A 72,089-nucleotide genomic window follows, 5' to 3' on the forward strand; every position below is an offset into this window, starting at 1 on the left:
AGCAGCATTTCAAAATAATGAAACATTTTAAAATTAAATTTTTTTCTGTTTGCCTAAAATAACCAGATTATTTAACCCGTTCAATGGAAAATAACATAAATAAATAATAAAAAAAGGAAACCCCCAAACCAACAGCGAAGTAACATGTAATAGTTACTATACTACTACCAGTCAAAATGTGCAACATCTATATCCTTACTAATTTGGAAAATCAGTACAGACACCAGGTTCCCTTTATGTAATTCAAAGGAAGATTGGAAGATAACAAGGACTGCACGTTTCAATCACAGAAGAATCTGAAGAGGACCATTAAAGGGAAAGGAGGAATCTCTTATTGCGCTTTAAGGAAAGACTCCTTACCTACAGATTCATTTAATCCATGAGACAACTAAAAATGGAAACCCAGTGAGCAACTGGTAACATTAATAGGCTCAAAAGGTCTAATTCCTTTCAAGAGCCTGCAGTAGCTACTTACTAAAGATAAATACATAAATATCCAGAGAATAATCCCTTGTTCTTCACCCTAAGTACAACACACAAGGCTCATGTAGATAAAAGCAACAGATTAATTCCTACGTATGGGAAGAAAACAGAAGAAATTAAGAGGAAGTAGTATGCTGACCAAAAGATATATTGTATTCTCCTAAATACAGGTGAGCAGTGCTACACAATAAGCTACCCATTACAGCTACCCACAGGCGAGAAGGGAGATGAAGTTCTCTGTTTAAAGAGTTGTGTTTATGATTAAGGCACAGCACATCGGGGAAAGCAAAGGACCTCCTTTTAACCTGATTCTCTCCAGAAAGAGAATGAAAAAGATATGCAAAGTCAGCAGACCTGAAAAGAGGGAGCAGGAGATCAGAGTTAAGTCTAGGTGAGGGAGACAACCTCTTTTCTCAGGTTGCCTTCCAGATAACAAAGACAGAAGACAAGATAACAAAGACAAAAGACAAGAATCCACCTCTTTAGTGCCTGATTTCAAGCGCTGCCTAGGGGTTCAGTGTATGTCTGTTCAAATTACTTTAAAGTGTTTGGAAGTTTTAAGTGCTTGCCATACCGAATAGATTTTGGAGACAATAAATTTTTTCTATTTGCAGATTTTACATGAAAAGTAGTTCATAAAAGGTATGTAAATATGCCTTTTTTAGCAGTCCTTTACAGACTCTTCCGTAGCCAGTGTAATCTCCTGGGAGAGGAAGAATAGTTTTTTCATGGATGTACTGCAGAAACATTTTAAGGGGAGAGACCACATCACTGTTACAAATGTGCAGCAGTTCAGTGTTCTCATATTGAACGAGGATGTTTGGCATTTAAGACCTTGGGTTTTGTTTTTTATCATACCATTGTGGCACCAGCTTTGTTCTGTGGAAGGGTAATGAAATGTAAATGTATTTTAAAGATGCTCTTCTTCACTGAAAATACTAAAGAACCATAAATTTTACTCATTTTTTACTAATGTGTATTACTAAAAAGAATCAAGAATTCACTGTACAGAAATTGCTGCCAAAGTTAAGAAAGAAATATATGTGAGTAGCTATGGCATGATACAAAATCTTCAGAGTACTATTGCTGTGGTACCTAGTCATCCAGTATACATAGATATCTAAGTTACTGACCAGGCTGCATGTGTCAGACAGGGTTATGTGACCCTGTTATGTAAACCAGAAAAGCTTCTGCACTGTACTGCCATAAAAGTAAGGTTCTCTGAAGAAAGATATTTTTTTTTCTCACCTTGAGCCAGAGTTATTCTTTTTGTTTGTTTTGTGGGTTTTTTGTTTGTTTGTTTTTGTTGTTGTTTTGGGTTTTTTTTGGTCTGATATAAGAAATTAAGGAATTTTGTTCTGTTCAGTGTATTACTTTAGTGTGTTTTTGTTCAAATTACTTTTAATTATTTGGAAGTTTATGTGCTTGTTGTATCAGTGTCCACATCCGCTAAGGTCTGGGAGAAGAGTCAGATATTCTGAACAGAACAGAAACTGTGAAGGTTATGTGAAGCTTAGCCCTTTTTTATTGAAAAATAATTTCCAAGAATGTTTAAATTTGTTGCTCTTGCTGTGATAAGGCAGAAAGCTGTACAAGGTTTCTAACAAGGAGTTAACTAACCCTCTGCTCAAATTCATTATTTGTGGCCAAAACAATAAGCTAGGCATTTGCTTGAGCTACTGGAGAAGGTTACCTGTTTTTTGTAAATATACTGATAACTGAAGGAGATGTAAGTTAAACAGGAGAACTCATTCTTAGTTATTGTGAATTTGGCTTTTCCCCAACCTGCCAGTTCTTACAGTTTCGGTTTTCTCAAGTAATGTTGCTGAACTGTACAATACATAGTGTTGTCAGCATCTGCTTCAGCATCAGTTGTGCTGTGGAGTGCCATACATATAAGCTTAAGCAACACTATGAGGACTGTAGTAATTATCAACCCAGCTTTATTAGATTGGGTGCCTTAAAATGTAAATCAAGGGCATGTCATTTTATCTTGCTCTACATTTGCATAACGAAAGTGTGTATATAGAGAACATACTGCACAATATTTTGTATTTTTCATATTTTATGTACTGCATCATACGATACAGTCCTATGTCATGCATTGTAGAATGTAAACTTTTCTATTTTACAATTTAGTGATAGTAGTATGATTGTGTAAATATATGCAGATGTAATGTGAAATGTGGTATATATCAACATTGATCTTAAATTATTTGAAACCTGAAGGCCTGAACTCTTACCTGGGGTTGTTCCAAAACTAACGGGACCAAATATGTGTCCTGATGGCAAGAAGTGATTGCTCCATTGCTGTGGACAGAGAGATATCATGTTTCACCTCCCTTGGTAAAGTAGATGAGAGAAGCTGTAAAGTGGAGTACAGCCTTGAATAAGTTAATTTGTGCTGTATATTCTGTGGAAGAGTGTGTGGCTGGTGTTTTTGGGCTGAACCTTTTATAATAGCTAAGCAATACAAAAATTCTAGACAGAAGTGGTTTTGATTCTGATTTCAAGTCAATTTTAATTGCTTTTAGATTAAATCTCAATGTCTCAAACTAGAAAAGCAGAGCTACTGTATACTTAGGATCTTAACCTGTTTCTGTCGCTCCATCTGTTAAAGTGAAAAGACCTTATTGGTGTGTTGTGAGAGGGAGGAAGGTATTAGTATTTCTGAGACATGTTCACTGTAGCTGTGATCACTGCAGAAAAGCCTTCAAAAAAACTAATGTTACTTCGGAGCATAATTTAAGGGATATACAATAGAACCTAAGGAGAAAAAAAAGGGTAGTGAATAGTCTTTCATTAACAACTGCTGTACATTTTGTACCCTCATGGAAGTATCAGCCTTTTTGGAGAAATGTATGCCCAAGGTTGTTTTCTATGAATACATGTGATCCAAAATATGGCTGCATTAGGAATCTACATACTGGCATTTCTGAGGTTTTGGAATGTTGGACTTTGCAACTGCAGTCCTTTAAATGTTACATGAAATGTTTTGTCTTTTAAGAGGACTGTTTTGAATGACAATTCTTCCAAAACGATGGCAGAAAGCAACATCCCTTTTCCTTGGTTTATGGTAGATTTCAAGTATCTGTTTTGTACTTACAACTTTGCCAGAAGAGTTCTTGAAAAATTTGATATGTTCAGTGTTTTGTTTAGTTGGCATGATCTTTCCCTTGTCTGACATTTTGAGCACCTCTCCCAGTTGCCATGATTGTTTAAAGACTATCGACAGCACCTTCACAGAGCAACATCTTTCAGCACCTGTGGTTGCATCCCCTCTGGGCCCATGAATTTACATATGTCTGGTTTGCTCAAGTAGTCTCTGAGCCAATCCTCTTCCACCAAGGGTGCATCTTCCATTCTCTGGACTTTTCCCCTTGTCTCTGGGAGGTGGAATTTCTTATGGCCAGTCTTGCTCATAAAGCCTAAGAAAAAGAAGATATTCAGTATCACAGCCTTTTCCACGTGCTGTGCCATCAGGTCTCCTGGTTTTTACTCAGCAGAGGGCTCACAAATCTCCCTAGTCTTCCCTTTGCTACTGAATTTAGGAAATCCCTTCTTCTTGTCTTTGGCTTCCCTTGCTGGATTCAGTTCCAGGTGGCCTTGCATGCCACTCTGGCAAGACTCCTCCTGCAGCCCAGCATAACACTGGCTACCTTTGCCACAATGGCACAATGCTGACTGGTCTACCAGGGGTGGTTGGGAGTGCAGTGGCCTTGCAGGGCCCTTGCAAGGTTGCTGCCTCGAGTGCTGGAGGACCCCTGTCAGCCTACAGGGCTAAAGTTTTTTAGCTGTGCCCAAACTTTCCAGTGTGAAGTTGCTCAGGGGCTTGTGGAAACATGTCACTGGGAAGGTCCAGAGTTGGAGGAGGGGTCCAGCAGGAGGCATGTAACAAGAGATGGAAAATGGTCTCCTAGGAAACTTCAAGTTGGAAAGGACGTCAGTTCCTTAAAAAGAGGCATTTCAACAATATCCTTCATGTTACGTTTTAAACTTTGGTCAGCCCTGAAATGGTCAGGCACTAGGGTGGACTAGATGATCACCTCTCTCAGCCTGTAGGGAAAACTTTTCTAATTCAATCCAGCATACCAGGAGCAACCTTTGCCACATTGATATGATTCTAACTCATGTTCAAGTTGGAGTCCACCAGGATCCTTATGTCCTTTAGTGCAGAGCTATTTTTCAGCCTGTCAGCCCTCAGCATATATTGGTGCATGAGGTTCCTTCACGAGTTTCCCATCAGCCCATTTCTCCAGCCTGTTGAGGTCACTCTGGATGGCACAACCACTTCATTCTACTACCAGTCCTATCAATATTGTATTCTTGGTAAAGTTGCGATGAGCACACCTCACTTGTCATCAAGTTCATTAATGGAGATATTGAACAGAACTGGACTCAGTACTGTGTTCCCTGGGGCATACTCCTAGTTACTGGCGTTCAACTCAATGTTGTGTTACTAATTGCTATCCTCTGAGCTCAGATATTCAGCTGGTTTTCAGACTCCCTGATGGTCTGCTCATTCAGGCCACCCTTCTTCAGCTTGTCTAGGGAGAAAGAGTCTCAATAGTCTTTCTGAAGTCCAGGTTGACAATACCCACTACTCTCCCCTTGTCTCCAGTCATTTTATTTTAGGAATTTGATCAAACATGACTTCCCCTTAGTGAATCCACGCTGACTATTCCTGATCACCTCTTTATCCTGAATGTGCCTGGAAATGGTTCACAGGATTAGCTGCTCCATCAGAATCTCAAGTTCCCTTGGTCCTAATTCTTGTCCATCTTGAAGGTCAGAGTAACATTTGCTTTCCTTGAGTTCTGAAGTACCTCTCTGAATTATTGATATCCCCCATGATTATTTGAAGATCATGAGTGAGCTCACAATGACATTAGCATCTGCTGGGCTGTTTTATATCCTTATATATCCATATATATCCTTAAAGGTATGCTACTATTATTTAAGTTAAAGAGATTAAGTTTGTTTTGCCTTAATACATGCTGGAAAACCACATTATTTTCTAATTTGAACTAGAGTTAGGTTGAAGCCATTAAAAAATGGTCTTGTGCTTTATACCATTACAGACTTAAGTGTATGTTTGCACATTTGCACAGCTTGCGTTGAATGCTCAACCCTGTGTCACCATAAGAGGATAGCAGTCCCACCCCTTCCTGGTCCAGTTTACGTTCTCCTGAGTCAGAAGCTGTGTCTGTTCACTGAAGCAGAAGTGTAATGACCCCAGAAACAGTAATATTTTGAAATGGCTTAATGGAGTTCAGTTGGCTTACCTTGTGCTTGGAAGGACACCAGAATTAGGCCAAAGTAAGTAGTAGGTACACACAGTCAAGAGGTGAGAGTGAGTAATTGAAGGGGAAAGGAGAGAAAGAGCATTTATGTTTGATGGCAGAAAAGCATTACTTCACTTCAGGAGTCCAGAGAAGCTGTTGTCTAATAAATGAGACTGAACAGTGACAGGACCAAAGCAGTTAAATTTAGGAAGGAAGAAGTATATGTAATGATGCAGAGAAGAAACACAAGTTTTAAAATCAGTAAGCTAATTACAATGGCAGTTCACTGTATTTCTTTTAAGTTACTCGCGCCAATAAATATAAGGCATTTATATGAATATTTGAGCATAGTACTATAGTGGTTTCAGGCACATTGCAGTTAATTTTGCTGTTAAGTCTGTACTAAATTTTATTTTGACAATGTTAAAATATTGCTGATATACATTACAATGGTATAGTTTACTATTTAATAAATATTAAATAGGTAAGTTTTTTTGTTTAATATTAATCCAATTTTAAGGACTGCTGCTTTCAAAGCACCTTGTTCATCATAAGCACATTGCAACATATATTATTGACACATTCTGGATACACAGATCTTCATGGCTGTGCTTGGATTTGCATCAGAATTTAAAGTAGCAGCTCTTTTGCAAGCATTCTGTTTTTTTAATGAGGTACTGGTTTACTTTGTTGTAGTTCAGTTTTACAGAGCATTGCTTTGTTCATTCAGCAGCTTAAGTCTCTTGCCTGCCAAGAAGATCCTCATGAGCTCCAGTTTTCCTTTTGAAGAGCAGAAGCACTTGAATACTGCAAAACAAAAGTGCTTTCAAAATGATTGCTACTAACTGCTGTCAGGGTGTTTGTCTTCCTTTGTCCATTTCACTGCAAAATAGAGTGTTTATACAATAAACACTTCTTAGGGTAACTTTGTTAATACCAAAGATGCAGGTAATATTTAATAAATGGCTTCTCCATTTTGCCACACCTGTGAACCTCTCTTTTGAAGAGAAGACTGGTTATTTCTATCAGAGTACTGTCACCTCCAACAGTATTTCAAGCAAATTCAGCATCTACAGAGCACATACATGGTTCTGAGGATTCTTAGTTCTAACAATCCAAAAACATTGTATGGCTTGGCAGTCACAAAGATTTTATACTTTTTGTGTTGTAGTTTTGCTGGGGAGGACTTTTGTAAAACACTAGATTACATAACAAGATAAATCTACCGTGAAACATGAGACTTTGGCAATTGTAAGACAACGCAGCGTTTGTATTACTGATTTAGTACATGTTGAGGTTTTATATAAAGCAGTAAACACATAACTCGGAGTTCTTAAAGATGATTCAGGCAGTGCAAGCATTGGTCAGATAGAGGTAAGGGTCGGTGAAATTGTAGTTTAAATGAACCTTACTTTTCAGTCATTTACGTTACTTGAGCAAGCACACTTACTTCCTTAATTATGTGTTATGTGATAGCATTTGACTTACAAAAGATTTTAATGTTTTGATTATATTATGCACACTGGGATTCTCTGGTGTGTAAACTGTCAAAAGGGGCTGGCAATAGATTAAAAAAAGAACAAACTAAAATTATATAAAAGATGTTGGTTTGAGGTTTTTTTAATTTCTTCAGTCTAAAACTGTAGGGAGTATTGAACGTCAAGTTGCCATGGCTTTCTTGACCAGTGCTTCCAACTGTTATTTTAAAAAGGAGTCTGTGAACCCCTTCAGTCTCATGGTACATTAATCACTAGCACAGGGATCTCTTTCTCCACAATATCACAAACAGAAATATAGCTCTATTCCCAGAGGCAACACTGTATTTTGAAAACAACAGGATATTTGTGCATTCCCTTGGAGAAAAATGGAGTTGTGTATGAAATAATTATGGCAATTACGATGCAGTTCGATTTCAATGTGAGTTTCTTAGTAGTGCTGCTTTCCATATAATCTGCAGAAGTTTGTATTACACCTTTAATTTCATTACCATGGTATATCACATGCCATGGGGGGGGGGGGAAGCAAACTTTTTAGTTTATCTAAGAAATTTCTATTTGGTTCTGTTCTTACAAATGGTATTTAAAAATTGACATATTCTTAGACACAGAATTATGATGGTTTTGCATTTTTTTATGATTTTGAGATTATAGGTGCCTGCTATTTATTTGAAATGGTAGGTGATATGATTCAAATTATGCTTTCTTTTCTGCAGCTATGCTCACATTCTTTTCTGTACATTATATTTATTTCAGTCTGGCGGTTTATTAACATTTCTGCCCAAGAGAAAAGCCATCACTTGTGTTTCTATAGCATATGTGCCCCCTTCATCCATTCTGTCATGTAAGCTGAGTGTGTTTCTCTTGCCTAGTAGCAATTTCTGTTTCCTTCTTGTCTGTGTTCCCTTGCAGTATAATTACTGTGTCCATGCTGACTTCCTATACTGTTACTCTCTCTTTTAACATAGGTGGTCTTTTTAGGTCCTCCATGTATCCTCCTTTACATTCTAATTCTGTGGTTTGCTTTGGGGCTTTTTACTGCTCCCTGTTTAAGCTCTCAGTGTTGCTCATCAAGTCATGCTCCATATCTGTCTCTAAATTATTGTTTACACCATTGTTTTACAATAATGGATTGGTTTTATCCATTATTGCTTTCTCCTATGTAAAAACATAAACTTGTTTTTCATGAAGAGAAAAGAATCCTTTTCCTAGACCTTTTTTTTGAAGGTGATTCTTTACTGCAATCTCAAGTGTATTTGTCAGGCTGTAATGTTTTTGTCAGAGACTGACATCTGGAAAGAGGTGTTCGAAGTAATATTTCAGGTGTTCTTTCTCGTCACTTTCATATTGTATTAGTCTTGTATTACTTTTCTTATTACTCTGTGTTCATTCTTTCTTTTCACTATTATTTTTTCTATAATTTTTTCTTGTTATTTCATATTTCTCTCATTCTTTGCTAAAACCTTGTCAGTATTCATTGGTTTCTGATTTCTTCTCTTATGTTAGGTTGGGGGTTTTATTGAGTTAAAAAAAAAGTATCATTTTATATTATGGTACTGGTTTTGGTGGTTTGCATCAGTACACATTCTGTTCAGTTCATGTTCAAGAAGGTATCAGTCTTCTCTGATGGTGTCCATATATAGACACTCAATTCTGAGATGGGGAGCAAAATTAAAATAAGGATCTGTTCAATCTGTACTTTTTTTCTTTTCTTTGCCCTCTGTTTCATAAAAGGGGAAGAAAATTTTCTATAGCTATTTAACGTGTTTCTTATTCTGTGTACTGACTGAGACTACCTATATTCTTAGGCTATTTTTTCTTCCATGTTTTCCTAAAATCCTGTGTTACTTTCAATAGTCTTCTTTTGAGTTAGTTTTACATTATTTGCTAACATCTATGCTAATTCTGTTTTCATACTTCTATCAAGGGCCTTATTGCTAACTATGATTCCTCTCCTTGATGAAGTCATCAAAGTACTTTCTGGAATCAGAGGCTATTTTCTATCTGTTACATCCTGAAAAATATGTGTTTCTTTTAAGCAGCTGCTTTTAATATATGCATTTAAGTGCTTTTTAAGTTACTACCTCTAGGAAGACATCTCTCATTTTCTTTTTTTATTTTTTCCTTTTTTTTCTGTGAGAATAACATTTCAACTAAGCCTGCTTCTGTGTTTTGTCCACTCTAGTAATGTTCCTTCCATAAAGTTAATGGGATCACAAAGTAATTGTAGATTTTTCATACCTCTCTTGTGAATCTCTAATACTTTATGTATTGTGTAACAGGCTGAGATTTGATAACAAGTTTAAAACTAAATTCTAATTACTGGTTGGTTGTTCATGTGCTTGTTCCAACAGGAAGTGGAATTTCAGTGAAGGCTCTGTAGTAGGTTGTTGCAGGGCTGCTTCTTTTGTACTTTTGTTTTTGTTTTGTTTCTGTTTCTCTTTTTCAGCTGTGCTTCATACATAATAGTAATTCCAAGTCTTCAATACTTTTATTTTTGCTGCCTCCCTTGGGATTATCAGTGTTGGTCGCAAACGGTATTTTACCATCTGTAAAAAGTTTGTTTGCACAAACGCATAAATCACAATGAAATTAGATTTTTGCCCAAAATGTATTTTGATTAAAAAAAAAAAAAACAAACCCTACAATTCAAGCTGTAGCTATTTAGGTGTTTTGGGTTGGTGTGTTTTGGGGTTTTTTAATCATAGCTGACTCATCAGAAAAATACCATCTGGCTGGCTGTTCTTTGAAAATGTAGCAATGAGACTATTCATAGTGCTGTGGATATGTGAGAGACAGAGAAAATGATTTGCTTTTTGGCTGGCCTCATTAAGCATTCCATTCCATCGTTCTTCTTAGCTGTCCCTTTAACCAACTTCAGAAAACTGCTACTTATGGGAACTGAATCACAAAATTGTTGGCAGTATTTCTTCCAGTGGCTTAATCAGGGTCATGTTCTTCCCAACTGGCTGACGTCAGAGCAACCAGATGAGAAATTTAAGGAAGCTCAGGCTCAAAGCTGGTTGCCCAGATGATTCTCAAGCAGGACCATTCCTGTGGATTTTAAAGAAGCTCTGAAGATTTGCATCAGTCTGAGCAACACACAACAAGAAAGTCATGTTTTCTTAAGAGCACTTTATAAATACTCAAACAAGCTGTTGACAATGATTCTACAACTTCTTAGCAGACTTCTGTCATACATGATCTGGTTTATTACCCTGTGCAAGATAATGCAATTTTTAAAAATAATTCTGTGTCTAGTCATAGGGAAAGAATTAAATATTTAAGTATAAAAGTTAAATACATTACTAAGAATATGTGGTTAACTGAGAACTTTAAAAATCAGAATTGCTTAAAGCTTTGTGGATGAGAGCAAAAAGCAAAAGTTTTCCACTGTATCCTCTCCCTCTTCTCTCCAGCAAGTTTTGATTGTTGAAGTATTTTGTCAGTACAGTGCACAATATAGTATTATACTGCTCAGGTATATTGCTTAAGTAAAAAAAAAGAAAAAAACGTGAAATTTATAAAGATATATTTGAAATACCTAATTAAAATATATTAAAAACTTGCACATTCCACTGAAATGTTCTGAATTTGATTTAATAGTCTAGCAAAAGCTGAATTATAAAAAGTTTCTTAAACAGTTTTTTAAAGGGTTTTTTTGAACAGCCTTTTTTTTTTTTTTTTAAACTGTTTTTTCTAAATGCCAGTAGCCTCAGGTTTTATCAGCAAACTGCTTTATATTGAGACTTCAATGGAAGTTGAATAGAAAAAAATCTTATAGATTGTATTTCAGGGAAGAATCTTTTTAAAGCTTGTTTTAATGTGTTTTCCACAAATGTAAATGTGAATGTTGTGCTGAGTGGAGGTCCAATTTTTACTTCATTTTCATTGCTGGGTATAAAAGAGCAGCTACATTTACTTTTTTCTTCTCACTGTATTTGGTCGTTTGGTTATTTTGTATAATCATTATAGAGTGGCTTAGTTGGCAGCTGTGAGGTGTAAGATGGCAGGAATGAGGGTCAGTACTAAAACAAGCATCGCATTGTTCAGGTAGGTAAACACCGTAAAGGGAGATGCCTACTCTGAATTTTACGAGGTTAGGTCTGGGATGTATTCCATACCTTCTTTTGACTGTTCTGTTGCTTTAGTCAGATCATCCAATTTCTTCTAATTAAGGTACTTCCTCTCTGGATAATTATATTCCATTGTAAAGGGTTTCAGAGTTTCACTGTACATAAAGCATTTCACATAAGGATATTTTTAGCATTTACTCTTTCTGCCCTCTGCTTGATTTATCTGTATTTTTCCAGAGAGAAGATTTATCTATCCTTTTTCTCCTCACTACCATGTTTGCTACAAGATATGACAACTAGTTTTGCAGCTATCTCTTTTACATTCTTCAAGTGTTTTTATTTTTAAACCTGGAACTAAATGCAATGGGATTCATTCATTATTTATTTATTCTGAAAGGCAGTCTGTAAGTTATTTCTTAAATACACGTTAACCCCTATGTAATTTAAAGGAAAGCTTCCTGTGGCTTGGTTTGGCATTTGGTGAATATATTAAAAAATATTAATAAAAACTCTTCATATTTTTACATTTAAGAGGGTATTAACAGACGGCACACCTGAGATTTTATGGCAGCTACAGGCAAAATTACTCTCTTGGTAGAAAGAATAAGCAAGCCGCAGAGTTAAATGAGCTGGCTGGAGAAAGTACTATGTTAAGAAAGTGATGTTTTCATTTTGAGGCTTTTTCAATCTAACTTCAGTTTTTCTAAATATATGTCCTTAGTGTACCGAAAGTACGGAAAGAGAAGGCTCTTGGAAGACCTGATAGCAGCCTTTCCTGTAGGAGGCCCTACAGGAAATGTGGAGATTGACTTTCTACAAGGGAATAAGTGACAGGACAAGGGGAATGGCTTTAAGCTGACAGAGGGGAGAATTAGATTAGGCATTAGGGAAAAGTTCCTCACTGTGAGGGTAGTGAGACACTGGAACGGGTTGCCAAGTGAAGCTGTGGCTACCCTATCCCAAGGCCAGGTGGAATGGGGCTTTAAGCAACCTGGTCTAATGGGAGGTGTCCCTGTCCATGTTGGGGGGTTAGAACTAGAGGGAGGGTGGAACTAGATTATATTTAAGTTCATTTCCAACCCAAACCATTTTATGGTTCTAAGCCAGAGAGTATGTTGTTGCCAGCATAAAAAGGTGTATATAAAAACCTGTTGATCATATATGTTATAACACAAAGCTCCTATTCAGTGTTACTTGTAGCTTAATTTTGGTTTGGGTTATGGTAGCTTAGTAATTTATTTTAACTGTGTAGAAGGTACAGTAAAGTAAAAAAATTGCATTTTCATTTTCTCAGAAGAAAATGGATAAATTTCATAGTACAGAGCTGGAACTCTGGACACTCTTTGGGTGGAAGGGGGAAGGGACAGCTGCTAGCTACTAACTACTTGAGCAGGATGTGCAGCCTCAGGCTTTAAGAGCCACTTTATCCTGATCGTCTCCAAATAATGCATCAGGAAACGTATACCAGAAGTTTATATAGATGTTATAGTTTCTTTACTTTCCTGGATTTTTTTTTTTCCCCTGAGAATTGTAGTTGACCTCCTAAGTTCTTCCTCTGGAGATCAGTCCATATCAGTTTGGCGGACTCTTTGTACCAACAGAGTTGCATAAGCTGCATAGTTGCAGTTACTGAATTACACCTTCCAAACGTTTCAGTGGGTTTTCTGGGAGGCCTGGAGGTTGTTAAGTTTGAGTTTGGTTTGGTTTGTTGTTTGTGTTTTTTTAGTGTTGAGGGAATTTCAGAACATTACCTCTGAGATAGTTTCCTTTATTAAGTTTCATTAGGAGTTGGACTGCAGATTTGGCATTTGAATTGTGCTTAAAGTCTTTATTTTGCAGAATATTGAGCATGTGTTTAAACAATTCATATGCATCGTACTCTTTGGTGATTTTTCCAGTTTAATTTGGAAATAAAAGACTCCTAATTGACAGCCTGTATAAAAACCTTAATGATGATGGACGATAGTTTATCTGCTAATGAAATCTTAGAAAAGCAAGAAACGAGCACAATCAGATATTAAGGACAATGGTAGTACTAGAGTAAGTATACAGAAATATACTGTATATTAACCCACCTTGAACCTCACTAGCTATTCATACTCCATCCTGCTTCCAGTTCTGGAAAAATATATTATCTCATTAAAAAATTAGCTCTGGTTGTTTTAGAATTGGGCATGGCCAGGCCAATGACAATATCTTCTACTGAGCTTTCCATGACCACTCCAATGGCAGTATTTTCTTCTGAACTTTCAGTAAATAAAAAACTAAGTCTGAACAATTAAGTTCAGTTTACTTTTTTATTTTTTTTTCCTGATAAAGTACTAGATTAGAAAATTAGCTGATGTGTGTTTAATAATACCTCAGTCCAATGGTTGCTAAATTTTAGAAATCATAATTCTGACTTGGATTTAACAGAGCTCCTGATAAATGCAAATCAACAATTTCACTTTTATCACAGGAAAAGAAGCTCCTTTTCTCTGACTCATATTTCTAAAACTAAATACCAGTTTTCTTATATATTTCTGACCTTTTTCAAAATTTCAGAGCTGGTCTTCATCCTGCTTATCAAGAATATGTGTGGAAGTATGGTGAGTGAGGTGATGCTGATTTTATCAGGCTGACTTTGGGAAAACAACGTGGATATAGATTATTTGTGCGTATGGTAAGTGAACTTAGGAGAGGAGGACCCAGGGATGGGGGCAACTAAATTAGGTTTCTGAAGGTATGGTTGCCATCTCTTGTCCTGACAAGTGCTATATACCACCCTTCTTTTTTTTTTTTTAACTTTGTTCTTGTTGTGCATGGAGTTCTTGACTACTGAGACTTGAAGCAACACATTATCTCTGAAACTGTTAAAACTGTTTAAACCTCCTATACACAACACACCCTCTTGCTGTCACAAGGGCAAGCCCCAGCACAGTGAGCAGGATAGATGAACCATCAGATGTCCTGACTGAGCTGAACCCTGGTTTCCTCCTTCTTCTGCCTTGCAGAAAAGCCCAGGATACCAGCAGTACACCACAGTTCTGGTGGGTGCTTTTGAGATCTTAAGAGAATACAATACAATTTGAAAGCCCAATTAATTAATGTTAACACTTATTACCCAGAAAAGGAAAAAAAAATAGTCCTTGCAATAAGAAAGTGGAAAGAAATGGGTGAGCCAGAAAATACTATATAACTTCGTTTGTGGCTCGTAGCCCTTTTGAAGTACACAGATTCACTTATATGGTAAACCCTTCCCCTCCCCCACATAACATTAAAAAGTTATAGTATTTCTTCATAGGCCAAATGAGAAAAGAAAAAAGTTCTCTGTGTTAAATATTGCCTAAGTGCCTTTGTAGATGCATTAGGGGCATGGAGGTATATTGGTTCATAGTTCTAGCGGTGTCTACATTGTGTCCTGTTTAAGGCATAAGGCGTTTTTTTTTAATCATCTATTTTCAGCAATGAAAGTGTCTTCGTGTTCCAAACAGGAAAAAAAAAAAATTTACATTCCTATTTCTAGTTTAATTGATTGTTTTTTTAAATATTAATGTCAGTGGTTTTCATTCAAACCGTGTTTTATTTATAAGAGTGGGTTGTACTTTTTCAATAATTTGGTCTGGTCACACTTTCTCACAGTTGAATATGGAGACTGAATAGAATTGTCTTAAATATTCATACCTCTGTAGGAACGAGTTGAAAAATCAAAAAGGAAAGTGAAAATAAAAAAAATAAAAATTCAGTATTCGACTGAGGAGAATAAAGGAAAAATAAAGGAATTCACATTATTTTGTTCTAAATTACATGTTATTCATTTGGATCTTTCTAACAATTGTCCTATTCAAATGTACAGGAAATATTTTTGATAATAAAGCATCAGGTAAAGAAATTAGCATCACAGGGTTTGTTCATAATAGCTTTGATAGTAACTAATATGTGTATTTTTCTTTGTGTGTAGGAGAAAAATATTGTTTAAAAAAATACTTTTCAGTTTGATTGACTGGAATAACTTATCTACCTCAGGATAACTGAAAATCTGAAAGAAAGTTTATGCTGTGAAGGAGGCTTTAGGAATCAGCAAGAAGCTGAAGCACGGCTTTGGTTTTCTCAAACAATCTGGAGGATGTTGCTGTGGACTACTTTGGTGAAGGAGTTGGGATCCAGTGTTTGGCAGGGAAAAATAAAAATCTTGACAATAAAAGCCCTTTAAATGTTACTCCTACAGAGAAAGAAATTTTTCATTTTGTATCTTGAGCTTACATCTTTTGCAGGAAGTGTGTTTTGCAGTTTCTGGCTAAAGTTACTGGCCAACATGCGTAGACTCAAATGATACAGCAGATACTTTCTGCTTCTTTCTGTCACTGTAGCTGTCACTGACAAAGAAGTTCTCACTTCTACAGGACTATAACAGCTTTAATATATTTGTGTAGGAGTATGTCATAAATAGGGTGTTTAGATAGCTTTTACAAATGTAACAGAGTAAGGGATTTTTAAAAAAGTTTTCTGAGTCTTAACATTATCTTATTTTAGAACAGCTCAACTATAAGAGAATGTGTGAAAAAAAAAAAAAAAGAGAATCAAAACCTCCATTTTCAGTCGTATAAATAACATTTAGAAATGTTTTTCTTGTTTTATCTTTCTAACAGCTGATGGTCATTACCAGTCACTGTGTTGAGACCTATTAGAAAAAATGGAATTTTACTTCCAAATTTACACTTTAGTAATAATGTTTTGTTCTGTGGTTTCTAATTGGAGGAGCCTTAAGAAACTCAATTATAATAGTCAGACAGAGGGGGTTTTGTTATAATGTTTGTAACCATGGATTTTTAAAGACATTTAGCAGATATTTCTGGTTTAATGCTTGCTAGAATAAAAAATCATATTCTGTGTTTCCTATTGCTAACAACACTCCTACATGAAAGGTCTTGTAATATGGAACAGAATCACAAGAAAGTATAGCAGCATAGTAGAAGTGTATGCACACTATTCTGATCAGTGATATCTTTAAATTTTAACCTACCTCTCTTAAAAGGTTAGATTTGGCAATCAGCTAGCTTTTGCAGCTTTGACAGATCTCCTTTTATTTTCCATTGCAAAACCACTGAAATTTTATTTCGAACTCTATAAAAAACTGTCCTTGAAAGGCTCCTATAATGCCAGCTTCTAGGATTTATTCACTTCCTAGATTGCCTCATTCTGTAATACTATAAATAATCTGGAAGCATGCTTTTGAAAATTTTCAAGATATGCTTACTTTTCATCTGATGACCTGGTTATAGTAATTCAGAGGTATGAAATTCATTACTGTCTTCGTTTTGCATCTACATGATTTTTACTTTTTTTCTTGCTTTTAAAGAATGCTGCATAATTTCCAATAAAAGTGCATTTTTTTCTAAGAGACTAAACAGTAACTTTGAAAAAAAAATCATGATTTCCAGTGTGTTTGGACACTGCCCAGTTCAGTGGGTTTCCAATCCTGAAGTTCTAGAGGTGTTACCAAAAAATGATACAGTCACAGGTTCACAGTATATGGGGATGCTTTGCAGAACTGCTGGATCCAGATGAATTTCAGTTAGTGTGTGTGGTAATAAAAAGCGAGGAGGGCTGCATCTTTTAGCTTGCATACTTTAGAAAGTATAGTGCCTCAGTAGAAGTAAGAAAACCCAGACAGTAGGTATTTTTAAACTTTATTCTGGTAATTCTGTTTACCTGCAAAATTAACAAAATTCCTTTGTCCTATCAACAGCTAGGCTACGAAATGGATCTTTCAGTTGTACTCTTTGTTGAGGGATTGCTGAAAGTAAGACTGTAACGATGTTGGTAGAAGGAGAATTGTAAGAGTTGTATGTGAAAGAAACCAAGGCACTTCTAAAAGTCCAAGAAGAAAGGTTTGTCAGGCAAGGGCAGAATCCACATTTAGATGTGCCAGTAAGTCAGAATAATAAAGTTACAGAAACCAACAATCAAACCTGGAGGTTTTTATCATGCCATATTGTATTATCAATGTTCATTATGTAAACTATGAATTTCAGTTTTGCAGGATACAGAATCATAAAATATTTCCCATCCTAACTTATTTGCTTGACTGTTCAAATATATCCATTATATTGACCTCAGCCATTCATATAATCAGTATGAAATACTTAATCTGCCTTCTGTTATGCTTTAATCTCACAAAGTTGTCCCTAGAAGTTAATATTTTGTGTTTCTTATTTTCAGGAATGCTATTTTTAATTAATATTTTAAAATCTTAATTTTCTGATTTGTGATAAAACTTTTAGGTTTTGGCTCCAGACTGCTTCAGTGAAAAAATCTTAAGCAATGCATTCATATACATATTATGCATAAATATATATGCGTATAAGTGTCTACCAGCTTCTAGAATGAGGTTGATTGTTAGTGTACCAATATTTAGGACAGGAAATAGAAAACAGCTTTACAGTTAAAAGGGAAAGGCTGACTGATGCTGCAGCATGTGTTGATTCAGCTTGAAGTTGGGATTGGAGTAACAAATCTGGCAGATTTAAAAGGGGAAGGGCATGAAAGAGAATCTGCCTTTTAATTAAATCTGTTGTGTAGTTGGGTTAGACACACTGTAGATATACAGACATACACAATGTAGAAATTTAATGTCGTGGTCAATGGTGGCTACTGCTGATACAGTGCTTGCATACTTGGTCATTAATTCCTAATTTAGACATTTGTTTATAGAAGATACACGATTTCAATCCCTTTTCGGTTGTAGCCAATTTTTGCCACACGAGTATTAACTGAAGGAGGCTTGAAGGTGAGAAGGAATTCTTACATTGTAGATACAAGCATGTCCTTATCCTTTTACTAAAAGTAAGGAGCTTACTAAAATTACTTCCTTCAGAGAAAGTAAGATTTTCAAGATACAGATTCAGGTTCACAGTAATGCAATGAAAGAAACAGCAAAGTAGGATTCTAAAGAACAGTTAATAATATTGTGTGTACATCTGTGTGTGTATACCTGTATACATCTTAAATTAGAACATGCAACAATTTTTTATAACATGTCCAAGCCAACTCATGGATCTTAAAAAAATATTCTTGGATTCCTTGTTGCATACTTGCTTACTGTTTTAAAAGACATAATAAACCAAGTATTCATTTTTTTTTTCCCTTTAAATACCATTTGTAGGCGAATATATGATGCTTAGGTACAAAATGTGTAGCACTGAAATGGCATACATTTGCTGGTGTGGAAGGAGCATAGCAGGCATTTATTACCAAAGCAAGAAGCTATGTTTAATGAAGCTAAATCTCAGGCTTCAGCATTTTGAAGAGGAACCCCCAAAGTAATTCTTTCTCTTTCAAACATGTACCCAGTGTATGTCAGTGAGAAAGGATCATTAACACAGAAAATTCAACAACTAGAATTTTGTTTGTAAAGGTAGATTTAAGATTCTTGCAGGCATACCTGTACAGAGCTCCAAAGAGCTGACTGTGAAACTGACCTTGCAACTCAGGCAAACAGGATACCAGGCAATTTCTGTGAAGCTCAAATTCCTCAGGGAACACAACAGTAGCATTCTTTTCCACAGCTTCCGTTGAGCCACTCTGTAGAAATTAATGCAAAGTGTAGATGTTTTTAGTGAATAAGATGAATGTTTGCAGAACTGTGTGGAAACATTGCAGTTTCCTATTAAATTGAATACGAATATTCTATAAGGAAAAGCAGTTTGCATAAATTGTAGGCTGGAGTTAAATGTGCATCTTAGAGAATAATCTGTCAGATCTTTCCTCTGAGGGACGGTACACAGGGCTGTGAGTGTGAAAAATCAGCACTGGCTATATATTGGCTTGTGGCAAAAATAGCCGGCAGTGTGCTGTACAATACAAAAGCTTTTGCAGCTTTTCTGGTCTTCTGAAGAACTGTGTTTGGCCTCTGCTGCTTTTCCAGAAAAGGAAGTGCCTGCCAGTGCCCCCCAGTGTAGTTAATGCCTTGTGAGTTGCTCCCTATGAGCTGCAGACCTATGTCCCTCCACAGTGCAAGGGGGTTAATGGAAACCCTCTGCTACACCAAGTGAGGTTTGCGGCCCTGATAGCAGCCTTCTCTGCCTCTAGTTTCAAGAAGTGGAACCAAAGTAACCATGAAACTACCTCCTTCAGGTAAGTGGTAGCATTTCTTCTACGTATCAGCTGTATCCTTCTATCCTTTTTTTTTTTTTTTTTTTAATTAGATAGGACCTGTTTCAGCAACCCCACTGCCCCTCAGAGATGACAGAAGAGTTTGTCTGCTATCCCATGCACAGAAGAGTCTGTCTGCTATCCCATGCACCATAGAGAAATAGCTGCTACAGGAGTATTTTTTCCAAGTCATCCTTGAAATGCTAAAATGCTTGTGTCTGTGTTCCTAATACATTGGCTGAAAATTTTCAAAGGGAAGTGATAGAAAATTCCTGGCTATTTTCTGTGTAAAGGAGTGTATAATGATAGTATGTGTCTGTGTTTTAAATCTGAGGAAACCATTATTAGTCAAGTCTTGGTCGAGAATCAGTTCCAGAGTTTGTGTTAATCCCATAATTGGTGATTAAGTTGAACTGAATTGCTCATTTCAGTTGTTCATTGTTTTTTCTGAATCACTTCTTACAAATGTACTTCATGAAATTTTATGTCTGCAATTTATGAATTACATTTTTTTTTTTTTGGAGTAGCCTGCATGTTCTCAATAGAAATGAGTGTATTTGGTGGAATGTCAGGAAGATCAGAATTCATTTCATGATGCTGTCAACCCTTTGAAGTTCAGTTTTGTTCTGCAAATAGAGGCAACTATCTAAGGACGTCTCAGTAAGATAGAATTATTTGGTGGTTTGACTGTGTCTGTGTTACATCAAGTAAGTAGGGACTATTTTGCTGCCTGGTAATCTGTAATCTTTTTCCACTACTGTCTATAAATCTCTTTGGAGGTAGGACTGATGAAACATTTGTGTGGGGCCATCCCCACTCATGGGCAAGCACACAACAGAGTGGAAGAGAGGGAATATAAAGACCCTGTTAGTTGTGGGCACTGATTTAAACTGAGCATCAATATCAGTTTGTGGTGATAGTTCTGTCTTTAGATTCTTTTTTTTTTTTTTAATCAATTTGCATTTATGTAATGATGACCCATTATTTTGGACAGCGAATTGCCAAGTGAATTCTGAAAATGCCTCCTGTGTGTGTACTTGGTATCCTCCTGCAGAATCTTGCTTAAGGCATGAAGACAGTCTGGGCAGTGAGATTATTAGTGAGTGGGTAGTGGAGGAGTACATCTTCATACTTGATTTGTAGCTAAGTTAACCTGAGCACGGGGATGTCTTTCCTCCTTATTATTTCCCACTTGCCATTACATTAAGACACAGAGGATAGCTTTTGTCTGCTTTTGGAAAGCATCATCTCCATATTTTTCAGTTTCCAGTTATGATGGAAGTAGATGTAGACTATTAAAGGCATAATGAGAAAAAAAATTCTTTAAATATGGTGGACAGTAGCCTTGCAGACTGAGGCATCTTCATTTTGAGGAAATAGTTTGCTAACATCATATGTACCTCTTGATTATTGCTTAAGATAACTGTCCCAAAACAGTGCAAAAGAGGTATATGCTATATGCTGTCCAGAGTCTGGGCCACATGCCAGGAATGTTTATTATAGCATTAAGAAACTTATTTGGTTTTTTACAAAGTTGCATTGTTTCATTAAAGAGAATTGAAATATCACTTGTTTTGTATATGCAGGGAAACTGAACACTATGTGTTCAGCTGGACACTATGCGTTCAGTTCACTATGTGAACCTCTTTCAGGGAGAAAACGAATCATATATACTTATTTAGCAACTTGACTGGTATCAAAGATATTAAAAATTAAAAATTGTCTCCCATGTAATTTACTTTATTTAATTTGTAACTTCAAAACCAAAGGAGTGCTGCAACTAGCTTTTAATGTAGGCATGGGAATTGAATGTTCACTGTGGTTCAAGAGTAAATTTATATCACCTTCTGCTCAGAGTAGGGGAAGCCTCTGAACGGTTTGGGGCTGCCAGAGGAGGAGTAACTTGCGTGCTGCTGGTGGAAGGGGGAAATGGACACGTGGGCAGGCTAAAATAGACTCAAGTCAGACTAAAATGCAGCGGTACTGCAGCATGCAATGTGTTTCAGCCCATGCGGAATCCATTTACACAGGCTCCTTGACAGTTTCACCAGTTTCATCAGTCTGCACTAGGCACTTCTCAGTTTTCTGAAGTATCATATGGATTTACACTGTAGCAGATTACCTATGAACAGGTGGTTAGGAGGAGTTTTTTGTTTTGGTTTTGATACAGATGATACAGATTTTATTGTTAAATTAGGCCTAAATAAGGAAATAATTTATTCAGGTCAGTCCTGTCGATTAAGCCAAACTCTGACTCCATGGGTGTTGCATGCTTAGGCCTTTGAAATTCAAATTTAAATTCACACCTGAAACATTTTTCCTAATGTGCATAAGCTGTGCTGGTTAATTGAATTAGTAGCTTCCTTTAACAGATCTTCCTGGACTCTCGGATTTTTCAGTACTTTAAATGCACTTCCTTTTTTATGATACAAGGATACTTTCATTCTTTTCACTGTTGTCAGTTGTAAGGGATGGAACCTTAGTATGAACCTGTGGGTCACTTATGAACTGTGATGCCAATTCACATACTGAATTCTGAAAGCGTCGCAGAATTTCGTCTCCCTCAAACTGCTGCACAGACCTGTTACTGAAAATAAAAAGCTGGACTTTTAGGTGGATTTAATCAAGAATCTTGTAGAATACCTTAAAGACAATAAATCAACTAAAGTTCCAAGTAAAATCAATTTAAAATAAAAGAATGAAAGTATCCAGGGTTTTGCTAAGTTTCATGTGTCTCTAGTTGTGTAGAGAAAATGTTCTTAACATAAAAGTAAAATTGAAATACTACCTTGCATGAGGTCATGCCCAGTAACTGTAAAATTATAAGTGGTCTGGTTCTTACTCTGTTCGTTTATTCAGGTTTCTACAATTCTGAAAGGCACAAGCTGAACTGAGAATAAATATAAATGATACATTTCTTCCCATTTCATTTCTGCTTTTTCAATCTGCATCTGAGTTACATGAGTGATTTCTGTTCCACTCAGTTAAAATGCTGCTCTCCAGAAAGAATTTTGGTGATGGATGAGTAACAGGGGTTTTTGTTAGCTGAGAAAGAGTTTCTCTTGAAACATGGCTGAAATCCATACAGAGGGTCTACTATGTTGCATCATAATTTCATACTCTATTAAAATGATTTGTGAGCTTCATATTCATGCGCTTGCTACATTAAAATTGTATTTTAAAATCTGTAATTGCAAAACGGTGCAAAACTCATTAAATGCTCCATGAATAGGTGTCTTAATTCAGCACATTTCTGTATGCTGTTATAGAACATCTTTAAAAATTATGAATGTGTGTATTCTCAAGACAAATGAAGTTTGTTTTGAGTTTCTTACAAAGACTTGCAATAAATGTAATAGATTTCAGATTGGTTGCTTTCACAGTTTTCCTTAAATTGCATAAGCTTTTGCTTTCTAAATTTATAAATGCCAAAAACCAGTCTCACAGATTGTATTGAATTTTATTTTTAAGAATCAGATACGGGAAGATGCTTTATTGCAAGAGTTCTAATTTTCAAAGTCACATTTTCACAATCTAAGAAAAACAGTACACAGATTGTATACAGTGTCCATTTTAGTCTGTCATTACCAAACCGATTTATGTGGCATTTAATTACCATTTCTTTTTCTTAGGCCTGCAAGCCAATTCTTTATGTTTTTTTTTCAGAAGTATTGCTTTTGCATCTGTAGAATGATAAACATTCAGAAGAAATTAGGGTAAGATAAAGGTCATTTTGATTGAAGCACATTAGTTGAAATTCAGAAATGTCTTTTGAGTCATCCATTTACAAAGCCACTAACTGCACTTGTTCAGTACATTGCTTAATATATGCTTTTCTCAGTCTGTCTTTAATGAAATTTAAGATTTAAATGGTGCTCCCTCTGATGGAGCTTACAAGGAGCAGTTCTACAAGTACAGAAACTGCTAATGAGATACTTGCTACACTACATATAATGTACTTAATATATTTAATGAAACGTGTAGTATTTCAGCTATTACATGATCCTTCTTTCTTTTGAGGGAATGCCAGTCTTTTTCAGTAGTTGCCTTTACTAGCATTCAGTGATAGATCAAAACTAATCAGCTGGTGTTTCTGTAAGTTTCTTCCTACAGTGTCCAAATCATTGCAGAGATACGTCTGGTGATCTCTTGTTTGGCTGGTTTTTATTTATTATGTATGGTCCATAAGAAAGTTGTGCATGAAAAAAAAAGTGCCTATAAAAGAAGAAAACACGCAACATTGCAATGAGTTTTTAAGCATTTATAACACCCTTTTGTTCTTGTAGAATTTGTCTTACCATCTTTATATACGTGTTACCTAAATAATATTTATCACAACTCTGTGTCCTACATGATAAAAAAAAAAGAAAGGGAAGATGAGTTTGGAAACTTTGTGGAAGAAATATGTGTACATTCAGTATTCATATGGTAATATTTGCTGTTTAAAGCTTTTCTATTGCAGTTAACTAATAGAGCTCAGTATCCTGTATTTTTGCAAATGTACATCATAGAATCATAGAGTCAGTTAGGTTGGAAAAGACCTTTAAGATCATCACCTCCAACCATCACCCCAGGACTGCCAACACTGCCACTAAAGCGTGTCACTGAGGGTCTCCTAGGTCCCTTCTGGGTGGCAAGAAGGTAGGCGATCCTGAAGTTCTTTTGTTTTGGGTTGGCTTGCTTCTCTTAAGGGTGGTAGAGAGTGGGTCCACCAGTCAGTCTCCTCCTCAGATTCCTTAATGCTCCATAACCATTCCACCTGCTCCTGTAGCTCTGTCACCAAGCAGAGTAAATCATCAACCTGCTGACATCTTACATAACCACCATCTAACATCACCAACAGACTCGGGCACTCGCTACAGCCAGATTCCAGGACGTTTTATGAGGGACTTCAGTCTGTGTAGCCGTGTCCTTCCTGGCCAGCAAAGAGGATTCAGTTTCCTTTGCTTTCTTCTGAGAGGATGCCATTCTAGAGTACTGTGTCTATGAACGCTGGCTGAGCTCACTGCTGCAGCCTACCCAAGGGCAGTGTTTACACTCTCAGGGTGGTGCTGTCCCTCCGGGCCTCATGACAGTCTGAGGCTCCCTTGGTGGCTCTGGCCAGTCAGGAACCAGGCTTCTGGATGCTGCAATTTCCCCATGCTCCAGTGCAAAATTGCCACTAATAGTTTGAATTATCAGCTTCCTGTCATGTTTAAAAACCTACATTGTTTTAATGTAGAGTGTAGGGTTGTTTTTTTTTTTTTTTTTTTTTTAATGTAATCAGAGCACATGCCTAAAATCCTTATCTGGGATTGTAAGAGTGGAATTCTGGTCCTGCTGTGGAACTGAGAGCAAAACTTCAGCTCACTCCAAGGCTATGCTATTTAGGTAACTTCCTTAGGGGAACAGTTCTCTTATTTATGAGCCATCAAAAAGGAGGTGAACTGCATATGTCAGCACCACACCTACACAAAGTCTAGAAGAGCCAAGCAATAATTTAGTTCATGGTTATCTCTCATTAGGTCGAAAGTTGCCCTTTGAAAACTTTATTTCAGGCTTTTCAAGACCTTACTGGACTGTTACCTTTGTGCTGAGATGTCTTGCTCTCTTGAAGACCCTGTGCTATTGTTTTGTTTCTTTGCACGTCCTAGCATCACCTCAGTGAATACAGTTCATTTATCCAGAAAGCAACTACGGGGCACTTGAAGCAAACTGTCTGGCTCCACTGGTTAAAGCTGTGCCTCACCAAAGGTGAAAGAGAAAAGCCTGATAGTACATAGTGTTCATGCAAAGATAAAGGATAAAAGATAGCAATGTGTTGCTTTCAGTATTAAAGACTTCTTTCTTGCCTCTTTTTTTTCCACAGCTGTTTTTACGAATGTATTTGGCTTAGGCTGTTAATGTAAGAAAAAATTTTAAAAAGTGCTTTTGAACATAAGAAACTACTTGATATATGTGAATGTTTGGGTGACAGCAAACATTGGTGCTTTTAAAGTCACACAGACTGATAATGTATCTGTATATCTGTGCTTAATAACTTACTAGATTATTTAAATTACTAGCTACATAGCAACAAAATAATAGTATTAATCATCACAGAAAAGCACCTCTGATGTCTTTTTGCTTGTGGAAATTAATCTTACCATATCAGTGTTGGAAGCTCTGAGCTCTCCTTTCTTGGAAACACCATCTCTCAGACAACTGGAGTTATATTTTGTATATTAATTATGAATTCATAAGTGCTTGATTACACCACTGTATAGTGCTCTGTAGAAAACAGTATGCTCACCAATAATTTCAACTGAACTAAACACAAGTTTGTGGAGTGCACTTCTACTTTGCTCTTAGATTTCAGTTTCTCCGTTTACCAGTTTCTTCAGTTTACCTTATTTACACTACTTGTTTTGTTAATCATGAATTGAATACCCACAGTTGTTAAACAATAGAAGTGATGATATAGCAGAAACCTTACACTGCTATACCAAGGCTTCAGCCCTTGATTGCGTGGTCATAAAGCTTATGGGGTTCTTATGTTTTCTCTGTGCAGCTTCTTTGAGACTGGAATAAACTTGTTTTAAAAGAAAAGTTGAGATTTCTATAAATATGCAGGCTGAAGGCCATCACTTCCTATTACCACTGTCATTCCAGAGGTCACTTCTCTCTCTGGCTGTTGTCCCTGGAATTGCACCCTGTTCTGTTTTAATGAAAACTAACTTGATTCATGTAAAAATAAATTTAACTTACATAGCCTGACTCATATATTAAGGGGCCAGGAGTCTCTGGCAGGGATGGACATACTGAAATGGTATTGCTGTCAGACGGAATAGCTACCCCATCTGTGGTCCAGCCCTAAGCTGGCCTTTAGCTTTATCAGTCACCAAATACTTGACATAAAAAGCACAAGAAATGAATACATTTAATTGCACTGTTTTACAGACTGAAACTGCTTAGCAGATATTTATTTTCCTTTTGCTAGATAGTGTATAAATATTAAAAGTTTGTGCTTCCTAGAATCTGCTGATATTGTAGCTGCCAATTTCTTCAGGTTAATGCAGATGAGCAGAAGAAGATGTTGAGACTCTTTGGAAGCTCATTTAGTCTATAAATGATTTTGTGGACTGTAGCATTGAATAATTGTTGTGGAGAGACTATATGTAACTCGAGGCCTCTCACTTAGGAACAGGTCTCTAGGAAAGCTGCCCTTTTGTGGCTAGCAACATAAACTTCTTAAATATAAAAGGAACCATAGTCTTCTCCCTTAGCTGGGAGTTGTAAGGAGACTCAAAAAATAAACATGGAAAATTAGAAATAATGAGCAGAACGCTTGGAACTTGATGATCTTAAGGTCCTTTCCAACCCTAACTATTCTATGATTCTGTGATTTGGAATGAAGCCAGTTTTCTGTGAATAGCAAATATGCACATGGTTCCTTTTGTCACAGGTATAGATTAGTATTTATTTGTTAATACTACAAAGCACTTAACCATCTCCTTGTTTAGTTCTGAAATAACTTATTTAAAATCTCCATGTAATTTAATTATTAACAACTGCCAGCTTGGCTGTAGACCAATATGTTACTTGCCATAAAAAATTTGTTGGGAATTACACAGTCTCTGTATTTGACAGTTTGAATGGTAATTCTGATCATGACTGCCTGTGGATTCTGATATATGAACATAAAATATGCTTTAAAAGTTTGTTTGTAGGGGGAATAACAACTCCTGATGGTTTTGTCTGTTTGTATTTATTTTGCAGTAGTTGGAGTGAGAGTATTTGTGTACCTCTACACTTAAGTGTAATTACAAAAGTTAGGACAGCTCTTAGTTTTAAAATTCTATTTGATTCATTAGACTTGTGTAGGTTTGTCAGTACTGTCCTAAAATAGGAATTACTTCTTCATTGAAGACAGCCTGGTCAGTATCAGCAAAATACCATTTTAATAATTATTTGGCTTTATAATATAGCACTTATAGGAAGTGCAAAAAGAGTTTGCCTTTTGTGTGATTCCCCTTCTGCTTTATTTGGCATAGCTTATATTGCTTTTATCTCTGAACAGCAAAGATCCTAGAGCAAGTTTTGAATGTGTTTCATAAAATTACAGGTACGGAAAGGGTAGATCTCAAAAGTAGTATATTTTCTGTTATTGCCTTCCTCTGTTCTGCTGCAAATAATATGCAGATCCTTCTCAAGTACCTTTCATTTCTACATTTTAGGTTTTAACAGCAGCCTAATTCAGTAAAAATCCATGGATGTTTCAGTACAGGGCTATAGTTATTCTGGCAAACAGTACTCTGAATGGGTGCTTCACTTTTAGGAAATCACTTCACAAATTAAATTCTTTTCATAAATATTCTCATTGTTGCCATCAATTCTAAGAAAAATTAGAGATGCAAGTTAATTTTAAAAAAGCAATTAAAAAAAAGGCTGTTTATGTTTAACACTGGCATTATAAAGACTATAGATAGTCAGTACAGAAGTTATTTATTGAAACAACTTTTAAATTTAAAAGTAGTAAAGCGTTTAATGAAATAACAAAAATAAATTTCCACCAATGTCCTTGGAAACCACTTCTTTTACTACTGCCTTCATATGTATGATTATCATTGCTATTTTTTTGAAACTTGGAGTATAACATAATTAATAAAAATGCTGACAGAAATCAGTGTTTGTTATCATCTCTACTGTGACAGCTGGTTTATCTGCTTGATGTGTAAGCTGCACATTTGGAACATAAAGTGCAAAAGCTCAATAGCTTAACTTCTCTGGATGAATAAAGAGGAAGATTAGTCTTACAATATTCTTAGAACTTCCTAACATAATTAATTTCTATTTTTGAATAAATAGATAGTTATAGTGCCCCCAAGTATTCTTGTAGCAGTACATTAAGGTTTCATTTTTATATACTTTTGAGAAGAGTTGCTGGAATCAAATGCCTATCCTGTAAGAATAGATACGAAAATTTGGGATATTTTTTCCTACCTAGGACTTCTTTCTCAAAGACTTATAAAATATTTAACTGCAAACAAAATAAAAATCTTATTTGAATGGTAAAATACGTAGGGGTTTTTTCTTTTTCTTTTTTTTTTTTTTTTAATTAGGAATTATTAGAAGGTAGCACCTTCGCTCCTTTAAGACCTGTCAGTTTTTTTCTCTGCCTTTATGAAAATATTCATGATAATGATAAACAACTGTAAAGATAATACACCATATTTTTCCATTATTGCGGATAGTTCTGACTTGCTTTACAAGAGAGACATTATCAGAGTCAAATACACCATAGCTTTATTTTGCCTTCTGTAATGTTAGTGTGAAAGAGACAAGAAAGAGCAGAAGTGCTGCAGTCATTTGCCTCTTAGTTTTAAGGTTCTTATGAGCCAGAATAAGAAATACCAATTAAACTCTTAGGAAAAATGTTGATTTTCATGCAGAAGGTTTAGATTTTTAATTTCATGGTGATTTTCGAATAATGGAAATATACTGAAAATGTGTTCTTGTGATGACATGAAAATAAATGCCTATGCTCTTACCATGCAAATCGGCAAATAGTTTTGCAATAATAATGGCTCTCTGAAGTTTTGCTTATTTACATACTGACAGTCTAACCAGTTGTAGGCAGCAGAAGATACTTCATTAGTAAAATGGTGTAAACAGGGATGTCTATACATTCCATTTTTTATAAACCAGGTAACTTTGGTAGTATATGCTGTGCAAGTTTTTTCTTGTTTGATTTTCTTAATCTGTGTTTAAATATAACTTGATTTGCGTGACATTTTTTGGTTAGCGCAGCCACACCAGCATGTGGCTGAAAGACATATATGGGCATTATTCAGAACAAATGTGCTCTCTTTTTTTTCTTGTGTTAAGGTTATTAAAATTAGTATTATTTCTGAACCACAAGCCATTCTGTTATTGACTAAACAACCTAAGAATCATAGAATCATAAAATAGTTAGGGTTGGAAAGGACCTTAAGATCATCAAGTTCCAACCCCCCTGCCATGGGCAGGGACACCTCGCTCTAAACGATATTACCCAAGGCCTCGTCCACCCTGGCCTTGAACACTGCCAAGGATGAAGCATTCACAGCCTACAGGGGCAAGCCATTCCAGTGCCTCACCACCCTGACAGGAAAGAATTTCCCTCTTATATCCAATCTAAACTTTCCCTGTTTAAGTTTGAACCTCTTACCCCTTGTCCTATCACTACAGTCCCTAATGAAGAGTCCATCCCCAGCATCCCTATAGGCCCCCTTCAGATACTGGAAGGCTGCTATGAGGTCTCCGTGCAGCCTTCTCTTCTCCAGGCTCAACAGCCCCAATTTTCTCAGCCTGTCTGCATACAGGAGGTGCTCCACTCCCCTGATTATCCTAATGGCCTTTCTCTGGATTTGTTCCAACAGTTCCATGTCCTTTTTATGTTAAGGACACCAGAAATGCACACACAATACTCCAAGTGAGGTCTCACGAGAGCAGAATAAAGGTGCAGGATCACCTCCTTCGACCTGCTCGTCACGCTCCTTTTGATGCAGCCCAGGATATGGTTGGCTTTCTGGGCTGTGAGCGCACACTGCCGGCTCATGTTCATTTTCTCATCCACCAGCACCCCCAAGTCCTTCTCCGCAGGGCTGCCCTGAATCTCTTCTTTGCCCAACCTGTAGCTGTGTCTGGGATTGCTCTTGACCCAGGTGTAGGACCTTGCACTTGGCATGGTTAAACTTCATGAGGTTGGCATCAGCCCACATCACAAGCCTGTCAAGGCCCCTCTGGACGGCATTCCTTCCCTCCAGTGTATCAATCGAATCAGACAGCTTGGTGTCATTGGCAAACTTGCTGAGGGCGTGGTCAATCCCACTGTACATGTCAACGATAAAGATGTTGAACAAGACCAGTCCCAAGACCAATCCCAAGATTTTGTCAGACACAGAGGTGAGACTGACTGGTCTGTAATTCCCAGGGTCATCCATTTTCCCCTTCTTGAAAATGGGGGTTATATTTCCCTTTTTCCAGTCATTGGGAACTTCACCCGACTGCCATGATTTTTCAAATATGATAGACAGTGGCTTAGCAACTTCATTTGCCAGCTCCTTCAGGACCCACGGATGGATTTCATCAGGTCCCATGGACTTGTGTACTTTCAGGTTTTTAAGATTGTCTCAAGCCAGATCCTCTCCTACAATGGGCCCAAGGTCCATTCATTCTCACAGTCCCTGCACCTGCCTTCCAAGACTTGGGTGGTGCGGTCAGAGCCTTTGCTAGAGAAGACCGAGGCAAAGAAGTCATTCAGAACCTCAGCTTTCTCCAAATCCTGTGTAGCTAGTTCACCCGAGAGCTTCCAGAGGGGGCCTACATTCTCCCTATTCTGTTTTTTATTTGCTACATACCTGTAGAATCCTTTCCTGTTATCATTAACATCCCTAGCCAAGTTTAAATCTAACTGGGCCTTAGCTTTCCTAACCTGGTCCCTAGCTTTCCGGACAACATCCCTGTATTCTTCCCAGGCCTCCTGTCCTTGCTTCCATGTGTTATAAATCTCTTTTTTCCTTCAAATATTCCTCAGGAGCTCCTTATCCATCCAAGGAGGTCTCCTGGCCCTCCTGCTGCACTTCCTTCTAGTTGGGACACAGCACTCCTGAGGTTGTAGCAGGTGATCCTTGAATATCAACCAACAGTCTTGTGCCCCCCTGCCCTCTAGGGCTATATCGCATGGAACCTTACTAAGCAGGCTCCTGAAGAGGCCAAAGTCTGCTCTTTTAAAGTCTAGGGCAGTGAGCTTGCTGCATGCTCTTTTCACTGTCCTAAGGATCTCAAATTCAACCATCTCGTGATTGCTGCATGCAAGGCTGCCCTGGAGCGTCATATTTGCAACGAGCCCTTCCCTGTTGGTGAGCATGAGGTCAAGCATGGCACCTCTCTTTGTCAGCTCCTCTATTACTTGCAGAAGGAAGTTGTCTTTCACACAATCGAGGAACCTCCTGGATTGCTTGTGCTGGGCCGTACCGTCATTCCAACAGATGTCAGGGTAGTTGAAGTCACCCCTGAGAACGAGGGCCTGTGAGCTTGAGGCTTTTCCTATGTGTCTATAGAGTGCTTCGTCGGCAGGTTCTTCTTGATCAGGCAGTTTGTAACAGATCCCCACAGTAATGTCTCCCATCACTGTTTTCCCTTTAATCCTGACCCACAAACTCTCTGTTAACTAATCACCTGTCCCCAGACAGAGTTCCATACTCTCCAGCCTATCCCTAACATAAAGGGCAACTCCTCCTCCGCGCCTGCCAGGCCTGTCTTTTCTAAAGAGCCTGTAACCTTCCATTCCAACACTCCAGTCATAGGAGCCATCCCACCATGTTTCTGTGATGCCTGTTATATCATACCCCTGTAGACGTGCACACATCTCTAATTCCTCTTGTTTGTTCCCCATGCTACAGGCATTTGTATAGAGGCATCTGAGCTGAGCTCCAAGTGAAGCCGGCTCATTGGCTGGAGCAGCCGGAACATCTCTGCATTGCTCTGAGCATTTATTATAGGCGCTGGCAACTGACTGGGAGTGTTGGGATGTAATGATGTCCCCCTCTCCCAACACATCTCGTTTAAAGCCTCCTTGATCAGTCTGGCAAGCCTACCAAAACTGCTCTTCCCCATCAGCTTCACCAGCCCCCAGAAGACCTGGCCTACAGACTTGGGTCCCGTGTTTGACACCCAAACCCCTGACTATGACACCACCCTTTTAACCATTTATTAACCTGGCTAATCCTCCTAGAGTTTTTTAGGTCCTCCCCCATATTCTGGAGAATAGACGAAAAGACTATCTGAGCTCCAGAGCCCCTAACCACCTTTCCCAGGGCTCTGTAGTCCTTCTTTATGTTCCCCAGGCTATGATTATGTATATCCCTAGCACCCACATGCATCACTAGAAGTGGGTAATAGTCCATGGGAAAAGAAATCTGTTTAGATTTTATCTGTTTTTTGTAAAATTCTTCATTTGTAATCTTGGAATTCTACTTACAAAGATAAATTACAAGTAGTAAATTATGCACAAGTTGATTGGAAGGGCACCATAATAAATGAAAAAAAGCCAACATGAAAACAATAAATTAAAATTGAGTAATGAAGATGTTGCATGCGTCTGTTTGTTTTTTTTTTTTTTCTCACATTGGTATGCATGTAGTTGAAGTTAGTGTAAAATTATTTTATTTGAATCCAAAGTGGGTTAAGTCTTCCACCTGTTTTCTGTGGTATATAATGGTATATATATAGGGAAGGCTAACTATATTTGCCAGTCACAGAGCTATTCATTCCTGTCATTGTTTTCTGAACCATTTTGTCCTTAGACTTAAACTACAATGTACATTGCCAAAATTTTACACCCCAGCCATGCCACATCCCTGTGTGTGGGATAATTTTGCTTCATATGTCAGGTTTAGGTGTCTCAGAATTTACTCTTCACATCACATTCTTTCTTGCTTAGTTACTTTCTTTTTTGTTAGATAACTCATATTTGTGAAACCTCCATTGTATTGTTACTTCATGGAAGTGCTGACTAGATTTTGACTTGCTAGAAGTGAATGTGGTAAAGTTTGGCTATTAAGTCATTTAAAATTACTTGCCAAAATTTTTATGGTAATATCACATCACCTTTGTTTCACATGTGGTGTACTAAATTTTAGCTTGATGATATTTAGGTAGGTACAGAGTTAAAGAAAACATGTCAACCTAGTGGAGGGGTTTCAAAAGCCAAGAAACCCCTTGTTACATGGAATTAAATTATTCTGGAATTGTATTCTGACTTGTATAATGTACTTTCTATAGGAATTTACCTTTGAACATTATGGTCCTGTAAACTGCACATTTTAATTCTGTGAAGAAACAGATCAGTGCACAGAAAAGCTTCCAACAAGCATAGCATAAAATGGCCAGATTTTACGGGTTATCTGCTGTCTGTATTACCCCTTCAGCTGAACTTCAGTTTATCACTCTATATTTAGAGCATCCCAAATTAATGTGCCATTAATCAGCATATGTTAATTTTAAAAGGAAAACAACTTATTTAAAATTAAGCAAAGGATTAGACTCAATTAATGGACAAATAGCATAATACTGTAAGAACTTAGTTTGTTGATTTTTAGCTAGTTGTTCTATGCATCTAGGTTGCCTGAACTTCTCATGACATGAAGTCAGAGCAGTTTAGTGGTATATAAAAAGTATCAGCATGTCTTCTGGTAAGTTTTTGCTTGCTTCTTGAAGATGCCTAGTATTAGCGGGGAACATTTTTGTGTTTTCTTCTCCTTCCCCCATCTTCTTAATCTTAAAAGGAAAAAAGATATTATTTGTGTTACAGTAGCAGTTCTCAGTCAAGACCTGCAGAGCGATTGTGTTGCTGTTACATCGCTTCTATTCTTCCTTTTAATTTATGAACATCACTACAAGCAACTGTATTTTTTATGAAGAATCATGTGGGCTAAGCAATGTATGGCTAATAACTTCTAAAATCAAAGCAGTGACAGGAAGAAACAGCTGGGAAGAATAAACATAGAGTCCTGCCAAAGCCAACAGCAGATCAGAGCAGAAACTTGAGATCCATGGAGTTTCCAATGGTATGATGCAGCAACTGCTAGAAAAGAAAGGACTGCAAGAAAAATTTAGGTTTATAGGTGATTGTATTTTACAAGTTTGCCAAGTCTTGTAGCCCTGTAAGTCTGTAGCAGGTAAGAACTGTGAGAAGCATTGTGTCTGGGGCTCTAGAGGGAAAACTTACAAGACAGCTTCCTTTCAGAGAAGGAGAAAGCAGGAGTAAAGCTTAAGAACCATTTTTGCAATATATGTATAAGAAAAATGGCTTTAAGTTCTTCCAGGCTGGCTATTTTTACAGACAGTTTGGATTATTGCCTGCTTTGTGGTCAGATTTGTCTGTATAGGCAAAGCACTCCAGCAGCTGTCACATTTTAGGCATCAAATACAGACCATCATGTCTGTTCTTTTTGCTTCTTTGAATGATGGCTGTTTCTTGTTGGAAGGTACTGGAAGCTGCTTGTTCCCCATGCTACGGGCATTTGTATAGAGGCATCTGAGCCTGAGGCAGAGATTAAGTAAGATGACAATATCACACAGATGATACATCAGATAATACTGAACAGAAGTTTTTTGAGGCTTACTGAGAAAGACTATAAACCTTAGCATCTTAAATACATTTAACTACAAATTACCTTTATTCACATTTGACGAGAGTATACTTTTTCTAAAGAACATCATCTTTCTGATGCGTTTCTTAAATAGAAGCTGTAAATTCTGTTAGTAAGGAGAATGCTTACTTGCATTGTTGCTTAGCAGTAGTGACTAATCCTGACAGTAGTAACTACCGCAAGAATTGAGCTGTACCTTGGTTCGGGAAAGAGTGTGAGAGCCTATTGCATGTCTATAACAAAGCATTGTGACTAAATAGAGGGAAAAAATGTTTGCATGTGCAAATGCTGTGCTTTCAGCTTGGTGGTGGTACAGTGGATAGAGTAGTAGCCCCCCACACAGTGCTTAACACCCCAACACCCACACCTCCTGTAGAATAGAGAATGGCAGTAAGTCCTGTTGCTGGCTTCTTCTATCAATAACTATCAGTTTATCCTTTCTTACTGGCAATGTTTGTTCAATGGGTGAATACATATACTGAATTAGCAAGGTGACTGGAGAATAAATATTTTGATTACTAGTAAAGCTTTTAAAAATACTGTGTTTTCCATCAATGGGGTTTTAAGCAATTTAGCAGACAGTTTGAACAGGGGAAACTTGTTACTTTTAAAAATGGAAAATGGATGATTTTGCCTACGTGGTTTTGCTTACAAATGGACATATGCATCTATGAAGCTTATTGCTAGCCCTGTGAGCTCACCTACAAGCCCTTAAAGAAGTGGATTTGTGAACCCAGCTGCTATGTGTTAACTTAAAATTATTGCTTAATTCAAGTCAACCCAGAAATCACATACATTGACAGCCCTTGCTATCTCATATGTTGGGGGAAAAAGAAAAAAGAAAGGCTGTACTGCAGCAGTTACTGTTTTAAGGATTTACCTGTAACCTTTCCAAATCCATGGCAGGGAAATACATGGAATACTGACCATTCCCAATCTCATGGAGAGAATTTGTCACTCTGCTGTTCTGTGCAATTCTGTCAACATTTGGTCTTAAACATCTTGTAGAAGGAAAGCAGATAAGCATGATTTTTTTCCTATTTTTAGTGATATATGTGTCAAATAAAATATATCTGTAGGACAAGTCAGTTATTTTGTCTCATTTTGTACAGGTTTTGAATTGATGTGCTTGAAAGCCATTGGAGGGACATAGTTTTATCAGCTCTTCATGAAAAGGTTTACTGCCTAGAGTTGTTAACAGTCTTATCACTGATTAAGAAACCTCAAATATTAGTTTAAAAATACTGTATTTGTCTTCTTGTCTGGGTGGAAAGGATCCAATAGGGAGAGTTCACTTTGGTTTTCACTTATGAGAAATGGGACATCCATCTTTATTTGCTAGTAACTTCAGGGAAAATCCAGAAGTATTAAAGTAGGATGTCATCAGATTCTGAAACTTGCCAAAATAACGGTGAAAAAAGTTTTAAGACTATTCTTACAAAGGGATTTTGTTGACCCCCTGTTTAACCTTAGTTTTTTTTTTAAATTGGCCATTGTGCTTGAGCATACTGTAACATTAAATATTTTGAACAGTATAAAAATACATTTGAATTTCCATGATGTTAGGTAACATGTTCAGTATACCTTTGGTAGCTGGGTTTGAGAGGCTTTTTGTTAAAGGTTTTTTTCTGAAAAGAACTAGATTAGATTATCCTTAATGCTGTTGTATTCCAGGTAATTCTATATTTTTATTGTATTCAAATATTCCTAGCAGAAGGAAGGCCTTTGGTGTCTTTTCCTTCTCTACTACATCTGTAAAGGAAACAGTCAGGAGGAAATTGGTTTATAAATTAAGTTAGAGAAACTTATTTGTAAACTTTATTTGCTGGGTTTTTCATCTGTAAGCAGTGTAAATGTATAGTAATTTAGAAAGTAAAATTGCTTTTCTTCCAATTTTCGCGATTTTGTTTGTAAAATGGCGAACTTTACTGAAATTCTTTCTGAATGCTGAGCTTTTGTACCATCTCTGTAACTTTTCTTGTTGCATCTTCTGTTGAATTTTTTTGTTTGGGTTTTTAAATTAAAAAAATGCCTATCTAAAAGAAAACACTCTGTGAGATACACCCATGGGAAGAAGTTGGGGCATTTTTAAGGTGCTTGTATGCTTCATATTCTGTTAACAGTTCTGTTTCCATTTCTAAGGAGAATAACCTACTACAGTGTTAAAGGTTTGGGTTACATGAAATCCACCTATAGTGAACTGACATTTAATGGATGCTGAATCGATGTTAATCCTTACACAGCATTTAATTGTCAGGAATTAAAATAGCTAACATAACTACTTCTGAAGTGGAAGTACATGCAATTCTCCCTATTTGATAGAATTCATCTGTATTTCTTGTATAGTGCCTATCTTACATCAGTTTCTAAGTAGTTAAATGTGATCTCCTGAATGTAATACCGGGTATTTGTGCAGGCAGTATAGCATGATCTGTTCTCAAAATAATCTGTTTGTATGCATTCAGCACTACTGTGGAGGCCTCTGCAATGCAGAATGTAACTGGACCAGATTAAAAGACTGTAAGAATTTTGACAGTGAGAGTTGGGTAGAATAAAAACAACAGAGTTCACAAGAGGAATCCGGTAAAATTCTGTGAAATGCAGATAGTAACAGTGAGCTCCTTCCTGTCTCCTTTTTCTCCTTCAGGGACAGTCTATGATTTAATTTGCTTAAGCAACTTCTTTCTTCTGTCAGCTGATCTACAGGAAAAGTGAGAGAACTTTATAACAAACATGTAGTACTAGAGCAACATAAGTTCTTGCTTCATTGAATTAATTGTCTTTCTGTCTTCACCATAAGACTCGTTAGACAATTCAGACAATTGCTATTATTTTGTGGTTATTTGAAAACTTTTTATTCATCTTTCAGCTTAAACAAACATTGAGACCTCTACACTATAGAAGTCTGATGTTGATTGTTTCCTGATTTTCCTATTTTAATGGTAGGCTTTTATCAGCGTAGAGTTAAGCTTGTGAACCACACAGAATATTCAGTCATGAAACTGTGAAGCTAAGAAAGCTGTTATTTTTGTTTTGAAATTGTGATGCTAATCTGATAATTAATTTCAGATAGTATTTGGTTCTTTAGAGAATTATATTTCTTTGAGTAAATGTTCCCTAAGGTATACCTGCTTATTTTCTTTATTAGTTTCACATGCCTTAATTTTGTATTGTTGGTAATTGAAAATATATAAATAAACTAAAAAAAACCCACAAAAAAACAAAACCCCAAAACTTTTTAAATCTAAATTCTAAGATTAACTGAAATAGATGTCTGGGGACGCCCATTGTTTTGAGTGGATTCTGGCAGCCTTAAGAAAAAATAATTATATGAATAACCAAAACTAAAAAAGAACCAACCAACCAAAAAACCTACCACAGCTTTCAGCTGTAAGTCCAGTGATGATTTTAAATCAAATTAATCCTTAGCAAATGTAAAAGGAGTCTCAGTTCTAGTGTCCTTGCAGTTGCTAGAATAGTACTTTAAATTTCCCCCTTCCCTCCACTTCACATTAATTATTCACAACCTGCCAGTATTATGTGTTCTCCTGACACTGCTGCTGTAGGCTAAAGAATATCCGGAAAAAAAAAATTTAGGCTGGAGGAGCTAACCGTTCCAGACTGTGGCCTTAGTTGATGCCATTTATCACTGAATATTATTGTAACTCCTATAATCTTGTATGTGAATCCCTCATACTGTGCAGAGAAAAGCAGACAAAGAGCCATTTCCGCTATGTAAAACTGCAGAAGATTGTTCTGCTGAATTCAGTAGTAATCATTCGGAGTCAAGTGGAATCTGCTTTAGTAAAAAAAATTATATATATTCCATGGTCTATTCTTTTTTCCTCTTTGAAATAAAAAAAAGCAAGAAGACATGCAGTAGTACAGGTATTAATTACAAGTAGTAATTATCATATGACATTTTCTTTTCACTGTTGTTCAGTGTTTTTGCTACAAGCACATCCTACTTCAGATCATACTAACCAGTAGGATAGAGATACAGTTCATACAGATAGACTTGGTTATAGAAAGGTTAATGTCCTAATGGAAAACGTTGACTCCTTTTTACTATAAATTGACTTAATAGAACTTTTCTTTCTTATGAAGAGAGTGAAAAATGAGCAGCAAAAATGCCAAAGCAACTAGGGTTCTCTTCACGAAGTTCAGTGTTTTATGGTTTGAAGTGGCAAATACACTTCCCGCACATAAGTGCATATGTGCAAATATCTATTTTTACCAGTAATAAAGGTGAAATATGGAAATATGAAGCAGATAGTAACTGTGAGCTCCAGTTAGTTAAGAAAATGAGATTTGGTGGCATTTACTGAAAAAGCTGTCTCTAAGTTCTTAGCTTATTAAATGTGAGTGAAAATTATCTTCTCTAACACATTCTGCAAATCAGAAATCTGTATTTTGTTAATTTTTTTTTTTTTTGGTTGTTGTTGTTCTAGTTGCAACAAGTAAAAAAACATATTATTTTAAAGATGTGAGCAAATCTTCTGATGCTACTTGTTGCCAACAGAGCAAAGCAAGACAAGAAAAAAAATACTTTGTACATCAGGAAACATTTTGCTACTGAAAAACACTGTAGTTTTTTTATTAATTTTAGCTATCTAAGAACCGTATTAGAAGTAGGACTTGGAAGGGAATTGGACTTGCAGAATTCGGCTATCCAGTAGCTAGAGGATAATGTTGTTTTTAAAATTGGTTAAATGCAGTGTATGTTTTGTGTGTTACTGAGTACATGGGTGTGTGCTGTATTCTTTGTTACTTCTAATTTTCTTGTTTGTGATTGAGTTGTCATGTGGAGGCTGCAGCTGTACTGCATTTATGATAGCAGACCCCTCTATTACTGCAGACATTTGAGTGCAGAGGATTCATGAGAAATGCAGTCTGTGCTTATCAGTGGTAAGCACCTTCCACTGAACAAGTGGTGATGAATTGCCATATTCATGATGTATCCAAATTTGATAATGGGACCAGAGGATTAAAACCTGCTTTTTCATTTTGGGCTTCTGCAGCAATACCTAGTCAAGGGAGGGGGAAGAGAAAGGACAAGGTATAGACTGATGGGGAGCCCTGTGTATGTATAAGCTTCACTCCTAATAAGGTGGTATTGCATTGCCAACTAATTTTCTGATATACTGGAGAATATATTGTTTGGATTGTGCAGAAAAGCATGTAATTAAGTCTGTTAACCTTCCAGGTATTTTATGGCTATCTTGGGGCACGCGCATGCAAACAGTCTGCCAGATGCCCACCCAGCTGCTCTTGTACTCAACACTCCTAAGCAGGACGGGGAGACAATAAGACAGAAAAGCTAGTGGGTTGAAATAGACAAGGACACTAATTTACCAGTTAGGGTCACAGGCAAAACAGACTCAACTCAGAGAAAATTAATTTTGTTTATTGCTAAGTAAAAATACGGTAGGATGGAGAAGCAAAGACAGAACTAATTAACACCTTACTCCTCTAGTTCCTTTTCTTCCCAAGTTCAGCTTCACTTGTTTGTTCTGACTCTTCTGCCTCTCCCTTCCCTACAGAGTACCCTGTAGATAACAGAAATGTTCATCTTTTGGCTTTTGGGATTATGTTGGTTACAAATTTGTTTCTAATTTCAAAGTAGGCTATCTGGCTTTGTTCTGTTACTGAGCTCAGCCTCTACATTTGCAACAAATACACATATTAATCACATTGTGTGTAAAATAAATTATATGTATTTTCTCTTCTATTTCTAGTGGGTGTGCTTTGTTATTTTTAAATCACTTTTTCTCTTTCTTACACTGGAAGATTTTCCACTGACTGTTAAGTGAATGATTTATTAAACTTTTCAGGTGAACTGAAGAAAGAGGAAACTATTGATGAACAAATTGTCCCATAAATTTAATTATTCCTACTGCCAAGTTTTCAACATAATTGTTCCAGTGATATTATGAAATAACTATCTAAAAATCAATCATTTTTGCTGGCCCAAACCAACAACATAAATCTGAAATCATTCTATCATATCCATAATAGAGCTGCTTATATGGAAACTAGGTTTATTCTAAGTGACACTAAAATTTAAAATTTGCGTAATAGCTCAAAGAACGTTGCAATGTAAATTTAAATATTTTTCACTCATGTAAAATAAAACATTCACAGGGAAGATGGCATTTGTTCCTTCAGCTGTTACACTGTAAAAACTTCTTATGTGTATGTTCATCATATGGCAAAGGTGATCTTTGCTTGGTCTTCTTTTCTGGTTCTAAGTAGTGCTTTGATATTAATTTAGAGTTGGTTAGTCCAGAATAAAAATCTTGTGTCAACCAGTATTAGCACATATAAAAACCACTAAACTAATGAAGTCAAAGTTCGTAAGTGTCCATATGACTGTGTCTTGTTTCTTTGGTAAAATAATATTAGGATTGCCTTTCGGAATATTGATAACTATGTTCTTGAGAAGTTCATATTGAGTTTTACTGACTTGGAAAATTTATGCTTTAGTCTTTAACTGATGCAAAACGAATATTTAAAAAAAGCCTCATTTAAGTATGTGGATCCTATATTCAAAGGTATTTTGTACAGTCACATCTAAATATGTGTCATTGTGAAAACTGACCATGCCATCTGAATTTGTTCTCCTCATTCATGTGCATTATGGTACAGATTGTGGTTTTGTATCCATGTACCATGAAGGAAAACTAATGCTTAGGAAAAAAATAGACGCAGCTTTTGCCAGTGGAACAAATGATAGCACATAATTAGTGACATTAGGATTGCAAGCATGAAATAGGTTACCCAAAATTAATATAAGCCTTATCATTAATTCATCTACCCTAGTTCTTCCTTTATAAAAGAGAAAACTATCATCTTATTCTCATAAGGCATATTAAAAATTTTGATGAGTTTCGAACATGCCCAGGAAGAGAATGGTGGTGTTTTGTGGCAGGTTTTTTTGAGGAGGTAAGGAAAGTGTATTTATGAAAATAGATCGAGGAAAGCTTTGATTTTTTTATTCTTTTTTCTTTGAATGAACAATTTCCCCATTGCAATGTATACCTATATTTTAAAAATAAATCAGAGATTAAATATCAGGGCTGTCTACCTATTTGTTCAAAGTGTGTTGCATGAAAATTTGTTTTTTCTAAGATTTATTGGTAGGGAGATTTATTGGTAGGGACTCTCCTGAAGGAGATTCAATTGCTATGAAAGCAGTGTAGTCTTGTGTTTGAACACATTGTTCTGATGGGGGTTTTAACTTTTATTATGCTAAGTATGTTATTAGAATAAATAAATATGATCACTTTGATGGGTTAGTCACGACTTGGCAGAATTGTGTCACAGAGGAAGTCACAGATGTAAGGAGTAAATACTCCGCTGCAGTTCCTTCAACTTCATGAGATTTGATTCCTGTTTCTCAGGAAGCTAATTTAATCGCAGGACTTTCTTCTTTTTAAAATAATAATCGAATTCACCAATACAAAAAAAAAAAAAAAACAGAAAACAACCCAACATAGTAGCAGCTGTGGTTTGTTCCGGTGTACTTGCATATGTGAATATGCCTGAAGAATTGTGGTGCAATAGAAACTTGTGCATTATAATGCAGACTGTTTGCACCTGACAACAACAGTCTTTTTTTTCCAAAGAGCATTGATACCACTTTTTACTCTTCTAGTGTAGTATGTATACACATCCTGCAGATTTTTGAGCACTATTAAAAACCTGTAAGAACTTTTTTGACATGAATTTGTCTTTGTTTAATCTCTCCATCTTGAGAAGTTCATTTGGAACAAATGGCCCCACACACATGCTTTAAACTCAAAAAAATGGTTGAAATAGATGTTTCCAGATAACTTCATCTGGATAATTGGTGAAGAGAAATATATATATAATTATATAGTAAAGACATTATTTTTTATTTCAAATCACAAGTAAATATACTATGGTTTACTGAAAGCAAATCACGTTAATTTAGGTCCAGAGATAGTGAAGAGTACTGCTTCTGCAACCTAAAATGGCACATACATATACTTTATGCAATTATATGCATATATAACTTTCTTATGCTGCAGTTCCATGGTGTTCAATATTTTTATTTATTTTTTAGAATAATGCTTTCCTCAGTTTATGTTGACAGTTTATTTGAAAAGCTCTCATGCTAGCTTAAATGAAATGGTAGAAATCAGCTATGATTATAGCATTACAGACACTTTATTCGACACCTTAATTGTAGTGCAGTGTTGTCTTGCAGTTGTTAAATTTTGCTGAATTTTACTGGAGTAGTTTTTGGAGAACTTGCCTTAATATAGTACAGCATACTAAAATTGTTGAAGTAAACTGAGTGTCTTGTCCAGTTTGATCTTAATTTTCAAGGTTTCCAAAACCTTTCCAAGGAATATGTTCTCAAGATTATTTTACAGGCTAAAGATGTTGTGTATATTACAGGGGAGGACAAAATGTATTTTACTACCTCTATATAATAAATATAGCCTTCACACCATTAAGAGGAACAATATTTATTATTAGACTTCCACCCAGTAGCGGTGTTTATGGGAAGACAGTACACACTGCTTACTACAGCTCTTAAAGCTGGCTTTGTCTGTCTGTTATTAATAGATCTTTTACCATTCACTGGAGATGAAACTTTGTGTATTAGGGTTTTTAACCTAAATGCTTAAAATTAAATAAGAATTAATCTGGACAGTGTTCTGTTTTTAAGTAAACACAAACCCTGACACTAAAAGAGTAATGATGTTTATACTTCAAGATTGTAAACTATATGTAAAACTCCCTCTTATGTCCCCAGTTTCCAGTTGTGATGTTCTACTCTTCAGTACATATTTGTCACTTGCAGTAGTTTTAAGATACCTGTAAATTGTGTATCCATTAAAGAAGAAAAAAATCTTTCAAGTTCTTAAATTCTATTTGCTGTCTAAAAAAAATTTCAGGTTCATTTGTTTTTTTACTTTTTTTATCTTACTTTCTCTCTGTGACTTTCTTCACAATTTCTATACAAGTAGGCATGTAAGTATACCTATACCAATTTCATGTCCTATGACAGTGCTCTTTGTTATTGGCTTCCATTTAACTCATTTTGGACAGTTGATAACAGTTGTGTGTTTAGTGATTTCATGCTAGAACAATATGCACATTTAAGCAACAAACCTTATAGACTGAGATAATGTACTCTTCTTATAACAAAATACAAGAGAATTTGACTTTAACAGTCAACAGTAAAAGACTTGGAAAGAGCTTGTATTTTTTATTACTATTTTTCCATTTGTTGATGAGTTTTTGTTTGGTGAAGTGTTCCAGAAGAAATACTGAAGATACTTATAAATGGAACCATATCTTTGGGAAGTGCAATTCAAGGCTGATTGTATGATGTGGGAACAGACATGAAGGGCTACAGCTCACCTGATTGCTAAAATTTGACAGCTAATTAGAAATGCTTTTTTATTTTTTTAACTTAATAGAATAAATTGTGATCTCTATGTGTTTTATTTTAGAACTTCAGATGAAACCGAACCCAAACAACAAATGATCCAGCGAACCCTATACCTAAGAGACTTTTTTAATTGCTTTTGAACTAATTCTGCTTTTCCTACTCATCTAGGACAGCCAACAATTTATTGCTTTAGTCAAATACTGCTGCAATGTTTGTATCAGTAAAAAGTTGAACAGATTATTAGTATCTCAGAATGAGGAATTTGGTCATTATTGTTTCTGTTCTAATGCAGGTCTAGTTTAGGCAGCGATGCACTGATGTGTATGATTAAATATGACTTCTGAGTTTTGCTGCATTCAAAATAACATTTTTTAATAAACAGTCTGTATGATTTATGGGGTCATCTACCAGTAATGCAGAACATACAGTGATAGAAAGCTTTCAAAGCATATGGGGTTTAAGTACAATCTCTCTCAATGTGTAAAATCCTTGTACAATCTCAGAAAGGGAGACAGCAGATTAGCGGAACAACCCTTAAAGAATTATTTTTTTACACTTCCATGTTATGTATAAAAATCACAATAGTAATAAGAGAATTTCTGTTTATTATTTCTTCTTAAGAAGCCTAATGTGATTGTCTTCTTGTCCTGGGTTCAGCAGTAGCAGTCATTTTTCTCCTTCTTAGTAGCTGGTGTAACGCTGTGGTTTTGACTTTAGGCCTGAGAACAGCGCTGATTAACACCACTGTTTTTAGTTGGTGTTCAATTGTTTAGTCTGACCAAGTACTTTCTGAGTCTCATGCTCTGGCAGGGAGGAGGGGAAGCTGGGAGGAAGCAGAGACAGGACACCTGACCCAAATTAGTCAAAGAGGTATTCCATACCACAGTGCATCATGGCCGCTATGTAAACTGGGGGCAATTACCCAGAAGGGTGAGATCACTGCTGGGTTGGACTGGGTATCAGTCGGCGAGTGGTGAGCGGTTGTATTCTCTTCCCTTGTTATTTCCCCTATCATTACTATTATTGGTGGTAGCAGTGGTGGTTTGTGTTATACCTTAGTTACTGGACTGCTCTTATCTCAGCCTGTGGGAGTTACATTCTTTTGAGTCTTCTCCCCGTCCCTCTGGGAACCGGGGGTGGGGGGGGAAGAAAGGGGGCAGAGCGAGCAAGAGAGCTGCATGGCTGACTTACTGCCTGGGCTTAAACCACGGCAATTCTGCATTGAAAATATTTATGAGAGAAATTTCACTGTAAATAAATTTACAATGTTACAATAAATTTGCAAAAATCAACCTCAGTCTCTAGTAATATGGAACTGTTGATTAAAACCAATTATATGGCAAATATTTCTTGTATGGAATTTTTAAAATATTTCCAGGTGGCAGGAATATCAAACCTCATATCTGAATAAAGAAATAGTGAATTCTAGTTTGGGTACTGTGAACAGTGCCATTGGCTTACAATCCGCATTGATGAATGAAGCTTTATTTTCTCTTCCTTCACAAAAAGAGAAATTAGTTAATTTTAGGGGATTTAAAACAGCTATAGTGGTGCTTGAAGCCACTGTGCTGGACAAAATACAGAGTGGCCCAGCACATCATGAAAGGAATGGGGATCACATAAAGAATGAATCCTGTGGTTCGTGAGATAATGAAAACAATGCCACATGCAATAGTTGCACTTGCAGATTTTCAGACTCGCAGTGGGAACTGATGTGATATTATCAACCTGACATACAGTTTCTTCGGTGTAACACTGATACCAAACCATAATCTCTCACAAATCCATGGCTACAATTCCTTTCAGTGCAATATTCTAGCCTACAATTGGTGGAGGGTGGATGAGGACATGAGTGGTGTTTTCAGTAATACTGTCAAATTGAAGCACGCTCCTTTCTCCTTTTTTATCCCTTTTTTTTCTTTTTTGAAATTTCTGTTTTACTTATGTCTGTGCTGATATGTGGAAGGAAAATATGGAGTGTGAATGTAAAGAATCAAGAAGATGAATGAGTAGAAATAAATGGAAAATAAACTGGCTTTTTGGGCACTTGTCCTAATAGAGGGAAATGAGATAAAATTCGTCCAGTTAGAAAAAAGCAGTGAAAGTAATCAAGGGTGAGTGGAACAATCAGTAATCTGAAATGGGGGAGTAGCCTCAGGATACAAAAGGCAACTGGTGAGAGTAGAGAGGATCCAATTAAATGACAGCGCATCTAATGCATGTATCAGGAAATAGCACAGGATGAAACTTCAGTTAAATACTGGAGTATCTTCAGATGTGTTGTGGTTTAGACCAAGCCAGTAACTCAGTACAACACAGACATTTACTCACTCCTGCCTTTCCCCCAACCCCTGCCGGTCTGGAGAATTGAATGAATGTAAACCCCAGATGCTGAGATAGGAAGAGTTTAATAACTAAGTACGATATAGTAACAATAGTCATAATAGTAATATAATAATGATGATGGTGATGATGATAAGGGAAATAACAAAAAAAAAGGGGAAATATAAAAAAACACAATAAACACCAGTGATGCACTGGTTTTGTGCATTAGTTGTGCTTTATACAATACAATTGCTCATCACTGGCTGACCGATAACCCAGCCTGACCTGAGCGATTGATCCCTTCTGGATGACTCCCCCTAGTTTATATACTGGGCATGACGTGCTGTAGTATGGAATACCCCTTTAGCTGGTTTGGGTCAGGTGTCCTGTCTCTGCTTCTTGTACCCCTCCTCACTGACAGAGCATGAGAGATTCTTGATCAGTCTAAGAGCTAGTGAGCAACAACTAAAGCATTGATGTGTTATCAGCATTGTTCTCAGACTAAAGCCAAAGCACAGCATTGCATCAACTACTAGGAAGAGAAAAAAAAAAAAACAAACAGCAACCAAAAATGTTACAGCTAAAACCAGGACAGGATGGATTTGAACATAATTCATTATGGTGAAATAAACAGTTTAATTCTTATATATAAAACTTTGCTGATAGATGTATTGTCTATCTGTCAACATAAACATCCTAGTCAAGTAAGTCTGTATTTATTATCAAGTAAGTAGGTTCACTTTTACCCTTATGATTCTCTCCCCATCTCACTGGGGGAGTAAGTGAGTGGCTGTGTGAGTCTTAGTTGCCAGCTAGGGTTAAATCGTGAAAACAAGTGACAAAATTTTCAGTTGAGCTCTCCACCGCTGGAAAAGCATAGAAGACCCCTTAGATCAAGATAGCTTTCTGTGCATGGAAACTAAGGACTGGTTTTCTTCTCACTATGTTATTGCCACTAACAATTCAGGATATCCCTGTGGCTGGTATTTTCTTGAGGAATCTAATTCTGTCTCAAGTGGGTGTTCAGGTGTTTTTCACACATGCAAAGATACTTTTAATGCCTCATTTTAGAACAATTTTCAATAGTTTCATATTTTTAGCAAGGCAAAGTGAGATGAATTTCAGGTAGGCAACTTCAATAACAGTTGTAGAGATTCTGTTTTATATTTATCTATGAATAATGTCTTATATCAATATATTATTAGTTATAATACTAAACAGACAGGATTCAGTAATTTGATTCAGATCCAATTCCTTTGTTGTCCAGCTGCTGTTGCTGTGAAGAAAATAAGGCTGATAGGTGTTTCCTGGGATTCATTTATTCTCTATTTGGAGACATTAAAATGAAAAAATTAAGATGTTATAAAATTGAAAATGTTGACATGCTTGAGCGAGTCCAGAGGAGGCCATGAAGATGAAGAGAGGCCTGGAGCATATCTCTTATGAAGACAGCTGAGAGACTTGGGCTCATTCAGCCCAAAGTGAAGAAGGCTTAGGGGAGACTTCAGAGCAGCCTTCCAGTACCTAAAGAGAGCCTACAAGAAATCTGGAGAGTGAAGTTTTACAAGGGTATGTAGTGACAGACAAGGAGGGATGGCTTTAAACTGACAGAGGGGAGATATGTATTAGATACTATGAAAAAATTCTTCACTATGAGGGTATTGAGACACTGGTACTGGTTGCCCAGAGAAGCTGTGGTTGCCCCAACCCTGGCAGTGTTCAAGGCCAGATTGGGCAGGGACTTGAGCAGTCTGATCTCATGGAAGGTGCCCCTCCCCATGGCAGAGAGCGTTGGAATTCTAAATCTTTATGATTCGTGTTTCACAAACTGCATGTTTTTATGTGAATATTTAGTTTATAGATTTCTGACACATGTGACATAGTTTTGCGCCGCTACAGAGTGTAGTGACAATTACTGCCTTCTAGTCATCCTGAAAAAAGTTGCAGGTACTGTGAGAAACGGTCTCTAGATAAAAACTTTTCTTGTAAAAGCTCAGAGTAGAAACAACAGTGAAGCAACAGCTATTCATTAACATTTTTGCAAACACTGGTGTCCTAGCAGAACTTTGACTTATACTTCCTATCCTTTCCTCAAGTTCCCTCCCTTGTTTCCCTATTGGTTGCGTAGTACAAGATTTACAGCCTGACACGTATAATCTACATGCTGTCCTGCCTCTGCATCTCTCCTTACTCAATTACGTATGCCTCTTCCTCTTATTTATTTGTCTCCTTTTATGGATTGATTTCATAACTCTTTGGCAAACAGTAAGTTGGTACCCCAACTTGCTGTTTAACTAGAGAACCAGTTTCATATGTCGTACAAAGATAGTATTCCTTTTAACCACAGAGTGTGCCTGTTGCCTGAAGATGGCATTGTCTGTAACCACAGAGTGTGCCTGGCTCAGTCACAGTATTTCAAACCCTTTGTTTCATTCCCTTACTAACTTAGCCCCAGCCCCAATATTGGAAAGTCCTGATATTGCAAAGACTTGATATTACAAAACCTTAATATTGCAAAGCCCCATCCCCAATATGCAAACCCAACACTTTCTCTCACAGGTGTGAACTTTTGTCTGTGACTGCTGTCACCCCAGGGTGACAGCCTGAACATTTGAGCTAGCTTGGCATGAACATACTTCTCTTCTTCTTTTTCTGAATTCATTTTAATCGCTGACCCTTAAGGGATCAGTGTTGGGACTGGTCTTGTTTAACATCTTCATCGCTGACATGGACAGTGGGATTGAGTGCACCCTCAGCAAGTTTGCCGATGACAACAAGCTGTGTGGTTCGGTTGATACGCTGGAGGGGAGTAATGCCATCCAGAGGGACCTTGACACGCCTGTAAGGTGGGCTGATGCCAACCTCATGAAGTTTAACCATGCCAAGTGCAAGGTCCTACACCTGGGTCGGAGCAACCCCAGACACAGCTACAGGCTGGGCAGAGAAGAGATTCAGAGCAGCCCTGTGGAGAAGGACTGGGGGATGCTGGTCGATGAGAAAATGAACATGAGCCGGCAGTGTGCGCTTGCAGCCCAGAAGGCCAACCATATCCTGGGCTGCATCAAAAGGAGCGTGACCAGCAGGTCGAAGGAGGTGATCCTGCCCCTTTACTCTGCTCTCGTGAGTCCTCACTTGGAGTATTGTGTGCAGTTCTGGTATCCTAAACATAAAAAAGACATGGATCTGTTGGAACAAGTCCAGAGGAGGGCCACGAGAATGATCAGGGGACTGGAGCACCTCCTGTATGAAGATAGGCTGAGAAAGTTGGGGCTGTTCAGCCTGGAGAAGAGAAGGCTGCGTGGAGACCTCATAGCATCCTTCCAGTATCTGAAAGGGGCATATAGGGATGCTGGGGATGGACTCTTCATTAGGGACTGTAGTGACAGGACAAGGGCTAACGGGTTCAAACTTAAACAGGGAAAGTTTAGATAGGATATAAAGAGGAAATTCTTTCCTGTTAGGGTGGTGAGGCACTGGAATAGGTTGTTCAGGGAGGCTGTGAATGCTTCATCCTTGGCAGTGTTCAAGGCCAGGTTGGACGAGGCCTTGGATAATATGGTTTAGAGTGAGGTGTCCCTGCCCATGGCAGGGGGGTTGGAACTTGATGATCTTAAGGTCCTTTCCAACCCTAACTATTCTATGATTCTATGATTCTATTAATTATCAGACCAAGTAAAAGTGTATTATTTTTTAGGTCTGACAAACCTGTAAGTCTAATATAATATATTGTCCTGTAGTACATAGCAAATAGAGCTTTATGTTGGGTAATTTTCAGCTGGGTACATCTGTGCCGTTGCTGCAAGTTCTGACATTAACTGGAAGCTAGAAAAAAATGAGAGTTAAGTTATGCTTAATGTTTGTGTAGTGTGAGTTTGCCTGCTAAAACACCTGTCTAGATTTCAGGTGGTGTAAAACTGCAGACAGAACAAAAGTGCAGAGGCAGGGGCGGGTGGATGTAATTGTGGTGCAGAACCAGAGAGCTGGCAGCAGAGTAGCTTCAGTAGCTTGAGCACAGCCCTAAGCCTGATCTTAAGACACTTCTCAGGTGTGCAAAAGTAAGTAGCAGCAGATCTTGGAAATGTGACTTCTCTCCATTCCAGCCTCAGTATCTATAGAGAGGAGTGCAGCTCCTCAAGCAACAGGATTTTCCACAGACTGAAACTGGAACTTGATTTACTAGAGCTCTGTGTGTCATCCTTCTGAATAAGTCCCATTGATCTGTGCAGCAGCTAAGGAAGCTACACAGAACTGTAGATTCAAAATATTTTATTTTTACTGTGAGGAAAAAGGTGTAACTAAGATGTCTAGTTAAGATACCAGCACTAGATTTTAAACTACAACATTGTATTTTCCTGTGAATCTTCATCCACAGAATGTTTCTGCTTTTCCAAAACCACTGATGTAATTTAGAATGTGATCATACACAGAATGCCTGGGAACCTTGTATGCCTGACTTAGAAGTTTTGTGTGTGTACGTAAACTAGTTAATTTCTTTTAATTCTTTTTTCTTTTTTTTTTCCCAGCTCTATAATCTTGTGGCACCAAATTGATGAATTTTGGTGACATATCAACCAGAAGGTATAGTTTGCACTCTTTGTTTCAAATAAATAAGCTGGACTTTCTTTCACAAAAAGAAGAAAACCCTAAACCCTCTTTGTCCTCCAGAAGAAAGGCTGTTTTGAAATGAAATGCCAAAGTCTCGGAAGCACTTCACTGCAAGGCAGCCAGCGGGTGTGGGGAAAGAAGAGTTTATCAGCAAGAGAATAGGGCATAAGTTGTTTGCCCCCATCTGCCTGTTTTTTCCCTCACGTAAAACTTTTCTGCAGTGCAGTCCTCAACAGGTCAAAAAGCAGAAAGTAAGTTGTGTTTTGTATTGATCACTGCAAATAGGTCTCCTTTGGCAAGTTCTTCTTGCGGGTAACTGTTTATCCCTGGATTAGAGAGATGTGAATTCTGAAGAATATAAAAGACGCAACAATCTCCTCAGTCTTCCCAGTAATGTGCATAGAGGAACAGTATTCTCTGAGGAGCAAGCAATTCTGTTGCAGGTTATAAAGAGGTAGGAACAGGTTTCTGTAACCAAATGGTAAATCCATTTGTTGGCCAGAGTTTGGCCAGCTCTCACACTGAAACTGAACACCTTTCCTAAATTTTTTGCTGAAGGAGCAGTTTTATCCATTAGCCTTAACGGGAGCTGTTGATACTTAAAATAAATTCTCATTCTTGCATGAACAAGAGTGCTGACACCAGAGTGATGGTTGTTGGTTTTGTTTTAGTTTTGATCCTAAATGTAGAAAGCAGGACCTGATACTTTTACACTTAGGTCAAGCAAATATGCGCTCTCTGAAGCTCTGGGTAACATATGAAGAAAGATGGAGCTAGCAAGTGAAGGTTAGAGGGTTTACAATCACTTGGAGAAATCATTTTGATTAATTCCTCTAAAAGTTTAGACAGCAATTGCGTGCAAAATGATTCTATAAAACAACGCAATCGTAACAGCCTTACCTAAATTGCCACAGGTAAAAGCTACATTTCAGGCTTAGTGTCTTTTGATAGAACTCTGAAAGATTCACTGCTGGTTTATTAATAGCATCTCAAAGTGTTTTGCTATAATGGCTGGCAGGGGATAAAGCCTAAAAATATGTGCTAGAAAGAGTTTCAAATAACTTTAGGAGCTATAAATTCTTACAATATATAGTGCACAGTCCATTTCTTCCTTTCTTCAACAGAATAAACTGGAGTCAGAATGGTTTACAGCAGCCTTTCCTTAACAAATATCTTGCATAATTAAATGCTCAATTTTTAAAAGAAACCTAAAGCTTTCACATTTGATACTTTAGATTGCACATTGAGATCCACATAGAAGAGTGAAATTCTTTTATTCATGATGCAAAGAGTAAGACAGCAAAAAATTGCTCTTTTACAGTGATGTTTGTTTTATCCCATTGGTTGTTGATGTTATCTTACTCACTGACGTGTTCAATTTTCTGTTTCCTGGAAACCAAAAAAAACTGTTCCTAGGACGCACAAAATTTGGCAATGCTCTTTGAAATATTTTCCCCTGTACTGTACCGTCTTCCTCATCTGACTCACAGAAGAAGTACCCTTTCATAAAAATTGCTTTTTCTGAGCAACTGATAAATTAGTAAAATATTTTGGTTGATGAAACTGAACATGAGCCAGCTTCAGTGTGCACTCACAGCCCAGAAAGCCAACCATATCCTGGGCTCCATCAAAAGGAGCATGACCAGCAGGTCGAACAAGGTGATCCTGCCCCTCTACTCTGCTCCCATAAGACCCCACTTGGGTCTTCCACTGAAAGTCATGGGACTTGCTAGAGCAGGGGCTGTGCACAGATGGGCTTTTCAGTACTGACGTCCCACATCTGTGGGGTTATTAAAGCTCTTGTGTTATGTTGTCACATAGACAACCTTATAACAGATTTTTGAAATATCATCAGATTGAAAGGAACCATGTTTTTCTGAAAATATCTGGAGAATGCTGTTGAAAACGGTTGTACCCATAAATGAGATTCACAAACTCACAGTACAAAGATGGCAAAATGCCTTTTTTTTTGTTTTTCATACCATATTGCAGTAGAGAAGTATGGCAATGCCAAAAAAAAATTATTAATGGTATTTCACAAAGCTTCTGTTAGACCTAAAGAAGGGTAAGGTTTGGCATCATTGTAGAACATCGCCTCTTCTGTAGCCATCACACTTACTTGCACTGTGCAGAGCTGAATTGCTGCCAAAATTCAGTGTATGCATTCAGAACATGCTGAAATCATGAGAGGTCAAGAACTCTGAGGCCTGTTACTGTTCTGAGTTCCAGTGATTTAAGTGGGTTCAACCAATTTAAGTAAAGCTCATGGAGGTTCTTTACAAATGTTTAATTCAGTTGCAGTGCATTTCATAGAATCACAGAATAGTTAGGGCTGGGAAAGGACCTTAAGATCATCTAGGTCCAATCCCCCTGCCATGAGCAGGGACACCTCACACTAAACCATATCACCCAAGGCTCTGTACAATCTAGCATTGAACACTGCCAGGGATAGAGCATGCACAAAGTACCTGGGCAGCCTATTCCAGTGCCTCACCACCCTAACAGGAAAGAATTTCCTCATATCTAACCTGAACTTCCCCTGTTTAAGTTTGAACCCGTTAGCCCTTGTCCTGTCACTACAGTCCCTAACAAAGGGTCCCTCCCCAGCATCATTATAGGCCCCCTTCAGATACTGGAAGGCTGCTATGAGGTCTCCACGCAGCCTTCTCTTATCCATGCTGAACAGCACCAACTTTCTCAGCCTGTCTTCATACAGGAGGTGCTCCAGTCCCCTGATCATCCTTGTGGCCCTCCTCTAGACTTGTTCCAACAGATCCATGTCCTTTTTATGTTTAGGATACCAGAACTGCACACAATACTCCAAGTGAGGTCTCACAAGAGCAGAGTAGAGGGGCAGGATCACCTCCTTCGACCTGCTGGTCACACTCCTCTTGATGCAGCCCAGGAGGGTTGGCTTTCTGGGCTGCAAGCACACACACTAAAGCCGGCTCATGTTCATTTTGTCATCAACCAACACCCCAAGTCCTTCTCCTCAGGGCTGCTCTGAATCTCTTCTCTGCCCACCCTGTGCTGTGCCTGGGGTTGCTCAGACCCAGGTGTAGGACCTTGCACTTGGCATGGTTAAACTTCATGAGGTTGGCATCAGCCCACCTCACAAGCGTGTCAAGGTCCCTCTGGATGGCATTCCTCCCCTCCAGCGTATCAACCGAACCACACAGCTTGGTGTCATTGGCAAACTTGCTGAGGGTGCACTCAATCCCACTGTCCATGTCAGCGACGAAGATGTTAAACAAGACTGGTCCCAACACCGATCCCTGAGGGGCACCACTCGTAACTGGCCTCCAGCCGGACATTGAGCCATTGACCGCAACTCTTTGTGTGCGGCCATCCAGCCAGTTCTCTATCCACCGAATGGTCCATCTATCAAATTGATGTCTCTCCAATTTAGAGACAAGGATGTCATGTGGGACAGTGTCAAACGCTTTGCACAAGTCCAGGTAGATGACATCAACTGCTCTACCCCTGTCCATCAGTTCTGTAGCCCCATCATAGAAGGCCACCAAATTGGTGAGGCAGGATTTCCCCTTAGTGAAGCCATGCTGGCTGTCACCAAGCACCTTGTTGATTTTCATGTGCCTTAGCATGCCTTCCAGGAGAATCTGCTCCAAGATTTTGCCAGGCACAGAGGTGAGACTGACTGGTCTGTAATTCCCAGGGTGATCCATTTTCCCCTTCTTGAAAGTGGGGGTTATATTACCCTTTTTCCATTTTCTGGGAACTTCAGCTGACCGCTGTGATTTTTCAAATCGAAATTTCAGTTTCATTTAGCCTCTATTAAAAGGAATTTATTTGGGTAGGCCAAATTCGTTTTAGTATTCTTAGCACTTTAAAGTTATTCTTCAGCCAAACTGCAAAAAGTTTACAGGAAGCATTTTTTAAAAAGAGGAGTGTGATAATGAAGTCTGCACCCTTTCCCATATCAGATAAATGAGCCAAGGAGGTGTGCCTTTTGACTGTAACCATGCCAGTGAAAAAAATATAAAAATTGGTTAGGTCTAAATCCAGATTCTACCTACAGGGCTATAGGTCATATTAGTCACAGAAGTGTGCACATATATTTATATTTAAAAATTAACAAGACAAAGACGTATCTTAGCCCATTCGAACAGTAGATCTCTGCGTTGCAGAATTGCAGAACAAAGAGGGATATTGTTCCCTACTATGTATTTCATCTCACAGAGGCACCACAAAGCAAGCTTTCAGCTTTGTGGCATTTGCAGCATGTGTGTGAAATTGTGCATTCAGTACAGAAATATTAGTAAGAAAGCATAGTGGAAAGTGTGTCCTCAAAACCAACTCTGTGAACACACATGATAAATCTTCTCTTGTCAGACTCTCCTTGCAGCCCGTCTGCTGGGCTAGTGTGCTGCATACACACTAGCTAGCTGGATGCCTGCCTTCTGGAACCAGGCAGCAGGTTCTTTAGATGAGTAGCTCTTCAGTATTTCTTTCCTCACCTGATTGACTGCTTTGTTACCTTTCATATGTCAAAGGCACACTTCACCTGTATATATTGTGAGAAGGGAATGATAGTTTGGGTTTGGGGAAAAAAGTTAGCGAGGCAGCAATCATAGTTCTGAGCTGAAAGATCAGAGTGGGAAAAACAGTTTGCAATGAGAAACAGGAAAGTGACCAAACTTGCATTCCAAAATGAGAGAATAGGACTAGTGTGAAGGAATAGAGTGAAAGCAGTAACTTCAACATTGTTTAATCAATTATGTATGATATTAGAGTGAAAAATAGGTGATAAAAAAGCATAGACAGATACAAGGAATAATGAATAATTTGTCTTCAAAATATCTTTCTGTTCCTAAAGACTTAGTCTTCAGTAAATACTATAGTCATATGAGAATAGTATCATTGGGTGCTTTTTTTCTTGTTTTATTTTTTATTAGAATGTAAAAGCTACATTTTTATTTATAGTTAATGGGTTTTTATTTCACTTTTCTCATGATTATGGAAGGCTTGGCTTTGCCTACCTGAATTTTTGTGAAGACACTATAATATCCTTGACTTGGTGATGCAGTTTCTTCTAGGTAGCTTATGTCGTATGTTTTTTTGTTTATGAATGGCTAATCCTCTGCTAGCAATTCCTGTGGGGCGTTTTTCCTTTTTTCGTGGTTTTTTCTTTCAGATTTCTTAAAAGTCTTTTTCTAATTTATCTCTTCCTTTCCTACCTTTTATTTGTGTGACCTTTTCTGTTCTTGTTCTACTCTCTCCTTTTCTAAACTTATAACTAGAAGAAGGTTAGAAGAGCACTCACTGATTAGGATAGTGATAGTTTCTACTTTCTTTATCCTTGTCGTTCTAGTTCCTAAAAGTCTTGTCTCTTGTGTTTGACCAGAAGCTAGTACTGAGCAGGAAATTTTATTAGAGTACCTATTAAAATGCCAAGATCCTGTCTGTAGTTGTTGGCCATTGATGTGGAGCACATCAAAGTGCATGAAGACTCTTCTATGATTTGAACGTGCATGTTCCATAGTGAGAAACAGTCACATTATGACATTTTTACATCACCCTTAAAATGTGGATAAAATGTCTGGAACTTTTATTCATTGACAATAGGTTCAGAAAAGATGTCAAGAAGAAACTAGAACAGTGTGTCATTACGAACCCGAGTTAGAGTGACAGTGGGACTGGAGAAGAGTGGAAAAATTAAAGAAATGGGGAGATTATAGTGCTGACTTCACAAGTGGGATTTCCACATTTGCCTGTTCAAGTGGGCATGTTTTTCCCCACCCAAGCTGAATAACAGTAACTCTCTGAACGCGAGCTACAAACAGCTCTGACAGGGTATAATCTCAATCCCTGGAAGGTTGCCGCTTGTCCTTGATGCTATATTGTTTCTGTTCAGACCTCTGATGTTTTACTGGAAGAAATACGTTGGAATATATGGCTGCTGACGGCATGCTGGAGAGCTTGAGCTCTTCTAGGCAATGTAGTGTTACAACCTTTTTGCCATTTGATTACAAATGAGTTTCTGCATGTTCTCTGTCCTTGGGAGCATTTTAAAATGAAAACTTCAGATTTCTCCTTTTTAAAAAGCAGTCAGTAAACAGGACCAGGAAAGCAATGAGAGTTATAAAATAAACTTCAGTGCCTCTGAGCAGGAATTTTGTAGTGGTGTTCAGGAGAAAAAAATTAAGGGAGAGAGTCTTTGTTCTGCCTAATGTATATAAAAGCTTTGATGATTTCAGGATTAGATAAAGCAATTCTCATGGGCTGCACTGTATCATTAGTGTATGAAAGGCGCTCCTCTGGGGAAATCATGAATGTTTTGACCTATCTTTGTGTTTTACAGTCAAACAAAGTATAGTCTTTGAGTTAGAAACAATTTTTTGTTGTGACTGTTGAATTTGAGCGGTTTAGAAAACTATGAGTTTACCAGAAGTCCTCCAGAAAGAATATGGTATTTTTCTGGATATTGATGTTGTCTCTCAGATCTTACACCAATCATTTGCAGCTTTGGAGGTTTGTTTTTCAATTATTCTTGATACTATTTAAAATTCAGAAGTTTTTATAAAACTGCATCTGTATAAAAGTACATGTTTCTATATGTAAGTTAGTATTTCATGAATACTCAGACATTTTTACAAAAGGTCATTTTTAATATAGCTAATGATTAACATATATTTAATTTTTTATTTGTTCCTTCTGATGTGGGTTTAACATGTGGCTTTTAACTTTTTCAGAGATATTTAGACACATAGAAATATAACTGCATGAAGTTGATCTGATCTCAACTGATGCAGTTCACTGAGGACTGCTTAAGTCTACTTAGACCATCCTTTATATAAATTTAAGAACATAGAAATACTTTCTTAAACACTTCCCAGGTAGGACACTCTAACATATCATCTAATCATAGAATAGATAAACATAATCATCTAATCATAGAATAGTTTAGGTTGGAAGACACCTGCAGAGATCATCTACGTCAACCCCTCTGCAATGAGCAGGGACATCTTCAATTAGATCAGGTTGCCCAGAACCACATCCAGCCTGGCCTTGAATGTCTCCATGGATGGTGCATCCACCACTCATCTGGGCAGCCTTTTCCAGTATTTTACCACTGTTATTGTAAAGAATTTCTTCCTCATGTCCAGCCTGAATCTCCTCTCTTTTAGTTTAAAAACATTAGCCCTCATTTTGTCGCAACTGGCTCTTCTAAAAAGTCTCTCCCCATCTTGAAAGAAAGGCCTCTTTCAAGTACCGAAAAGCTGCAAGGTCTCCCTGGAGTCTTCTCCAGGCTGAACAATCCCAACTCTCTCAGTCTTTCTTCTAACCCTCTTGATTGATGTCATGTAGTTTTTCCACTGTATCTATAGCTAAAAGGCCTGTTTCTGACATGTGAGTGAAATAACCTTGCTGCAAATTAAATCCTGTTCCTCATGTCTTTTCCCTGGAGTCACAACAGACATGAGGAAAATCTTATAACCGCATACCTGATAGTTATTTTTTTGAATACTGTAAGTTTGCTACTTTATCTCTGTATTTTTTTCTGTTTTCTGTAGCTGTGTTTCCAGTATGTGCTAGTTTCATGCTTTCCCCAACCTCTGTAGATTGTTGATATCTTAATTTAAAAATTATGCCCCAAATTAAAGATAATATTCAAGGTACAGTGTGACAGTGTATAATATGTTTCAGAATGGGTTTTTTAGATCCCTTTAGCTTCATCTAAGCATGATGATCAGCATACCACCTGGACCTTGTCTTCTGAAAGCTGTATCTGTAAAAGTAACTGCATTTTAGGCTATGCATTGGCTAAGTAAGAAAAGCGTTGACCTTTCTTTTATCCTTTTCTTGAATAAGCGACAAGGATTCTGTCTACATATTGTCAGTTCTTCAATAGAGATGATCTTCACCTATATTCACTGCTGTTTGACTTGAAGAGGAAGTTCTTAACATTAACTCTTGGAAAAATCAGTCTTGTGCAGACCTCATAAGATCACTTATTTCATGGTTGCAGGATCAATTTCTGTTATTCCAGATACATGTTTTTGCTTAAGTTCTTTTTAGAAACCTCCTTTTATGGACATCCCATACCCTTGTTAGGAAGTCTGTTTCATTATTAACCAAGGTTATTTTTACTTCCTTTTTATTCCCTTCCTCTCTCATGCTGTGGTTTAATATTGACACTTTCCCAATCCACTATGGAGTCAAGAAACATCTCTTTGCATCAAACACCATGTTTTTCTTTGGTCTTTTCTTAAAGTAGTGAAAAAGGCTTAAATTTAAGCACTGATAAACACAAAGGCCCTTGTTATCATTCTGTTCTGCTGGTCTAAGTGACTTTGTTAATGCTTTCTGATCTACGTTGGTAATACCATCTTGAGAAGAAAGGCAAAACCTGATTTTGGGACCTAGCCGCTCTCTACCATAGGCTCATATTAATAAAAAAAAAAAAAAGCTATCAAAATAAGGAGGTTGTGTACCCCTCACTGCTCCCAGAGTCTGCATTTGTATTTGGTATTTTCACATACTCTATAATCAGATTATCTCCAGGCCACGTACAACTATCCCATATCAGAAATTAAATCGTAAAACATGCTTCTACAGTGGTTTAATGTTGGGCTTATTTTTTGGTTTGTTTGGTTTTGTGGATTATTTTAAAAGATCTCTTGATGGCTGTTATGCAATATTTGGTTTATGAGATCTAGAGCACTGAATGTCTATAACCAGTAGAGGACTTTTTAAGAAGAATTAAGGAAAACCAGTTAGGTTTATATCAGTCATTTTGTGTCACTAAATTCTGTCTTTCGAGAATGTTCTGTAAGTTTGCATATTCTTAAGATGAGAAGGTCAGCCATCACTCAAAAGGCATGTTGAAAAACATGTAGACTGAACATATCAGTTACATTTTTTACTAACTTAGGTTTGATGTATTCTTTCATCCTTAAATGTGTTTTACATTATCATTCGTCCACTGAGCATATGGTATGGGCCTGGTACTCTGTGGGTTGTACTTAATTTTAGTGACATAGAAGGAAATTTAAATTTTTGCTCAGATAAAGCTACTGGTCACGGACTTATGTAGCTTAGTAAATTTAGGATATATTCATAGTGAGCATTGTGCTGGTGCAGTACAGAATTGTGGATTCAGGGTTGCTTTACTGGCTCAGCGTTCTTGGCAATTTGTGTTCTGGCAGTTCTCTCCAGCCAAAATTAGGAAATTAGGTCATGAACAGGCCTTGTGATGAAATATATTGTTGTGTCTGGAACAAAGAAGGTTTTCATGCCAGAAAAAGTGTTTGGACAGTATTGCCCTGGTAGTTGGCCTTGTAAAACTGGAAGCTGCTTGTAAAGCATTTGACCCACTGTGAGGGGTTAACCCTGGCTAAAGACCGAACTCCCACTGAGCTGCTCACTCACTCCCTTGCCCTAGTGGGTGGGGGAGAAAAGATCAAGACAGGGAGATCACTTCACAGTTTCCATCACAGGCAAAGCAGACTTAGCTTGCAGAAAATTAATTTATTGCCAACTAAAATTCAAGGCCAGGTTGGATGAGGCCTTGGGTAATATGGTTTAGAGTGAGGTGTCCCTGCCCATGGCAGGGGGGTTGGAGCTTGATGATCTTGAGGTCCTTTCCAACCATAACTGTTCTGTGATTCTAAAATGGCCGCTCCTTCTCCTCCTTGTCTGACCTTTATGGTCTCTCTGGGGTTTTTTTCACTCTTTGTTCCCTGTTCATCTCTCTATCCAGTGTTTTTAGCCTTTTCTTAAATATGCTTTCACAACATGGTCAATGGGCTCAGATGTATCCTGTTGTGGGTCTGTTGGAGTTCGTTGGAACCAGCTGTAACTGGCCATGATGGGCACATGGCACTGTGCAGCTGCCTCCCACCAACACAGGGAAACAGACACCCCTACACCCAGAATATTATCTGCTCAGTTGTGTAAAATCCCATCTTTTCAGGAGCTAGGAGATACCTCTTGGTACAACCTAACCTCTTGATACCACACTCAAATTTATATATCTCCTAAGAAAAATAACATTTTACCTTTTCATTTGGGGGGTTCAGACGTAACAAATAGCTAACTAGCTACTGGCCTGAACACATAGAGATGGTGGTATTCTCACTCAGTAAGTTTATGGTAAAAAGAATCATTTCCTTTCATATGTTATTTCACAGCACAATATAACTTTGTGCTGCTTTTATGTGGGAGAAAGGAAAACCTTGTCTGATTATGAAGGTATGCCTGTTTCTGTGCTTGAAAACTGGGCAAAAATAAACTCTTGTTTTTCTATGACATACAAGTTATAGATTGATCTGGAGGGTTTCATATTTTCTTAATGTAAACCTATTTGAAGTTGTGGGTATACTACTAGCAGTGGGATGGGTATTATTAGGATTTTCTCCACCAGTATCATTGCTAATAATCCTATTAGGGCTCACTACTGTCTATAAAGCACTCTCTAAGCTTTTTTTTTTAAGATTCTTTTTAATTGTTTTTAAAAGCTTTAGCTAATTGTTGTTAGTAAGTGCAACCCGATTTACCAAGCTCTCTGTTCTCAATGAGTCGGACTTCTGTTTTGCACTGAAAGGCCTTTGCCTCTTCTGGAAGGCAGAGCAAGGCTTCATTTTTTTCTCTTGTTTGTTATTTTAATTCATTTAAATAATTGAAACTTTCAAATCAAGACTTGGTTTTGGCTGAGAGCCTTTAGAGAGCACACTGAAATAGGCAGCGTTTGCATCTCCAGCATTCATTGTTAGAGTATGTTGTTGTCTACTGCCAAGATCTGCAAAGAGCCGCTGCTGGTCATTTCTGCAGAGCTGCCTGCCAAGATGAATGAAATGGTGAGGGAGGAGAGCTGTGAGTGACAGATGTTTGAAAAAGAAAAGTAACAGAAGGATTATGGGAGCTTAACTAAGCAGGCTCTATCCTGTGTCATACAGCTAGCAGATGTACTTAATGTCACAGACATACACGAATGTAGGGTGGAAGGTTGTTACATGTTCTTTAAGCCACTTCAGTGATCCATGTGAATGCCCACTCCTTGTTCTGAAACGACATTGTACCTGAAAGCAGAGCACTGAAAACCATATGGGGTAAACTGATACTGATCTGTTGCATAAGGAAGTATCTAGAGGAGCTGTATATGCCACAAATGTTGTGTGGTTTTTGTGTTTATTGATTTTTGCATAAGTGATGGGTATCATGCTTATTCTGTATTTGACAGGAAAGCTCATTTGATTATCCATGGTTTTGGATTGAGTTACCAAAAAAAAAAAAGAAGAACACATAGGATCGATCTGGTTCCTCTTACAGTGACGCTATATATAATGTGTTGTAATTTTACAGCTAAAGTCCAGTAATTACGAAGCTCCTATATGCATATTTTTATATTTAAGATTCTGGGAGATCTTGTAAAAGAGGGTCATGTGTATTTCTTTTTTCCCTTTGAGGTTTGAATCTCTGGTACCATAAAATCAGCAGCTCTTGCTCTGTGTTTTCTAACCTCATTTAGATATATTGCTATCGTCAAACACTTCTAGTAGACTTGGATTGTGTGGTAAGGTGAAAAGAATAGGAAAGTAAAAAGGTTTAGGATAAAACCTAGTCTTTTAGAGTCTGAAATACAATCAACACAGAAAAGCATCTGATTATATAAAGACTAGATTCCCTTGAAACAAATCCGAATGAAACAGTCAAACTAATGACTGTTTTAAATGGGATTTGAAAGTAATCAGTGCAGAAAAATAAAATAACCATTGGAGGGGGGGAAAGGGAGATGACACAGCATTTCTTTATTTGTTGCCATAGTCTCTGAAAAAGAAATAAAATATTTTAATATGTGTGTTAGAGTACATAAATGCCTATGTCACTGTAGGATACTGTCACCACTGCAAGTTAGATCCAGAGGAGATCAGTTGTCGTAAATTTTAAACTCAAGGAAATGTATTTACAGATTGTGGCTAGAGAGAACATTTGGTGGTAAATTCAGACAGATGTTGCCCTAAATACTCTTGTTTTGTTTATGTATAGGGTAAACCAAGAATGGTAGATTTACCTTCAATCTTGAAAACTCCCTTGGAAATGCAAATAAGCTAAATAATATGACAGTGTTTTCACCTCTTTCCAGAATGTATTTTTAGCGAGCCTGTTTATTTTGATGTCCTTGTTTTCTGTGAAGACTGCTGTAAACAAGCTTAAGACCTTAATATCTGCTTTACTGTAACATGTATGGCTTTATTCAAAGATGTTTATGTAATGCGCAGTAAACATTAATCTGGCTAAACAGTATTGTACCCTCTTGTTGCCTTTTTCTTAATGCTGGATTCTTTTGTTCTTTGCTCCTTTTTTCTTTAACAGTCTTACTTATTCAATTCCTCCACTCTTTTCTCATTTTAAATTCTCAGAATCTTCAGTGTTCTCCACCTCTAATTTTAGGAGTCAAGTCAAAGCCAAAAAATTGTAAAATCTACTTTTCAGATGAATCAGTTATATACTCTTAAATGCATAGACAGAAATAGTGCTGTATTAGGCTCAGTTTCCTGAGTTTTGTTAGTTGTGATCCCTGTGTAATAGACAGTGGTGACAATTTATGGCATATGTAACTTTTTTTACTTCTAGTGAATGTTCTATGTAGTGTTCTTATCAACAGAAACTACTCCTCTGAAAGTTTCACAAACACTTATTAAAAATCCTTTTTAGTGGTAGCAGGTAGTATGTTAAGAATTTATTCCTGTGGTCGCTTCGTGTGACCCATGATGAGTATAGTCCATGCATTTAATGAATATATTCCTGTGTTCTTGCAATTACAGTGCAATTTATTTTAAAAAAGAAATTGGCTAAATTGTCTTCTCCCAACTAACATATGCAGCAAGCATTAACTGTATTTAAACCATTCATGATGGTTCATTTCTGTCTTCTAAGTTGCATATATATGACTCTTAATACTTTACTTTCAGAGTAAAAATGAGCTTTTATATGATTATATCTTACTATTTTATAGCAGTCTGTGCATTTAATAGTGAACTGTAAAACACAGGGTAAGACTTCAGGACATACCTTAGCTACACACTGAAAATATGGTCACAATAGTAGATTTGAGCCATGCATTTCAGGCATTATTGCAAAAATATAATGTCATCTGGTAATAAGATCTACAACTGTGAAATTACATAACTTACTGTAAAAGCACTGTTACACCGTTTCATTATTTTGGCTGCTCGCCTCAGCCCATTACATTCAGATAGAAGTAACCTTGTTCACTTCGGAGGTTTCACTGTTGCAGTCCACAAAATGCATACTATCCTTGCTAAGGTGGAGGCTATTCTGTTTGCTCTTGTCTTTATAATTTCCTGACCTAGATATTTCTTTATAGCTCTTTAACAAAAAGTTAGGAGATACGTATGCTTGAGACCAGCTTGATGTTCTCAATATTTCCTGTAACCTTGTTGGTGGATTCTGTATGAAAGTGGGAAAAGCAGAGGGAGAAGCTTTGGCTGGGAGAAGAAAGAGTGGTTTTAATTTGGGGTTTGGTGTTTTTTTGACAACTTTCATGTGTCTGTTAAAGAAAAAAAAAAACCACGAAAAATGAGAAAAAAACGTGCCATTAGGCATGCCATTGAAATAGTAGTGTGGTAAGACCTTACTTTTTCAATTAATATTTTTGTGAAATATTTTTTCAGTATTAGATTGTATCATGACTGTCATAGTCTGGGGCAGCTGTTTTGGACTTGCCAGGTAATTTTCTTATATGTTGCTGTTGATTTCCTCTCTGCACATCCATAAGAAGATTGTGTTGCTTTGTCCTTGTTTTGTGGGATGACACTACGGAACCGTGTGTCCTGCAGCTTTTTCAGGTCAAACTCATTTCAGAGTTTAGTTAAGATGAAGGAAATGGCATGAATGTAGCTTGCTTTGTACTTTCCTTCAGAGAGGTTCTGCAAGCCCACACATTGGCAACTGTAGGTCCCTGTTTGCTACTTCTTATGGGTTGTACTTTTTCCATAACTTGTTTCTGCAGATTCATTCTGGAACCAGATTGACATCTTTTAAATTCAGTAGTTCGCTATTAGTTGTAATTTTTTGAAGAAAAATTAATTGGAGTCAAAAGTAAAGAATTCAATTACTGTTCATCAGAACGTCTCCACTGAAAATAAATACTGCCAGCCAGATTCAGTTGCATCCCTTGATGAGATTCAGGTTTGCTTAATAAAGGTAAATTGTGTAGAACTAATGATTTTTAACTGTTTAATACTGCTTGTCATATTTTTTTCTCAATAGTGTTTGTTGTATGCTATGAAGATAGTACATGTTAAAGCCATTATGATACATTTAACAGTGTGTCAGCTCTTTAAAAATATTTGTCAGCTGGGAGAGATCAGCAGCAGTTGGTCCTAGGAATTGCATTTTCTGCTAGACCTGACACAGATGGTGAAAGGCACAATTAGAAGATAGGTTAAAAGATAAGTGATAGTAAATTTGACTAGTGTATGCTTTTAACCAAGGCAAGTGAAGAGTATGTGCTTCACAAACATGGAAAGGAAACAGTTCCTATAAAATGTGTTAGGAGGCTCTTTGTCCCTGAAAACAGCACCATACAGACTTCAGGGGTCTGAGAAGAAGACAGGAAACATGAGTTTACAGTGTGGCTGCCAGAGTTAGCCAGTTTGAAATCTTTGAAAATGAAGAAGTTCTAAATAGAAACTTCTACCAAGAAAGCCTGTGAATGTCACCTGAGGGTATATAGCTTTTTTTTTTTTTTTTTTTTTGCATTTTGAAAAATGTGAATAATTCAAAAGAGAACCAAAAAACTGTCCAGGAGTTAAAAGTGTCAGGGAGGACAAAGAAGTTCAGTGGTTTAACTTACAGGAAAGACGTGGAGACATGTCTGGGTTACGTGAACACAGAAGTGAAAAGAATACTGATACTAAATGGGTCTTTTTCTTACCAAAATAAGCAAAACAAAAATAAGGCTGAAAGGTGCAAGCAGATGAATTCAGAATTAAGATTTTGCAATGTTAAAGGGAATATATTTATTTCCTGGATCAACAGTGGGGGCACAAAGAAGATACTGTTCACTTTGATGCCTCAAATCAGGGCTTGCCTTTTGGAAAGCTACTTTTTTGCCAAAGATAATATATGGAATCAATACCAGGTTTAACTATAAAACATGTAAGTGCCTGGGGTTTGTAAGCTTGCCTGTATACTCTTAATGGATGTTCTGGTCTATTAGTCTGTCTCTTAGACCATGAAAATGGATGACCCTTTCTTAGCTTACTTGCTGCCAAGTTGCTCTTGTATGTGTTACTTAGTTAAACTGCATTTCTGGTATCTTCCTGCTGTGAAAGGAAGAAAATGGCAAGGGCACAATGCCTCCAAAAATGATGACAGAGGAGGGAGAATGAAAGCATGCATGGTACTGTAGAAAACTAGATTACAGTGCTGGCACTACAGTGGAGTCAATTGAGAGGGAGTTTGGGGCTGAAGTTGGGTGCAGTGATGTGGAGATTGATCACCTTACAAAGGAAAGAACATTAAGAAGTGGACTGAGTTCTTAGGAGCAGTAATTAAGATTGTGGAGATAGCTACTGATATTTTTGCTGTAGGAGAATAAGGGTAATAGAATGAGCTTATTAAACAACTCAGCTGTGTTACTGTAACTTCCTGGTGGGCTAAAATATAATAGCATAAGATAATTAAAATCAATCAAAGGTCAAAACCTGTCAGCACAAAGGGGAAGAAATAAACAGATTGGCACTTGAAACATGAAATAAATATTGTTTGATCAAAATAAAGCAAATATGGCATGGAGAGACCTGAGACTTTGGGAGTAAGACCCAAACATGTAAGAGAAAACCTAGGGCAAAATCTGTCCTTTGGGTCCTGTGTATGGATGTGATCACCCAAACGGGCAGAAGCAACACAGTGGGGAGGTCTTCGTTTGCAGCAGTAAATCCAGTTTTCTACCATCACATTCTTTAAATGTGTTGCTCTAAGTTTATGGACAGCAGCTGAAGTCTGCTCTGCTGTTCACTGTTCCCACTCTGAGCTGCAAAGTGCTTAGAAGAATTAATGTGAAGATGCAGCAAGCAGTAAGGTTAAAAGTCAGTTAAAAAATATATTAAAAATTGAATAAATACAAAAGGGTTCATCATTTCTGTTCTATGTACAGTTCCAAACTGCTCAAAGTTAGTGTACTCACGGGAGTATGAGAGGCATCAAGTAAGTGACAAAAATAGATCCAGCTAGTAATAATTCAGTCAAAAAAACCTCCTAAAAAAACAAAAGCAAAACTAAACCCTCTAACATTCATCTTTTAAGAGCTCGTTGTTCAAATGAGAACAGGTGCATTCTAACTGCATTTGAATTAATGAGATTGCTTTATTTATCACAGCATCTTTTTTCTTTGAGAAGCATTTTACTAGGCTGAGGTCCAAATGAGCTACAGTTCAGAAGATACACAATAGATGGTGCCAGACTAACAAGAACTTAGTATATTCATTAAGCTGCATAAAGAGTCCTGTCATTCCTTTCTCAAAACCAGGAATGAAAATAGGGAAGTCATCCTCCCTTACTACCAGATTTTCATACTGAGTTCATTTCATCTCAGGAGTTGTTTGTTGGTTTCCATGCTACATTAAGAAATATATGTCAGTTTGAATACATATGGAAGTGAAAATCTCTGGTTGGCTTTTCTGGGCAGATAGGAGATCTTCCAAGGAAATTGGTGGTCACCACTGTATGTACATTTTACTCAGTCTTACATTTGCTGCTTTTGCAAGTTATGCTTAGAGCATTAAGACATCGTGATTGGGTTTGTAGGAAAATTCGAACTCCTGTAGGTATTCTTTCACTAACTGTATGAAGAACCTTTATAAATTATATATTACATATAAACTACTTCACACATTAAATGTAAAAGTTTATATTAGGCAGTAGATCTTTATGAAATACACAGAATACTTCATATTTATGAATTCTGTATTTGCTTCTCTTATTCACCCTTTATGTCTTTTCCATAACTTTTCTTTTAAAGGCTGGGTCATGCAATCTGTTACTTTTTGGAATCCAGGAACAAACATGTGAAGGAGAAAAGGAAGAGTTTTTTTTTCACAATATCTAAAGCTCCATTTTGTTTTAACATCTGCTGATCTCAATTACAGTTTTAAAAGGTGAAAGAAATTATGTCTTTGCTAAAGACTAAGAATGTCCACGTGTCTGCAGTTAAAGACAGAGAACACAGAAATGTCTTGCTTTGTCAATCCAATCTTTTTAAAGATAAAATTCTAGGAAGAGACAGTTTGATTTTCCTGTTATTTCTATAATTGAGTTTCCACGAAAATCTCTTACAGTACAATGACACAAACCTGTCTAACGTTTTCTGTATGAAATGCAGGGCACAAGGGGTGAAAGTATTCTTTTATATGAGTGATGAAGTACCTATAATCGTAGATGCTGGCAGTTCAAATTTTGATATCTTTCTTCCGGAGTTATGTATTGTAATAGAAAACTCGATGCTAAAGGTGCTGTAAGTATATTTGAAAGATAAATACAAAACTTAAGAAGACATAGTATCAGGCCCACCTATATTCTGAAAGCAAAACATTTCCTCTAGCAAAACCAATGAGAAATATTTGAGGTTTTTTTCAGTTTAATCTATTTTCTAGGAGTGGGTTCATGAATTCTTCTGAATCCTTTGAAGCATATTTCCAGCTTCACCCATTGCTGTTTTTCTCCTGTCTTTCTATCCCCTTCTTGAGCCCAATTCTTCTGCTTGACTGAGAACAGTGAATATTTAACTGTTTGGGGTTTTTTTAATTCATGTTTCAAATGCCTGCCTTTTTTGTTCACTTCTTGTTAACATTGCCTCTCTTCACTTCAGGTTGCTGCCAGCTACGTGGGTGCGTGTTGTCCATCAATATTCAGACAAATAAGGGTAATTTGAGAAGGCAGCAATAGAATTTAGTCATATTCTCCGTCATCTGAGTGTCATTGGTTAACCTAGATTTGAGGTCTGAGATAGTATTTGCATATATCTGTCTTTGATGTTTAGCAATGTATAGGGTCTGATGAAAAGTTTCATGACAGCCAGGAGCAGTTGGGGTTTTTTTAATAGTGATAAAAAATTATCCTTCTTTCTGGTTTGAAGATGTGGAGGCTTGTTTCCTTACATTACTTCAGAAGATGTTAAAATGCTGAAGACCAAAATATTGGCTGAATTAACAGCCAGTCATGGTCTTTGGTAAAATTGGAAATATGTTGCACTACTGATTAGTCTGAACTAATCCCTTTGCAGGTTTGGTTGATTCTGAGCCTTGTTAAAGCTGTATTTTCAGTATTCTTTGTTTTCTTCAACTGCAGAGAGTTAGTTTGGTTTGTTTTTAATGAAAAAGAGTTCTCTTAGCAATCTTTTGGAAAGTTTTGGAGATGGAGAGAGTGGAGTTTCATTTAACTGAACTTGTGTTTTAATCTTCAATGAATATCCTTTCCCTCTCACTTCCACAGAAGAGGCCAGAAAGAAAAAGAGCACAATGGGGAAGAAAAGAACAAGGAAAGGCAAGAAAAGGATACAGAAGTCTCACATTTCTGGAAGTAGTTTGGATTTAGCAGAAACCCCTACATGAGGTTGAGCTCATATAGGTCTTTAGGGGTCAGTCCAGTGATACCCAAACAGTATCATGGTGCATCTGGAGGTATATTTATGGTCAGTGTTGGTTGTTGTTGATGTTATTTAGCCAATTTATTGAATACCTTTTGCAGTTGGCAATGCTCCATGCAAGTACAACAAGGCTCAGGTGACAGCCGAATTCTCTGCTTCCTCTCACCCAGCAGCACAGGGAGATAGGGAATGGGGGTTGTGGTCAGCTCATCACAAGTTGTCTGCTGCTCTTTCTTCCCCAGAGGAGGATTCCTCACACTCTTCCCCTGCTCCATCGTGGGTCCCTTCCATGGGTGCGCATCTTTCAGGAGTGTCCTGGGTTCAGTAGTAGCAGTCATTTCTCTCCTTCTTAGTAGCTTGTGCAGTGCTGTGTTTTGACTTTCAGCCTGGGAACAGAGCTGATAACAATGTTTTGGATTGACCAAGGGCTTTGTGATCCTCATGCTCTGCCAGAGAGGAAGGGAAGCTGGGAGGAAGCAGAGACAGGACACCTGACCCAAACTAACCAAAGAAGTATTCCATACCACAGCGCATTGTGCCCAGGATGTAACTGGAAGGGCTAGAGGACTTTGGGGTTGAAGGAGGTATTGGTTGGTGCTTGGTCGGGCTGGGGGGGCGACTTGTCGATCGGCTGGTGCTGAGGTGTTGTATTCTCTTCCCTTGTTATTTCCTTTATCATTACTATTATTGGTGGTAGCAGTAGTGATTTGTGTTATACCTTAGTTACTAAATTGTTCTTATCTCAACCCATGGGAGATGCATTCTTTTCGATTCTCCTCTCCGTCCCTCCAGGAGTAGGGGGAGGGCAAGAAGAGGGGGAATGAGTAAATGGGCTGTCTGGCTGGGTTTAAACCATGACAAGGAGCCAACTGCTCGAGTGTGAATCCCTCATGAGGTCACAAGTCCTGCAGCAAACCTGCTCCAGCGTGGGCTTCTCTCTCCACAGGGCCAGGTGCTGGCAGAAGCCTGCTCCAGCATGAGCTTCCAGTGGGATCACAGCCTCTTTCGGGCATCTGGTGTGGGGTCCTCCACAGGCTGCAGGTGGAATCTTCTCCATCATGGACTTCCATGGGCTGCAGAGGCACAGTTTGCCTCCTCACGGTCTTCTTCACAGGCTTCAGGAGAATCTCTGCTGTAGCACCTGGAACACCTCCTCCTCTCCTTCTTTGCTGACCTTGATGTCTGCAGTACTGTTTCACATGTTCACTCCTTTCCACCAGCTACAGTTGTGCACCAGTTTTTCTCCCTTCTGAAATACATAATTCCAAAGGTGCTACTGCCTTGGCCAGCAGTTGGTCTGTCTTGGAGCTGGCTGGCATAGGCTCTATTGAACATGGGGGAAATTGCCAGCACCTTCTCAAAGAAGCCACCCCTGTATACCCTCTGATGCTGAAAGCTTTCCACGCAAACCTAGTACAGCACAAGTTACAGTTCTGAAGTTTTTTGTTGGTGATAAGTACAACAAAAGGGATAATAATTTATTTCACATAAACTCTGTGTTCTTAGTCAGTGGTGCACTATTATGTGCTTAGTCTGTCAGTTCCTACAGAAGGATCTTCTCAGCTGTTTCTGAAAAAACACGTCAGCTACCATAAGGCGGTTGGCAAGTTCTTATATTTCACAGCAGCTGTGATATAAATTAAATGCAGCTTCTGTTTACACAGAATGGTAGTATATAGCTTTTGTCTTCTTCCATTATTATCAGATCAGTGTGACTATTGCTAGGTCAAATGTAAAATGCTAGGTCAAATGTAAAAGATTATTTTTTTCAGGTGCAATTCAATCCCGTTTGTATTAGCCCCTTGAAAAGTTGCGTGCATTCTTAAAAGGCTATCAGAATTTAAATTGATATGCATATTAGTATGTGGCAATATTACTGCTTTTCTTCAGGCTTTGTACATCATTGTCTTATACTAGAATGTCACCATTGAAATGTAGTTATTTCTCGGCCATTGCTCTTGGAAAGGAAATGATTTATGAGCCATAGGGATAAATACTTATGATGTTTCACACTCCATTTGTCTGGAAATTTCTAACATGTAGAAAAGCCAGGATTGAGAAAAAAAAAAGGAAAATAAGAAGTACTGGAAAGTATTTTATCTGTTAAAGTAACCATTCTAGTTTTACTAATCTGGGTGATCATTTAAGGAGCTAACTGCACCATTTCCCTAAATTTTAGGTATTCACATACATAATCTCCCAACTGTGAACTGTGAACTGAATCTATTACTCTATTTCTTTACTGTTGCTGTGTTTCCTTATGACTGTTCGAGCACCTGTGCCATTTAGACAGAGTTGTGTTGAAACCTTGAGGATGTTCATAAGAAGACTCACATTATGTTTTACGACTTTACAAAAAAAAAAAAAAAAAAAAGGCATTCTCAAGGGGAAGTGCTGCCAGTCTATATGTGCAGAATTGCATCAAAATCAGAACGAGTCTGTCCAAGTTTGAACTGGAAATGGTACT

Source organism: Neopsephotus bourkii, unplaced genomic scaffold (assembly GCF_033783945.1).
Source record: "Neopsephotus bourkii isolate Nb327-2 ecotype Australia unplaced genomic scaffold, CSIRO-AGI_Nbou_v1 NB_22, whole genome shotgun sequence".
In the NCBI taxonomy this organism is placed as follows: Eukaryota; Metazoa; Chordata; class Aves; order Psittaciformes; family Psittacidae; genus Neopsephotus; species Neopsephotus bourkii.